The 72,089-nt window shown below is 45.1% G+C and overlaps 1 long non-coding RNA gene across 2 annotated transcripts; it reads left to right on the top strand.

Annotated features, from left to right (window-relative positions):
- Positions 1 to 33,716: 33,716 nt before the first annotated feature.
- Positions 33,717 to 67,073, top strand: LOC148518097 (uncharacterized). 2 transcript variants are annotated; one of them, XR_015879225.1, is made up of 3 exons: positions 33,717 to 34,143; positions 51,879 to 52,230; positions 62,892 to 67,073. It is a non-coding gene; the product is annotated as an uncharacterized LOC148518097 (long non-coding RNA). The 2 variants fall into 2 exon arrangements; XR_015879224.1 differs by lacking the exon at positions 33,717 to 34,143 and adding an exon at positions 35,356 to 36,014.
- Positions 67,074 to 72,089: the final 5,016 nt, after the last annotated feature.

Here is a 72,089-nt window from a genome sequence, read left to right as displayed (position 1 = left end):
TTATCATCTAACCCTAACCCTCCCCCCATAGTGCCTAACCCTAACCTCCCCCCCGGTGGTGCCTAAACCCAATGCCCCTGTCTAGAGCATAACCCTAACCTCCCCCCTCCTGCAGCCTAACCATAAGTCCCCCTGGGGTGCCTAAATATCCCTCCCCCCCTCCCCGCAGCTGATACTTACCTTTCCCCTGTCACCTTACGATCGGGATGCCGTCTACCAGGATTCTGACATTGGCATCCCCTGTCATGCCGGGATTCCGTCGCTGGTGTTCTCTCGGCGATCGGGATTCCAGTGCCGGGTTTCTGGCAGACGGCATCCCGGTTGTCGGGATGTTAACCGCATCCTCACTCTAATAATACAGTACACATTAGAGATGTGCACTGACCCCCATGTTTTGGTTTTGGATCTGTATCTACTCTTGTTTTGTATCTGGATTGGTTTTGCCAAAACCGCCCTTCCGTGTTTTGTTTTTTGTTTTTGGATCTGTATTTTTACTAAAAAAAAATCTTCAAAACAGCTAAAACCACATAAAATGGGCCTGTTTTTGTTACTACAGTATTATTAACCTCAATAATATTTATTTTCACTTGTCTCCAGTTTTGACAACCTCACAATATTGTTTTCATCCAGTTTAGGCATAAAATTTGCACCAATCTAGCTGGCTGACTAAGCTAAGTAGCAGCATCAGGAAACAAATGTTTTTATTATTCAAGAGAGGCCTGAGGAAGTTGAAGTATGTATGTAGTTGAAGGCAGGGACAGGAAAGGTTGTTTGGTAGTGAATTTAATTTCATTTTTTAATTCCGAAGTAAATTTATGAGAGAGAAGTGGCGGAGAGGAGGGGAGGCATTTACAATAAATATTTTAATCATTCACATCAGTCCTTGCCCCAAAATAATCCTTGAGCACCATGCCTGCTGTTGCTCCTGGGAGTGGATTTTCATCCCAGAAGGGGACCAGGAAGACTTAGTAGTGTTGTCCAAAAAAATTGACTGTTAAATAATCCTTTGCAAAGGTTCCACTTGAAAAGCATTTTCCAACCTGTACAGGGACAAAAAAAACCATAGTTAATGGCCTCCAAACTGCTGTTGTACACACTGGGCCTGATTCAGACATGGTTGCAAGTGCTGAGCACTCGCAACTGGGTCGATGGTGGCCCAGAGCACATGCGCACGATGGAGCCAGCTCCGTCGTGCGCATGCACGAGACCCGGATAGCAACGGGCAAGCCGTCACTCCGGGTCTCGTACCAAAGGGGGCGTGCTGTCGATGTTGAGTGACAGCATGCCCCCTTTGGTGGGTGGGCCGGGGGGGTGGCTGCCCAAATGGAGGCGTTCCCATGTGAACGCCTCTGTTTGGGTGCGGCCCCACTGACATCATGACTGATGTTAGTAGGAGATATTTTGGCTCTGTTAGAGCCAAATCTCTCTCAGGCTTGCTGCAACGAGACCCTACCACAAGGGTCTCATTGCAAGCCTGATGGTCGCGATGGTCTTGACCATCGTGACCATCTTCCTGGCCGCTCGCTATAGCTGGGGGTGGTCACCCACAGCTATGCGAGCGGCCAGGAGGCCGTTCTAAAAAAAAAAAAAGACCGGCCTTGATTCATAGCAAGTGCTCTGTCAGAGTGACCGGCTCTGAATCAGGGCCACTGTCCACTTAACTAGCACAGATGGACAAGTGGAACAGAGCAAATGCACAATTTCAGATTTAAGGTGTTGTGTCTTTCTTGAGAATCCTGCACCTGTTCCTGCTGCTAGGAGTGGATTTTCATCACAGAAGGGGACCAGGAAGAGTGCTTTCCAAAACAATTGATTGTTAAATAATCCTTTGCAGAGATTCCATTTGAAAATTTTTCCCAACCTGTACAGGGACATTAAAGAAAACATATTTAGTTAGTGGCCTTCAAACTGCTGTTGTACCCACTGTCCACTTAACCAGCACAGATATGTAAACAAGCGGAAGAGAGCAAATGCAAGATTTCAGATTCAAGGTTTAAGTCTTACATTGTGTCTTTCTTGAGAATTCTTGAGCCCCATGCCTGCTACTGGGAGTGGATTTTCATCCCAGAAGGGATGTAGACATTGTTTTGTCTACCCAATGGACACAGATCTGAAGAGATGTAAAGAACTGTTGATAAGCAAATTGTCAGCTCAAGTGGCACGACATGCAGCGATGGCTTATCCTTCAGTTTCTCCAGCAAGTGCATCTGCTGAGAAAAAGCTAAACTTTCAAAACACCCACTGGTGATGCAGTTGAGTCAACACAACCAATTTTTTACATATGGTCAGGTCAGACTCAGAACTGTCTACAATTAATGACACCTCTACCTTGACTCCATCTGATAAGGTCACCATTCAAAGAATGGTTGAGGTCTATTTACATTTTTTAATGATAGCATCCAAATAGGCATGTCAGACAGTCCATTTGAATACTGGCAGGAATAAAAGGTAATTTGGAGGCTCTTGCACAAATTGGCTTTGCTTTACTTGAGCTGCCCACCCTCCAGTGTGTACTTAGAAAGAGTTTTCAGCACAACCAGGAACCTTGTCAGTGATCGGCCTGAGACTACTTCCCCAAAATGTGGAAAAGATGATGTCCATCAAAAGGAACTACAAATTCTATGAGAAAGACCTTTAACGTCAATTACGTGCAAAAATTATAGAGACATCTGTAATGGAGGATTCTAGCTGGGACAAATGAATATTGTGTTAAGAAGATGATGTATACATCACCCCAGATTCTACCAGCACCCATGCCCATATCATCATCCCATCCTGTGTTGTGTATAAATTACAGCTGCATTCCCTGTTAGATTGGGGATTCATTGTCCACTTTAGTGGATGTGAGCTCCATTTTAGTCCATATCCTCTATTTTCACCCTTTGAAAATATGTTTATGTGAATCTCAGCTGAGGCGTTTGTGATGTCATTATGTTTAATATATAATGCACGTTATTTAGCACTTTGTCGTTGTCTTGTAGTCTGCGTGCAGACTAATCAATTATTTATGATTGAGGAAACAAGTGCAAAGTTGCATTTTTTGTTGCTAATTTTGTATTATTAAATTGTAAAATTGTGAATCCACTTACAGTGTCACAAGGTTTTTTTATGAATAAGAAAAGAATAACACACTGCGCTACCACTTACAGTGTGACAATTTTTTTTATGAATACACTGCGTTTCCACTAACAGTGTCAATATTTTTTACAACTACACCCCTACAGCCCCTGCCCCTGGATGGACACAGCATCCCCTGGATGGACACAGCAGCCTCTGCCCTAGATGAACACAACAACCCCCTGGATGGACACCGCAACCCCTGGATGGAGACAGCAGCCCCTGGTTAGGTGGTTAGGTGCTCCTGTCCATAGTAATGCCGACATACTGACAGGGTTAAGATACAACTAACATAAAAAGAAAAGATAGTCATATAGTGCACAAATCATACCAATATAGGTTAATAAAATATAACTTTTATTAGCTTCAAATAAAACAAATTAGTCCCAAGATTGAGGTGAAATAATGTTCTAGTTTTTAAATTTTAAAATTTTATTAAAAATTTTATATAGAAAAAAGCTTGTGCCAGAGTATGTATACTTAGGTGAGACTGAGATTTAGCTTATAATTTTAAATAGACTGTCCTTATTTATCTAATAATTTGGTTACAATGTTGTCAATTAGCTATCATATAAAAATACTGTCTTCTTATTTAGACTTATTTGTATGCACTTTATTTCCTATACCGTGAACATACAGTAGAATGTACTGTATATTAGTCAGCACACACATAAGCTATGTCTATTGTGGCAGTATCACCAGAGGTGGCACTGGTGAGCAGCAGATTCTGTGTGGGGCAGGGGAGATCTGCCCACACAGACTAGAAAAGCATTATGGGAAGATGCCTAATTGCTGCCTTGTGGATAGAGCTCAGGTGTGGGCTGATGAGAAGGCAGACCAGTCAGGCTGCTGTGGGAAACAATCTATGTGGGATTGTGGCAGCCAGAGAGCCCAGTGAAGCTAAGCGAGCCATTGGGGGCCAGGAGGCCTGTGTCTGGACCTTGCAGGAGGCAAGAGGGGGACCACAAACTCCAGGACTGTGTGACATTGGAGCAGTAAAGCTGCAGGCTGAGGAAGCCAGGGCCTATATCTGTATGATACAGGGAAGGCTACCATGACTGTTTTTGTGTAGCTGTACCAGCGAAGCCAAGACAGGCTGGAGCCGACAATAGACCTGCAAGAAGCTGCAAGAAGCAAGCAGAGACTTTGTTGACAGACTAGCTGCACCACTTAGAGAGGGCTCAAGAAGTGAGCTAGACACCCTAAACAGGGGCTAGGTTGTTTATTGTTTTCTGTTCCTTTGTGTTGTACCTGTTTTCCCTGCTGGAAGTAAAGCACCATGTTCTTTATTTTACTTGAAAGCCATGTGTGGACCCTCATTAAGCACCTAAACACTGCACCAATCCACCCTCTGCCGAGCTAATTACCCCCAAGATGTCACACTATTTAGATTAGGGTTAGCCAACCCTGGTCCTCGTGAGTTACCCACAGTGCATATTTTCCAGGTCTCCTCACAGAATCACAAGTGAAATAATTAATTTCACCTGTGGATCTTTTCAAATGTGTTAGTGAGTAATGAATACACCTGTGCACCAGCTAGGTGATCTGGAAAACGTGAACTGTTGGTAGCTCTTGAGGTCTGAGGTTGGCTACCTCTGATTTAGATCTATTATGTACTTTAAGATGAGCACAAAAATAATTATCCCTCATCGCTAGAACAAATTGTTCCACTAAGTTAAATTGTGCTGAGATAATCAGTTCACTGTTTATCACCCTTTATTTCAAAGAAAAAAGCATTAGATTGATGAGTATCCTGGATTGGCAATAAATGTGAATAGTTGTTTTGTTACAGTAACCATGAGTAGCAATTACATAGTTGCAATTCCATACTTTGCTCACAGTGTAATGGCAACAGCTGACAAGTAAGCTGCTTCCCGAATTATTGGTTTTCTTATTCTCCTATGCCACAGATTCAGTTTAATGGAGTGACAATAGTTATTATCAGTATATGTGATTCATTTAAATATTCAACAGTGTGTGTAATTGTTTCATACAGTGATTAGTGCAACAAATCTAATATATCACAGGATACTCTCCACCACTCTTTCTGATCTGTCAAATATTAATTGAAATAGTATAGTACTATTGTGGTACTGATATAGCTCTATTCAATCTACTAATATATGTAGCAATGAAAGAACATAAAACTGATATTTATAGTCAGGCACACATTCCTGTTAATGAGCTGCTATTTATTACAACTAAGCAGCAGTATATACTCCTTCTAACATAAAATGATGAACGGAGCTATTGTGCAGATAGTTGATAATACCAGGTGAAGTGTATTGCGGCACACTCCTCCAGATGAATATTTTCCCACAGTATACTTTAATTAATAGTTGTTATTCTAAGTGTAACTCAGATTGCAGCCTTTCTATACCACAGCATACATTCAGCCTGATAGAGGTGGTATCATACAGAACTGTTGAATCTGTAGTCGCTGTTATATTATGATTTGATTACAGCCCGGTTCTCAATCTGACACCAGCTAGTAATCATAATGCATGGCATTAGGCAGCCATTTGTGGGATATAACTGAATCTCAGTCCGTCTTTGCCACGGCACCATTTGGCCTGATGTAAGTGGCATTAGACGGGACTGAAGATTATAGACATGGACAGAGATAAATCGTGGTACAGGGGCAGTTAGTAATATCAAGTGACACATGTTTCCAGCACACTTCAGCTGTTACACTGATGAATTGCTTCAAAGAGACCCTATTGCATACTATAAACGCAAATTAGATCAACTATTAGAAAATGCGGTTCAAGAAAAAAATAATTACTCAGGAATTACAGAAGGCTTTAATTGTACCTAATCCTGTGGTTCCTTTATACTATACATTACCAAAAATACATAAGTAGTTGGTGGACCCTCCGGGGCGTCTAATTATATCTGCACGTGGGTCCCTATATCAGCCAGTTTTGGTTTACTTGGATACTTTATTGAATCCTTGTATTCAGCAAACATCTTATCTGAAGGACACTACAACTCTTTTGGTGGCATTGGAGATCATGGGAGTGTTACCCACGAATATGTATTTGTGCAGTGCAGATGTGACCAGTGCCTACACCTGCATCCCCCATGATGCAGGTGTGGAGGTTGTGAAAGAATTTATTACCAACAATTCTCATTACAATGGTCCTCAGGTGAACATTTTTGTGCAGTTGTTACGATTGACACCAGAAAGGAATTATTTCCTCTTTGATGGTAAATACTATCGGCAGAGGGCAGAGTGTGCGATGGGGTCCAATATGGCCCCATCGTATGCCAACGCCTTTATGCATCAAGTGTAACAGAATCTACTGTACAATAAAGGCAAACTATTGAAGGAGTTCATCCTGTACTATAGGTACATAGATGATTTGCTTATATTTTGGCAAGGTACAGAAATGGAACTTGGGGTTTTATCAGATCAGCATAATGTTTCCTCAAGTGCTGTTAAATTGACTTACAATATAAGTAAGGCGAACATTCCATTTTTGGATGTAGATATTTCAATTCAAATTGATAAAATTGTTACTACATTGTTTTCCAAAAGCACTGACAGGAACACATTATTAAGCTATAATAGCTTTCATCCTGTTTCCTTGCGCAAGGGCTTGCCCTATTCTCAGTTCTTGAGAGCACGGCGGATTATATCTGATCCCGCACAGGTTGAACCTGCTATACAGGTGAAGCTTGAGAAATTTGTGGCCCGCAGATACAAAAGACAAGAGTTAGAGAAATCAAAGAGCAAAGTTCTGGGTATTCCAAGGGAGGCCACATTAACATCTAAAATAACTGTTAGAAATAGTTCTATACAAATATTACTATGGGTGAACAGATACATTACTAGTAGCCAAAGGATCAATAAGAAAGCTAAGAATTGGTGGCCCATTATAAATACTGATAGAGAATTACCTGCACTACAGGGTTCTAGATTGATGCCTTGTCACACAAGAGGCATGAATCTAAAAGACAGGGTGGTCACATTGGACATTACATGTATGGATAAGATAAATTCCACATATTTTCTTAGTCAGAAAAAGGCCTGTTACCACTGTCTGGGATGTGTGACTTGCAGATCCCTGTCAGTAGGGGAGACATTCTCACACCCCCATATGGGGAAAAGATACAATATTTGCTATGCATTAACGTGCACTATGACTCATGTTATCTACCTCCTGTCTTGCCCATCTGGTCTCAATTATGTGGGCAAGACAGAGAGAAAATTTAAGGAAAGGCTAGCCTTGCACAGGAATGCAATTCAACATGCAATTGAGTCAGGGCAGAGTGAACAGCCCGTGGCTAGGCACTTCATGCAAGCAAAACATGTGGTGGCTAGCCTAAGGGCCATGATAATTGACCATGTACTGGTCTCAAAACGTGGGGGCAATAGGGGCAAGTTATTACTCCAAAAATAATCCAGGTGGATACATACATTGGTCACTGTGGCCCCTAGGGGTCTAAATGAATCTCTGGGTCTACAGTGCTTTTTATAGTATAGAGAATGATAATTTCACTTTTGGAGAAGTGATGTCAGTTTAACATAAGTGTGCTACTGCATAATGGATACTGTATTAGGGTATTTGCATAACTTGTTTTGATGGGTATATTATTGTAAATTTTGATATTTGGTTATACATTAAGTGGTTCACTATTTGTCCGTTATTACATTTAGGCTGGATGGATATAAGATGATTTGCATATCAGGCCATCTATTGATACTTATAGAAATTGCGTGATACCTATAACCTATGGGACTACATTCTTATAGGCGATTCAATAATGCTTAATAACTGCATAGAGGGAATGATCACAGTTTGGGAAAGTGGTGCTCCAGTATCTTTTATGTCTTTTAATGTTTTCTTAAAATAAAATTGTTGTATATGTTGGATAGCAACGGATGGTTGCACTTACGTGGGGAGCGGGGGCTGGTGAGATCATCTGGCAGCAATGAGCCGTCTGGCGGCGCTGCGGAGGATATCGCTGACCGGCGTTCTCCAGGTGAGATTTGTTAATAGTGCTAATTATATGGGGATGAGGGTATTTAAATGTTGGCTGTGTATATGTGTTTATGCTTACTGTCCCTGACGATGGGGTGACTCCCGAAACGTGCATAGGAATAAAGGACCGTTATACTGCATGATGTGAAGACTCCTGAGTGCCTCCTTATTTGGACTTCATAGATTGGGCTGTATTTTATAACCCTGGTAGGCACTGGAGCATTTGAAAAATATATTGGAAGGAGTGCCGGGTCTGCAGATACATATATATAGGGAACATACTGTAAATATTCTGCATAATTCTCAAGTGAATGAGTTACAGATGTGTCCACACCATACAGCCCCATTTGGTGCACCACAGATTTTGTGACTAGGCTATGCCATGCATCCCGCCACACAATTTTGAACTGAATGTGCATCTTAGTAGCATCGCTTAAGCAACAAAGTACAATGGGCAAGTGCTTTGGACACTGGCATTGCATAAACGTTAACCTGGGTAAAAAGCCAAAAGACTGAGAACCAATGCGAATTAGCCATGCATCCCGCCACGCAGAGGAAAGAATATCATAAAGGGCCAAAGCGCTGTCTGAGAGCAGCTAGTATAGGGAGTGTCAACCCTTTACAATAGAAGAGTATACAAATATCAAAATGTTACCAGTGGTAAAATACAAAATTACGCTAAAAGTAGATGGTTTGGATTAAAATAAATTAAAACAATTTATATGGTGAAGATAAAAATCAACAATATACTATACACATGTGTCTATTAACAAATTCAAGATAATCAGGGAATTCTCTATTTTACCAGTTTTATCAGTCTAAATTAATATGAATAAACATATTTGCAAATCTGGATACTTTCATTTATGTCCATATACTCCCCCTATTAGCAGCAGGTTAGTTACCAGGTCCAAGAATCCGAAGTGTCATACAGTCCCTTAGCATCGTTGTTTGCACAGTTCCTTAGCAGTGTTGTTTGCATAGAGATGGGCTAGTGTATAAATCAACTGGGTATCCTTATAGTCAGCCAGTAAATAAAGGGGAGGAAGAAAGTCCAGAGTCCGCAACAATCTCAAGATCACTTGAAATCTCCCCTTGAGGATTGAAACTTGAATCCCCCTCCTGGGGTTTGAAACAACAGAAATAAGAATGGGTAGTTCCAAAGAACCTTCTTGAACCATACTAGAAGCTGATATAGGATAACGATACTGGATCAGAACCTCTATACACTCCTTCCTATACCTTCTGATAACCTGCCTATACCTTCTAAGGATGACGCTAATTTGCGTACGCAGTCATACAGTAAATAAAGACTTAGACCTGGAATCTGTGATTCCAAAGCACAAGTGTTATTCAAGTAAAAGTTCAGACAGTTACACGCAATTGATCCAGACACAATATAGGCGCAAAAGGAATTATACAGACCCAAGTACAGTATACATACGCAGCGCTTCCGGACCCGAAGATAGCCATCAGCAAGAGACCCCTTGTCATTCAGCATGAAGACCAAGAACCCAGCATTTGAGCACACATATTTATACCCCCCCAGAATAGACAGGACAATAGAGAAGTTTGTTGCTGATGTCATTGGTTCCCAGGGGAGAAGCATCTGTTACAGAGCATTTAACAGGCTGGTTCAAATAGACTCTCCCTGCCTCTAACAGCTGTGGGTCTTTCCCTTCCTGCCCTCTGTAACATCTTAACAGTTAATACATTTTGTTGCTTGAAGTCTCTGCGATCCATAACTCGAGAATGCATGATGCGATCTCCCCACCGATAACACCAGAATACTGTGGAAAGAGTACGCATCAGTACGAAACCAAACACGGTTTGTTTACCATGTATAAAACCTTAGTTATCAAATATCTTTATTTCTCAGCATTTAAACTAACTGAACCAACTTAAATCATATACTTTAAATCTTATTAAACCTTATGTGTGAATATGTAATGTGTGAGTATTTGGGGTTTGATATAAGGACGCTAGTTAACTTGGGGCAGATGCGTGCGCATAAAGCTAATAAAACAGCGGTTTCATACAAAGTCCTATGCATTCGCTAATATGCGACTAGTTAGCAGCGCATTTGTGCGTATTAATGTGTGTATGAGAACTGGTGAAAGATGCAATCGCATGGTGCTAATTGTATTATCCCCACATGTACTAAAATGTGAGTTTATCTAAAATGGCGCTTAGGCGGTCATTCGGAAAATGGCGTCTTGGGATCTCATTTTCAAGATGGCGTCTTGCGGCCAATCGCAAGATGGCATCGCCATGATTAAATTTTAAACTGAACTTGTCTCAGCCAATTATTCAGCTTCGACAGTCCACCCTTTGATAGCAAACAACATGCCATCACAATCTGCTATTAGAATTTAATTTAGGCTTACAGTTACATATTATTTAGTGTTATTATGGGATGGCACAAGGTGGTTCTTAATCCATCAACAATGTGTCTCTGGGTGGGGACATAAAACTACTATTATACGCACACCGCGGATCTTGGAAGATCATGTGAAAGGTGTGGGAATGCACCAGTCTTATAAAAGCAGTCATGAAGGGGAATTGAGACTTTACATTATCTGAGGTGTTCTATAAATAACATTTCAATAATACATTCTATGCATGTCTAAATATAATACATCAAACGATAGTATTTCCTAGTTCAGGGTTGTAATGCAGTTCTATATTTACCGATTTATATATTGTCATTACTGACCACCATCATAGTTTCATTCTTATGTTTTACTCTGTTTTTACATTTTCCACACTTCAGCACAATAGGAACACACCGGACGCATATGCCAATTATTATGATGACAATTAGTATAAGGATCAAGAATTTGCCTATGCTGGCGATCACTTCCTGGACCCATTCCCCTAGACCTGAGAACCATTTCACTGGGTTCAGCCATGAAACCCATCCTTCTATCTTCTCCCCTATTTCAGCCACTGAAGCATTATGGTTCTTACGAAACTCCCATTTTAGCTGCAGAATTTCATCCATCTTTCGGTCTATCACCTCCTTGGGGTCGCTGGTATCATTTGCGACATAGGTGCAACATTTTACTCCAAATTGGGTGGCCAATGTTACGCAATACCCTCCAGTAACAGCAGATAAATAATTCAGCACTAGCCTGTGTTGCACCAGTTCTTTCTTGTACACTTGCAATTCTCTCCCTGTATACCTGAATGTGTCATCGTATATCTCGGTGATATTATCTATCAATTTAGCAAGTTCCTGGATATATCTAAAGTTTAATGTACCCCGAGCGATCCTGGTGGGATCCAATGTGACTAAAACTTGAAAGCCAGTTGTCTCACTGATTAACTGAGTGGCTTTATGTACATCACCAGGTATCATATTTCTTTTGCCTCTGTGTTCATATTGTGTGTGAAGATATGGTGACGGTGTGTTTTTATGTATACCCAGCATTTCAACATGTGTGAGGGTCATAACTTCTGGGACTACTCTTCCCAGGTAACACAAACCTTCGGAACTCGGGGAGAGCCATTTATACGCTTTTCTTCCACATATGAAATATACATTATCAGGGAGAACATAAGGAATGGTATGCATCATTATCCTTAAGCACATTTCCCTTGCAAACAATCCTATTCCTGGGTCTTCCATCTGGTACATGCAAGTTTCTGGCTGTATTATTTTAGCACAATAACCATTTGGCACCTTACCAATAATTTCTTTGGTGGAACTCAATGTATACCGATACCTAAAATGTTTCCCACCAGACTTAATGGAGCGTAACAGATCATGGTTTATGGACTCATTATCAGCTCTTTGTGAGGTCATCGTCTGATTATTCCCCGTCACTTCCCAAATCCCGGGTCTATTGGGGTTGGTTATGTATAAGCACAAAAGTGATCTATCTACTTGGAATTGATGGAGTTTGAAATGAGGTTCTTTGGATGAGAGAAATTTTCCATCCAAGGTTTTCCCTTTTTGCAATTCTAAAATTTCCGTGGTATTTAGTGGAAATGGCACCAACTCTAAGTTATGCTGTCCCTGTGGCACATGTGAACACACCCAGCAATCAGTTTGATTGAACACTTTGCCTACCATGCTATGATAATCCTCTAGAGGATACCCACCCCAGTACGGATTATATTTAGGTTGGCACCGTTGGATACAGTTCTCATCAACTAGGGACCCTCAAAGCTCACAAATACAGGAATCTTCAGACATTTAACTTCCACACCTTCCCCGAGTATCCGGAATGACAGCTCTCTTAACAATAACAGTACTAAGATTGGTCAGACACTCCCCTGATTGGCATTGCACTCCTCCTGACTCCACTCCATCAGCACTGCCATCAGCTCCCATTTCCTCAATCGGTCCCCCATCACAGACACTGGATATCCCCGAACTGACCAGGATAGTGAACACTCTAAAAGAGAATATGAAAATTAACACAGCAGGCCTGTCCATTGTCACAACAAGATCTGCAAATTTCTCTCAGTTCAGGTATCTCACTACAACCTGTTCAATCCTCCTGGAACAAGCTCGCGATTGACAGGTCCACGCTATCAGCTTTGTCTCCGACTTGTTTCTCCATCGGTTGATTGACCATTTTGCAGTGAGTGGAATGGACCCAGGTATCTCTCTCGGCCACCTTCAAAGATGTAGTACTTGTCATCAGCACCTGGTAAGGACCCTCCCACCGATCAAACAACCTGAACGGAAGAAATTTCTGATCATTACATATTCTCCTGGTTCAACATCATGACAGTTAGTTTCAGGCATATCAGACAACAATTTCAGTTTCTGCTGCTGTTGCTTTAACTGCTTACTCATTGATATAAGATACTTTACAGTTACCTCGTTGTTACCCTTCAGGTCTTCCTGTGGACTTATAATCAAATGAGGTTGTCTACCGAACAATATTTCAAATGGGGACAGATTCAGAGGAGGTCTAGGAGTGGTCCTTATGCTATGTAGGACCAAAGGTAACACTTCTGTCCATCCTAGTCCAGTCTCTGCCATGATTTTACTTAGTTTATTTTTAATAGTCCCGTTCATCCTCTCTACCTTGGGACTGGCTTGCAGTTGGTAGGGGGTATGTAGTCGGCTATTAATACCCATCAGCTTACACATATTTTTAAAAACATCACCTGTGAAATGGGTATCCCTATCACTCTCGATGATTTTAGGGATACCGTACCATAATACAAATTCCTGAGCTATTTTTTTGGCAGTAAACGCAGCAGTATTAGTGGCCGCTGGGTAGGCCTCAACCCAGTTAGAAAATACGTCTGTCCACACTAATACATACTTAAGGTTCCTGCAGGGTGGTAATTGGATGAAATCAATTTGTATCACCTGGAAAGGTCCATCAGTCGGTGGAATGTGGGACAGTTCGGTAGGGATCGCTTTCCCTATGTTCTTTCTCAAGCAGGTCAGACAGGACATTGCTATCTTTTCTGCTTGGGAAGAAAAACCTGGTGCGCACCAGCATGCCCTCACCAACTTGCACATACCCTGTTTACCCAGATGAGTCAGGCCGTGTGCTGCCTCAGCCAGGCTGGGGTAATATGCTTTGGGGGCTACTGGCTTACCATGTCCATCCCTCCAGAGCCCAGAGGACTCTTGCCCACATCCCTTGGACTTCCAAATGGATTTTTCCTGAATTGAACACAAATTTTGCATCTCAATTAATTTCAGCATATCAATTGTTTGAAATGACATAATTGTTTCAGTTGGAGAAAACATTTTTACCCCTGCTGCCCATTTTGCAACTTCATCAGCTCTGTTGTTGCCCAGTGACACCGGGTCATCCTCACATGTATAGGCTTTGCATTTACTGACTGCCACAACTTTGGGCAGTTGGATTGCTTCTAAAAGATGTTTTATGTGTCAGGAATGTGCAACTGGTGTGCCTGCTGCTGTCATAAAATTTCTCAGACGCCATAGAGCCCCAAAATCGTGCACCACCCCGAACGCGTACCTCGAGTCAGTGCAAATGTTAGCAGATTTGCCTGCTGCCAGTTCACATGCTCTAGTCAGTGCTACTAACTCTGCCACCTGGGCTGAATGAGGAGGTCTTAGCTTCTATGATGTCTGCGTCATTTACAACAGCATAACCTGTACATAATTCACCTGTGTCTGTTTGTCTTTGACAATTCCCATCCGTATAAAAAGTTACATCCACATTCTCTAAAGGTGTGTCATGTATGTCAGGTCTAGCAGTAAAGGTCTGATTCAGATATGTCATACAATCGTGCTTATCATTATGTCTGCCGAACTCACTTCCCGCCAGCAACTCCTCTCCTTCCACCCTTTGTACATCATGTTGTACATATGGTAGGTATGTTGCTGGATTCAGCGTACTGCAACATTTAACAGTAATATTTGCAGGAGCAATTAGAGCTAGTTCCCTTTTGGTGAACCTAGCCGAGGAGATGTGTCTGGTTTGAGCTGAGTTCAACAGAGCAGATACAGCATGGGGAGTGTAGACAATCATATCATGGCCCAATACTACGTCCTCACTTTGACTCACCAATAGAGCGGTAGCTGCTACACTTCTCAAACAGGTGGGGAGTGATCTTGCCACAGTGTCCAATTGGGCACTGTAGTATGCTACGGGGCTACTGGCATAACCATGTTTTTGTGTAAGGACACCTGCAGCACAACCATTGGCTTCCGTAAAATACAAATTAAAAGGTTTTTCAAAATCGGGTATTCCCAATGCAGGAGCTTTTGTCAGACTATCCTTAAGATTAAGGAAAGCCTGCTCTGATTCCTCTGTGTGTATGACATGATCGGGCTTTGAGGAAGAGACTAATTCCTGTAAAGGTAAGGCCAAAATAGAAAAACCTGGGATCCACACTCTACAGTATCCACACATTCCCAAGAAGGTACGAATTTGCTGTTGATTCTGCGGCAGTGTCATGTTTTGTATGGCCTGGATTCTGTCTGTTGTAAGATGTCATAACCCCTGGGTTAGGCAGTGTCCCAAATATTTTACTCTGGATTGGCATGGCTGTAGTTTGTCCTTAGCCACCTTGTGTCCTGTTTGTGAGAGATGAAGTAACAAAAGTTTAGTATCATTCAAACATGACATAAACGAGTCAGAACATAGCAATAAATAGTCCACATATTGAATTAGAACAGATCCATTGGCAGGTTGAAAAGATTGTAAACAGTCGTGCAATGCCTGGGAGAAAATACTGGGGCTGTCTATGAAACCTTGGGGTAACCGTGTCCATGTGTATTGTAAACCTCTGTATGTAAATGCGAATAGATACTGACAGTCAGGATGGAGAGGCACAGAGAAAAAAGCAGAACAGAGGTCAATGACAGTGAAATGGGTTGCATTTGGTGGGACCTGCATCAGAATGACAGCTGGATTTGGCACTACCGGGAATTGGCTCTCTACTACCTTATTGACACCTCTAAGGTCTTGTACCAGCCTATAACCCCTCCCACCACTCTTCTTCACCGGGAAGATGGGACTGTTGGCTACACTAGCTGTACGAACTAAAATTCCCTATTGCAATAATCGCTCAATTATTGGAAAAACCCCTAATTCTACCTCCTATTTTAGTGGGTACTGGGGAATTTTTGGAGCTTGCCTACCGCTTTTTAAATTTACCATTATGGGGCTTACGTTTGCCATTAATCCAGTGTCCTGCCCATCTTTAGTCCAAAGGGAATCTGGAATTAGGGACAACATTTCATCTACCTGTGATGGAGTTTCATTTAAAACTGTAGAGTGATACATTATCCTTTGAGGAGTGTCTAACATATCCCGCACCTCGTATACCACTCTCTCTGGGATATCTAAAAATACACCATCAGGGGTGCAATATATAACACATCCCATCTTATATAACAAGTCTCTGCCCAGCAGGTTAGTAGGAGCCGCAGCAGCCAGGAGAAAAGAATGCCTGGTATGCAATGGCCCAATAGTAACCTCTGTGGACTTTGTTAAAGGATAATGTTCCACTTTGCCTGTTACACTCATTGTTGGTACTGTCTCATTGGTCACCTGTAAATTAATGGGAGATTTTATCACTGACCTGGTCGCTCCTGTGTCTACAGGAAAAGTATATTCAGTACCAGCTACATCAACCATCATGACCGGTTCTTCCCTAGTACTTCCCGTTAACCTGACTATCTGTAGACTACAGGTATGACCTGACCCCTAGCGTTGGCTACCATTCTCCAATAAAGCATTTACAGCCACAATTGGAGCTGGTGCCTGCTGGACACTTGCTGGCTTCTGTGCATTTCCCTTATGGGGATATCCAGGTCTTCTCTGATGTGGGGTCCCTACTCTTTTTACTGTAGAGTTTCTACTTAAGTGTCCTGGTTGTTTACAGTTAAAACATATTCGTGTATTGGGTGAATACATGTGTTGTTGTGAGGTTTTGCGCAGAGGGTAAAGGTTGTGGATATGGGTAAGGATAGGGAGGGTAAGGGTATTGTGGGGGGATAAGAAGTTGGTGGGTAGTATGGGACCTGTGGTTGCATCAGGTTAGTGGGATAGAGTTGTATTTGTTGTTGCGTGGGGTTAATGAGAGCACATACTTGTTCAGAAGTGAGTGTGTGTGCAAGTGTGTCTGTTGGCTGTGATGTTACCGTCATTCCCTCCAGAGCTTGTATACTGACAGCCATTAGTTTTTCGCTCTGGGCTTCTCTCTTCTTGGAGATGTTTTTATCATGTTCGATGGCGGTTTCTATGAGGGTATCAATTGTGAGTCCCCGCCAGCCAGGCTGTGAGGTCTGAACCTGAGTTTTCAAACTCTCTTTCAGACCGTCCACAAGTACCGTGACTATCATTCCCCGGTGGTGAGTGCTATCTTTAATACCCTCTATCCCAGTGTACTGGGTGATAGCCTGCAGTGCCAGATCGCAATAATCTTCTGCAGTTTCACTCTCCTTCTGCTTAATGGTGAAAATTTTGTTCCAGTTAACTACTACTGGAAAATATATGCCCAATTGAGTTACAATGCGGGAAATGTTACCTTGGTTTACTTGGTCTGTTAAGGGAACGTCACCATCCAATACACAATCCGTGATAAATTTTGTCACGCCAATCTTTATTAGTGGGTTCATGTGAACTACCCAAATTTCTCAAAAATCTTTGACATTTGGCTAATTCCTTTTTGGGATCGGGGAAATCATTTATGATGGAATTTAGTTCTGCTCTTGTCCAAGGACAATGCATTACTACTTCCCTCGTGGGCACTATACCGTTTGCATCTGCATTTCCATTTGGAACAGTTATTGTCCGAATGGGATGCAGACCAGTAGCGCTGCTACCTTTGACCTGGTTACCTAGCTGGGGGTTTAGTCTGCTGCAGCTGCATATGGTATGAACAACTTCCTCTACGGGTGCAGAGGGCATTAACACTTCCCTTGCCGTTACCGATGGAGATGGCGGCACCACTCGTGATTGTGGTGATGCCGCATCTATCATTTGTACAGCATGGGAAATGGCAGACATTACAATAGGCTCATCATCCACATCATGAACATTTTCTTTATAGTTGCTTAAGAGAGGGTACAAGTTGCTTGTTACATTTTTATGGGTATTATTTGTAACTGTACTTGCACCTCCATCCACGTAAGGTGAGGGGGTGAGCGTGAACTGCTGGCAATACTCTCCACTACGCTACCTTGACGCACGGGCGCGACATTTTGCGGCTCGCCCATATTGCAATTTAGCACCGCGGATGTATTTTCTGGCAATGTGCTCACGACGCTAGTTTGCGTCATTTGCACATTTTTAAGCCACGCATCCCCTTCATGCTTCCACAGTTTTAAACATTCAAAATATTTAACCTTTTTCTCTCGGGTGCGCATCAGACCGATGTGAACCCGGTCATTATCTAACACATTTTTATCAAAACTACCAATTCTGGGAAACGGTCAAACACTCTTCCTCGTCATATTAAACCATAAATCACAATACCTTATTGCACAAGTACCGTACTTAGTATGCATAATACGACGGGCCAATCCGATCGGCGCCTCCATTAGCAGCACATCATTGTCTAACATCCCTACTGTTTGCGCGGCTCCCATTCTGAGACAAAATCCTACGCTTTCCAATAAAGATTTAAACTGGTGAAAGACAATCAAGATACTTTCACTTACCTGTGGACGATTTAAGTCGGCGGCGCCCACACACCTGGATAAGATTTGAAAAAGGCAACTTCCACACCCGGATAAGATTTAGTAAAGCAACTTCCACACCTATGGAAGTTTATATGTCGGCTACTCCCACGCACCTCTCTACAACAAAGACAACATGTACACCTGCTACTGTATATAGAACGGTAAAGCTACTTACCGAGCGGCTAGACTAACCCTTGCACCTAGCCCTTAAGGATCATACGATACCCTTAACTTTGTTCAACAAATATTCACTGTTACACACTTTTTTCCTGCGCAGAAAAATAAACGTTAACCCAGATATTGGTAAAAATTTAATTTAAAAAATAATGTAAACCTCAACGGCTTTGTTCAAACACGTGGCAGCAGAACGGGAAGTGCGTATACGCTATTGTGCGACCAGCCGCATACACAATAATGCAAATACCACACAACCGTATAATGACTTTTTAGCTGCGTACACAAAAGTGCGTCTTTGCTATGCGCAAACCTGCGACTTAGCCGCATACTCAGTACTGTGGCACCCCTTTAAACGTAAGGTTCTATCAACAGAGGAAAACAAACTTTTTCCACTCTTGTCCCTGGATTCTAATCAGCTTCCTTGATTCACACGGAGACAGATAGCGATTTTTCAGCACAAAGCGGTTGCAGGCAAACCCTGCATGTGGCCACTCCACCCTTTGCTGAAATATTGATAGCCGTATGTACCATGTGAGCAGGTAAGTGACTTCACTACGAGCCCCCAACTAACGATACTGGATCAGAACCTCTATGCACTCCTTCCTATACCTTCTGATAACCTGCCTATACCTTCTGAGGATGACGCTAATTTGCGTATGCAGTCATACAGTAAATAAAGACTTAGACCTGGAATCTGTAATTCCAAAGCACAAGTGTTATTCAAGTAAAATTTCAGACAGTTACACGCAATTGATCCAGACACAATTTAGGCGCAAAAGGAATTATACAGACCCAAGTACAGTATACATACGCAGCGCTTCCGTACCCGAAGATAGCCATCAGCAAGAGACCCCTCGTCATTCAGCATTCAGCATGAAGACCAAGAACCCAGCATTTGAGAACACATATTTATAACCCCCAGAATAGACAGGACAATAGAGAAGTTTGTTGCTGATGTCATTGGTTCCCAGGGGAGAAGCATCTGTTACAGAGCATTTAACAGGCTGGTTCAAATAGACTCTCCCTGCCTCTAACAGCTGGGGGTCTTTCCCTTCCCGCCCCCTGTAACATCCTAACAGTTAATACATTTTGTTCCTTGAAGCCTCTGCGGTCCATAACTCGAGAATGCATGATGCGATCTCCCCACCGATAACACCGGAATACTGTGGAAAGAGTACGCATCAGTACAAAACCAAACATGGCTTGTTTAGCATGTATAAAACCTTAGTTATCAAATATCTTTATTTCTCAGCATTTAAACTAACTGAACCAACTTAAATCATATACTTTAAAGCTTATTAAACCTTATGTGTGAATATGTAATGTGTGAGTATTCGGGGTTTGATATAAGGAAGCTAGTTAACTTGGGGCAGATGCGTGCGCATAAAGCTAATAAAACAGTGGTTTCATACAAAGTCCTATGCATTCGCTAATATGCGACTAGTTAGCAGCGCAATTGTGCGTATTAATGTGTGTATGAGAACTGGTGAAAGATGCAATCACATGGTGCTAATAGTATTATCGCCACATGTACTAAAATGTGAGTTTATCTAAAATGGCGCTTAGGCGGCCATTCGCAAAATGGTGTCTTGCGATCTCATTTTCAAGATGGCGTCTTGCGGCCAATCGCAAGATGGCGTCGCAGCGATTAAATTTTAAACTGAACTTGTCTCAGCCAATTATTCAGCTTCGACAAGGAGTATTGAGAATTCCCCTAGAAACTTTAGTACAGCGTACCCTTATTGGTACTGAAACACAGGTAGGACACTGGTTTTAGGCAAGGTAAATTGCTCCTTTGAATGTGATAGCACAACTGCTTCTTCTGCCGTAGTGACGTCAGACTTTCCTACAGTGGACAGCAAAATAGTTGCCCCTCCAGAACCTACAGAATCATATGAATTCTTAGCACAGGGTATGGAACAGACTTTGTCTGGTTTGGGACTGGAATCACTAGACACTAATGCCTCTTTGACCATCATAGAGAAGAGACTTTTTCTAAATTACCCCAACAAGGGTAATAACATCTTGTAACTGGACCCCAATTGAAAACTTGAATTTTCTTATCCTCGGTAGACTTCACCTCCTCGCCTGAAACTAGAGAATCAGGAACCACCGATAATTGATGGGAAGAATCTAAAGTCCAGACCTTGGGGGTTTCAGCACCACAATATAAACAAAGGTGTAATTCCCAGTGCCCCTGGTGTTCAAGCTCAGTGAGCCTAGGGCTCAGGATACTTTGATACCTCACACTATCTTGACTGGAGGAGATGGTAACTGAATCAGAGGCAGCACTAAAAGACTTAGATAAACCTTGAAAATTATGGGGAGAAGATGTTTTAATTGTTCTACTAGCTGGGAAAAACTTGTAAGATGTTTAATGACACTGGTATCAGAAAATTGCCAGGTTAGAGGACACTTAAAAGGTAGACTTAGAAGAATTTTCTGCTGCAGGTGTACATGAAACTTGTGACTCTGAAGAAACAGACACAGGAGACTTCACTGGTGGGGCTTGTAAAGCAACTGGAAATAGTGTAGCAAAAATTGAATTTTTTTTTTAAATTGGATAAAAAATTCTTGCAGTTGCTGATTAATGAGTTGCAGAAGGGTCTCATGAGCTTTCGCTTGGGAAATTAATCCCAGAAAACTTGCTTGATCCTGTAACCCACTGGCTTGCATGTTTTGGACTATTCAAACTATCAGGAACTGTATGGGAAAAAGCCAGGGGGTTAGGGTGGCTAGGAAACAAGCAGGTGAATGACAGTGCTAGGTTTCCCTATAGCGGCCAAACCCAGGTTTGGCTAGACCTGCCCAGAGGCACTTGGTGGTCTTCACCAGTGACTTCTCCAGATGGGATATGGGTTTCGCTGCACCAAGTGAGCAGGTCGTGGCCCTCTGGACAGGTACCTGGGAGTGGCAGAAAGACCAGAGACTACTGTATATATTACGGATTAATACTAGGAACCCTAGAGATGAGTAAACACTATAAGACATTAGAATCAGGATAGTCACTGGAGATAATCCAGAAGCAGACTTGCACTGATAAACATGGAAATTATAGACACAGGGATGTACTGAGATTTGATAGAGAACCAATCGCACACTTGCACTGAGAATCTATGGTAATCAGTACTTGGAATGAGACACTGAGAATCGATGGTAATCGATGGTTGGTATGAGATGCTGAATGGCTCTGGTAGTCGATAGTTGGTATGAGTTGCTGAGTGGCGATGGTAGCCAGCACTTGGTATAAGACACTGAGAATTAATGGTAATCGATCGGCACTTGAAATGAGATACTGAGAATCAATGGTAATTGATGTTTGGTATGAGATGCTGAATGGCTCTGCTAGTCGACAGTTGGTATGAGATGCTGAGTGGCAATGGTAGCCAGCACTTGGTATAAGACACTGAGAATCAATGGTAGTCAGCACTTGAAATGAGATGCTGAGAATCGATGGTAATCGATAGTTGGCATGAGATTCTGAATGGCTCTGGTAGTTGATATAAGATGCTGAATGGCTCTGGTACTCAATAGTTGGTATGAGATGCTGAGTGGCGATGGTAGCCAGCACTTGGTATAAGACACTACAGAGCCTGAGATGCAGTCACAGTAGAAACCACTATAGGAGTGAAGTAAACACAGGGATGCAGCTAGTCAGCTAAATTAGTAATCAGCTTGAAGGCTAACACATGTAACACAGAGAAGGCAGTTTGAGAGCTGTTGCAGCGCACTAAAAGACAACACAGGGATTTACAAGATACACTGGAGTTCTGTGAGAGAGCTGAAGTAACACGCTGAGAATTAGCATGGGAGCTAATACAAGAAGCACTGGAGGTCAGTGTGAGGGCTGAAACAACACACTGTAGATACTTTGTGGAAAACACCAAAGAGCATAACAATCACTGGAACAGTGAAGTTAAACAGCAGTTTCCTGTACCTGGAGTCAGACTTAAATACCCTTGGGTAGCTGGTAATTGGATAATAGGATCAGCTGAGTGACCACAGGACTACCATTGGGAGAGACCAGTCACATGATTTGGACCAACATGGCTGCGCCCATGCCCGGCTCCCCAGAAACCACGCACGGAAGCCCTAGCAGACCCGGGGGAGAATACTTAGTCATCACTCACCTCCACTCCCAGCGTCTGTACACCTAAGCCCAAGGACGCTGGCGCAGAGGTGAGTAGCGGCCAATCCCAGGCCACATTATGACAAGGAGCATATGTTCAATGGTCCCTATTGGCCTATATACCTGGTTGCTAATTACCAAATTGCTCACACATGTGATTTGTTAAATACAATTGCCAAACCATCTACTAAAACACATATAAAACATAAGAAACCTTTTACTTTAGGCAATCCTACTTTTCCTCAATATACCATTGAATCGAATAAAACAATATTGTCATATAAACTAACCTTTAGAGTTTATTCACAATAGCTATGTTCACGTGACACGTCTTGGTCACATGACCCGGAACTGTCTAAATGTGCAGAGTATACCATCTTATTTGTCCCCCGGACTCCCGGTCATGTGACGAGTGCATCACATGCTCCGATAAGGCTAGTAGGGCAAGAGTTTAGAATACCCGATTATACAGCGTTGTAAGTCATGTGTACGGAGAGACATGTCCATGGTCTCTTATTAGTTTCAAATTGTTGTCATGGAACTTCGATATAAACAATTTTGGAGACTATAAAGCCATCTTCATTCCGACGGAGGGATATTAATCCACATCAAATACATTTCCTAATCTATACATAATAATGAAAAAATAGTAAATATGTGACATGATCACACTAACATGTAAGTCCATCCAGCGGGGATTTCTTTGGAATGATGATACTGTTAATATCATAAATTCTTCCCATCTCACCTACAAGAAACACATCCTCCAGAGTCAGAATAAATCCTTAATATGCATACCTAGCTCCTCCAATATACACATACATATATATATATGTGTGTGTATACACACATATACATAATGTGCATACATCCACTCCCATATGTCACCATGGTGCAGATGTATGAAGCTCTAGAAAGTGATGAAGTGCAGAGTAATAGCCGTCCAGCCACTCAGCTCCCTACTGTCATGTTAAAGGCTGTGTTTGAAAAATGTCAGTTGGGAGCTGATTGGCTGGTCGTTTATCACTCTCCACTTTATCACTTCACAGACCTTCATACATCTGCCCCACATCATCTAAAATTAATCCTTTTACTGAATAACCAAATTGAGCTCTATCGCCTCATTCAAACCATCAGGATGCAAAGAATTACATTTTAGCATCCAGTATACTTCTCTACAACAAAGTTTGTTGTACCTAATTCCACCTCTTTCCTATGATAGACAAACTTGCAGGATTCCCATCATGTGCCTCTACAAAATGATGTGAGACACTATGTAATTTATTCTGGTTGATAATATTCCTGCGGTGACTCGCAGTGGTCTCATTGTTTGGCATACATAATAAATATTAAATTTGCAGCTTAATACGTAAATAACAAACTTTGAGTCACAATTAATATAAGTGGCTATTTTGTATATCTCCTCATTGGAGGGTACATGAACCTCCGTGGTTCTTCTTATCATATGTGTACACATTGTGCATCTAGGTTTACCGCACATGAAAAAACCTGAGGGTCTCTCAATTAGCCACCCCAGGTTTTTCAGACAACTATCGTTATTATTACTTCTTAAATGTGTAGGCGCTAGAAGTGTTTTTAGGGATCTATTTTTTCTAAAGGTAATTTGTGGTGTAGATAGAAGTTTTTGCAACACATTATCTTGTCTAAGAAATATATAATTACGTATTACAATCTCTTTGATTTCCCTAAAGTTGTTATTAAATTTGCATACATAGGTCAACTCCCTTCTCCATCATCTATTGATTTCTGTTGTCTGTACCTTTTTTGATTATATTTATTTTCAAGGAGATGTTGTCTATTCATAGAGTATATTTCATATAGGCTTTCTCTAATAGTCTTTCGGGATAGCCACGTTGTTTAAAGGCACTTATCATTTCTTTTGCTTGTATAGAAAATGTCCCTAAAGAGGTGCAGTTTCTCTGGAGATGCATCAATTGTACCTTGGGTATATTTTGTTTCCAAGGGACATAGGGTGCACTCCTATAGTGTAAATATGCATTGGTGTTAACAGGTTTAGTAAAGTTGGAGGTGATGATCTCTTTTCCTTGTGTCTCAAGTGTCACATCCAGAAAATCCATCCGATTCCTGCTATACGTGAAGTTAAATTAAAAGAATTAGTGTTCAAAGTGTTGACAAAAGAAGTGGCAGATGAAAGATCCCCATTTCAAATAACAAAAAGATCATCTATATAATGGCCATAGAAGACCAGGTTTGCCCCCAGCTACCTCCCCACACATGTTCATCTTCAAAGTCGCCCATGTATAGGTTGGCATAACTGGGCGCAAACCTGGTCCGCATCCCCATTACCTGTAAATAATAAGTGTTGAGAAAAAGAAAATAATTGAGAGAGAATAAAAAAATACAGTCAAGAATAAACTTTCTGTGTTCCAATGTGAGGTCAACGTCCTTAGTAAGTCATTTGCCAATGGCTTCTAAACCTTTATAATGCAAAATATGGGTATATAATGCACTTACATGTATAGTAAGAAAGGCATAGGTGTCTTTCCACTCTAGTGACTCAATCAAATTTTAAAAATGAGTGGTGTCTTTCAAATGAGACCTCACATGGGGTTGAATAAAAGAATCAAGATAAAAGGATAAATTAGAAGTAAGTGAATTAATACCAGATATAATTGGTCGACCAGGAGGTGATATGAGTGATTTGTGTATTTTGGGAAGAAAATAAAAAGTTGGGGTAGTGGGAAAAGAGGGGAGCAGGAATCGGTAGATTTCTCTGGATATGGCCCCCCGAGTCCACTGCAGACTTCAATAGTAACTTTAGTTCCTTTAAATAGTTATTCATAGGATCATTCTGTAGGGTTGAATAAAATGCAGTATCCAAAAGTTGTCTGTGTGCTTCTGCAATGTATTCAACCCGATCCAGGACCACCAAAGCTCCACCTTTGTCCGCTTCTTTTGTTATAATTGATGTATCTCTCAACAATAATTTCAAAGCTCTTTTTTCGTCTCTTGACAGTTTGGACGACTGTCTAGTACTGCCCTGTTTTTGTAGACACAGGGTTTTGAAATCTTCTAATGTGATCTTATAAAAGGCCTCAATGTTACTGCTTTTAGCACTTATAGGGAAAAATTCAGATTTTTTCCTAAAAGAATGACTCTCTCTCTTAAGATCGTATATTTTTTATAATTGTATCTTTTCTGTTCTAAATTCATTATCGCCAATAGTCTCTTCTCACAGTTCCTCAAGAGTGCATAATAAAATATTATCTGTGCTGTTGAGTACGATAGGTATAAAGGGATTTTTTTCTTAATTCAGGTGTGTTGGCAAAGAATCTTTTGCGGCAGAGGGTGCGTATATACCGAATTAGGTCCACATAAAGATCAAAAATATTTGGTTTGCTCGTTGGTGAAAACTTAAGACCTTTATTAAGCAGAAACAATTGTGAATCTACCAGTTTTTTAGAGGAGATATTTAAAATACTCCTCACTGGAAGATCTCCAGATCTAATAGTCCTGTCTATTCTAGTCTTCTTATGTTTCTCTTTATTACATTTACCTCCTCTCCTACCACTAGGCTTGTATCTCTCCATCTTTTGGGGGTGCCTCTTATGTATTGGATTGATATGGCAATGTCACCCTCTTTTGTTTTGGTCTTGACCCTAAACAAAGACACATTATTGGGTTGTTCCCTCCCTCTAATCTGTCTAGTAGCCCCTTCTGATGTATAGGATATTAATGTATCTTGATAATGTGGATCCTCAGGTATCCGACTGTATGGAGTCCTAGTCTCTGAGGTATCCCTAATTCTCATGAGGGGGGCAAATCTATTCTGATAGGTAAAGTTGCTCGACCCTCTATGGTCCCTTTTATTATATTCAGATCGGTTGGGCTAAATATATTCAGTCTTATTCTTTCTTTTCCTCCTTTTTTGGGGTACATCTCTTTCTGTCTGTTCCTATAGGTTCTCACTGTATTTGCTTCAAGATCCCTCCTAAATTTCTTCTGTTTGTTCTCAATGAGTTGAGTTTCAAATTTGATAACTCTATCATTTACCATTCTGTCGCTCTCCTCAAAACCATTTTGTGTATTATACTGATCTATTGATTCTTTTAATTGCTCTATCTCTTTCTCAATCATTTGAACTTTAGAGGACCTGTATCTGACAATTAAATTCATCAATATGAATGAACAATAATCTAATGCTTGATCCCATTCCTTCTGATAAACTGCATCATCTTGAAAGATTGAGGGTTTGAATTATTTTAATCCTCTAGGGATCATCTTGTTCTTTACATACTTTTGTAAATTGACACTCTCTAGCCAATATCTAGACTCTGCTTTCAGTAAGTCCTCTAATTTATAAAAATTCCGAAACATATCTGTTTTGTCAGATTCAGGTACACTCTTAACTGACCCTTCCCATTGGGATCAGTAGTATTGCCTTCTCATATTCCTATCCATAAAATTAGAGAAGCAACTCATGACTGCTGCTTAGGCAATGACACCATACAAAGGAAAGACTCTCATAAAGGGCCAAAGCGCTCTCTGAGAGCAGCTAGTACAGGGGAAGTCAACCCCTTACAATAGAAGAGTATATAAATATCAAAATGTTACCGTCGCTAAAAACAATATTAAGTTAAAAGTAGATGGTTTGGATTCAAATACATTAAAACATTTAATATGGTGCAGATAAAAATCAACAATATACTATACACATGTGTCTATTAACAAATTCAAGATAATCAAGGAATTCTCTATTGGACCAGATCTATCAGTCTAAATTCATCTGAATAAAAATAATTGCAAATCTGGATACTTTTATTTGGGCTAGTGTATATATCCCACCACACAGTGTTGTGCTTAATATGTGCTTTTATGCCAACTCCATTGTGACAAAAAATACTACTCCTCAACACATACAGTGACTTTAGATGCAGCTACAGTACGATGTGATAGACGCTAAGTTACAAAATAGATAGGAAAGTCCAGTAATCCCTACCCATGGCAGAGTGTCTAAACTGTGTAATACATATGGCAACATGAGACGCAAAATGGATAGATGAATGAGGACAAATCTGTAGCTCATACCAATAAACATAATACAGTAGATATGATTATCAGGAAATTATATAGCCCTAGACTATCCATGGATTCCACACCATACTTCATATAGTTCAGTGTAGAACATGGAAAGTAACACAGCTATCTAGCTATCATTTATCTAGTCATTTTTTTTTTAAATGATAGGTACAATGTAATTGGTTGCTATGGGCAACTTCTCCACTTGTGTTCTTTAAAGGATTTGATACATTTCCCCCACAGTGTAAAACTGACAACTAGTATCTTAAATTAATGAGGGTTTAAAAATTGAACATAAATAAATGACTTTGAAAAGCTTATCTGAGCTGGAAAATGTGAAACACTCTGAGGACAGAACTAACCTTCTTTGGTGAGAATAGCTTATATTTTCACTGATATGGGAGACAAAATCTATTATGGAGTCAAAGATCAAGCAGCTGATCTGCTAAATGTGTCAACAGGATGGATAACTGCTCTCCTGTGCATTTTCATCAGGGGATGTTCTCCAGCACTAATAGCTGCTTTATATACATAAATTGCTGCATGTGCCAATTATATACACATATATACTTCAAGTACTGTGAGTTATTTGAAGCGCTTTAAATAAGATTTCCAGGTACATACTGCACATATTGAAATAAATCAGTTTATTACATGTGACAGCTGGAATAACTAGCCACGACTCTGCACACTGTATTTGGGGGGAAAGAAAAACGTGGAGTGAAAACACAATGTATTCTAATGTTTTCTAATTAAATATAAATAATATAATTTTAACCTTTATAATAACACACATACACACACATTATCCATTTAGATGGCAACTTTTGCATTCTAGTATTAGGTTGGTTAACTTAGGAAATGGGGCCGCATGTTATATCCCTTTCACACTGCCAACCCGGATCACACCCGAGATTTTGCATGCGGATCCATCCCAGGTGAGACCCCTTTCAGACTGGCGGCCTGGCCCAGCTTATTGCCAGGTCGATGATGTCCCCGACATCAAGTGCTGAGCCGGCGCTTGGAGGTGAGACCATTTCCAAGCGCCGGCTCTTCCAATGCTGTGAATGGGACCCGGGCCGCATCGACTCGGGTTACCTATTCACACTGCACCACGAGGTGAACCCTTGTTCAACCCTGCTCATTACCTGGGTTGAAATGCTGAGTCGTTTGACCCTGGTTATTTCAACTGGGTCCTTTCACACTCAGGGCCGGCGCTACCATTAGGCAGCTGCCTATGGGCGCTGGCCACTAGAAGGCGCCACTGAATCAGCTTATAACATCCTTCATCTTCATCATGCTGCTGGAAACTGCTGGTGTTAGCAGGAGCAGTCACTGCTCTCCCCTGCTCTCTGTCTTACTAGTAACATAGCTCCTGTCCCCTGTCCCTGCTATTTCCTCCCCTCCCCTTCCCTCACTCCCAGCCAGGCACAGAGTAGCTCACCCCCTAGAAGAGAAAGAGAGGAGCCTGTGCTGGGATGAGAGGCTGAGCTGCACCTTCATACTGAAGGTGGTAAGTGCCATATGCCTGTTGTCAGAAATGTAATCTAACACCTGCAGATATATTTGCAAACACATCTGTACCACTCCCTGCTGCTGCTGGGGGCTATCTATCTATCTATCTATCTATCTATTAATCTAGTGGCATAACTAGAGGTATGGGGGCCCCATAGCAAAATTTCCTTGGGCACCCATAGGTCTCCCTATACAGTGCCCCTGTAGTTGTACTCATTATGCAATACCCCCTGTAGTTGTGCCCCTTATGCAGTGCCCATTATACAATGCCCCCTGTAGTTGTGCCCATTATGCAGTACCCCCTGTAGTTGTGCCCATTATGCAATGCCCCTTGTAGTTGTGCCCATTATGCAATGCCCCCTGTATTAAAGCACCTTATGCAGTGCCCCCAGTAGTACACCTTATGCAGTGTCCCCAGTAATGCCCCTAGTAGTTCCTCTTATGTTGTGCCCCCCGTAATATCACTAATGCAGTGCCCTCAGTAATGCCCCTAGTAGTGCCCCTTATGCTGTGCAGTACTTAACTCTCACGCTGGCCGCTGGGCAACACTCCAGTCCATGTCGTCAGCTCTCCTCACACGTTGACGCTGCCACTGACTGGACCTAACTAGATCCAGCAGCAGGTGCAGGCTCCTCTCATCGCGGGTGCGTTGGTCACGTCATGACCCAATGTATGGCCAGTTAGGCAGCAGGTAATCATGCTGTCATGTTGATGGGCCTATTTTTATGTGGAGGCCTGGAGCTGTAGCTCCATCTGCCCCATTTTTAATCTGGCACTGCCCATAGCAAGCGCACTCTCTGCACCCTCTATAGTTACACCACTCTATCTATCTATCTATCTATCTATCTATCTATCTATCTATCTATCTATCTATCTGTCTGTCTGTCTGTCTGTCTGTCTGTCTGTCTGTCTATCTATCTATCTATCCCATATCTGTCTGTCTCATGTCTCTGTCATGGCTATCTATCCCATATCTGTCTGTCCCATGTCTGTCTGATGTCTATCTCATGTCTGTCTGTCTCATGTATGTCTGTCCCATGTCTCTCTCATGTTTGTCTGTCTTATGTCTGTCTGTCCCATGTCTGCCTGTCTCATGTCTCTCTCATGTCTGTCAGTCCCATGTCTGTCTGTCCCAAGTCTCTTTTATGTCTGTCTGTCCCATGTCTGTCTCTCTCATGTCTGACATGTCTGTCTGTCGCCTGTCCGTCCCATGTTTGTCCATCCGTCACATATCTATCTATCTATCTATCTATCTATCTATCTTTGCATCGGCTTTGCAATTTGGCTGTAATTTGCGATTTTTGAGTCTGCATACACATTTTTTTCGCAGATGCAGTCTGACTTGCGATAGTGTACTATTAGGGAGCTGGAGCAGATATGTTTGTGAGGGTCTAGGGCTAGGCGGAGGGTTTGGGGTAAGCAGGGACGGCATAGTGAACCTTTGTCTAGGGCACCTTAAAACCTTGTACCGGCCCTGTCCACACTGCACAGTAACCCGGGTTGCTAGTAGCTACACGTTCACATGCAATAACCTGGACTATTGCTGGCAGTGTGAAAGGGGTATTAGAGAACTGATACTGATGATGAATAACAGGGGCCTATTAAAATCACGCCACGCTGCCTAAGCCACTAGCAATGTGGCTTAGGCAGTGCTGTCAGCTTAGTTTCTCACCTGTACAAATTGTTGCGTATTACATATGTCTACTTGGGGGCATATTCGCCAGAAAATCACAGAATTTAAAGTCGTCATTAATTTACAGTCTATTACATTCTATCCAAATAGCTATGGTTAGAACTGTCTGTTTTTAAAGTGTTTGGAGACAGAGTTTTATTACAAATGTTTTATTATTTAATTATGAATATTTCTTATGTGTTTGGGTACTCTCAGGGGGAACTCAATTAGCCATGGTAATTTACTGTGGGCCAATTGATCCTTCAGAGATATTCAATTAGCCTTGAAGTACAGAACTTATTGGGGAATTATTTTCACCACTGCACAAGCAGTAAAAAAAAATCTGCGATGACTCGGTGGTTAACGGGTGCTGCGACCCTGTTAATGCATGAATCCACAAACTTTACACAGATTCTGTGTGTTAACACCAGTTAACCTGTGTTAACATGTCAATTTAACTGGCTTTAACAAAGGTATCGGGTGAAAAAGGGAGCCTAATTGATCACCCAAGGCTACCTCCCGTTTTCATGCCTGCTAAGTTATTGAGCCTAATTGAATAGCACTCTTAGAGCCTGATTCAGACCCACTCGCGAGCGAGGTCGATGGTCCCTCACTGCGTATGCGCATGCCGGAGCTGGCGTGTGCATGCACAAGACCCGACAAGCGACGGGCACTCCGGGTCTCGCACCAAAATGAGGCGGCTGTCGATTTTGATTGACAGCTCGGCTCGCCCCGTTTTGGAGGAGGGCAGGGGGGGGGTGGCTGGCCAAACGAAGGCGCTCCCGAAGGAACGCCTGCCATTTGGAAGTGACCTCAGTAGTGAGCTTCCGGCTCTATTAGAGCCGGAAGCTCACTGGGGCTTGCGATGGATGAGACCCTACCACAAGGGTCTCGTTGCAAGCCCGATGGTCGCGATGGTCGCGACCATCACCTGGCCGCTCGCAAAAGCTCTGGGTGGTCACCCACAGCTTAGCGAGCAGCCAGGAGGCCGGCGCTCAAAAAAAAAATAATGCCGTCCTGATTCAGAGCGAGCGCCCTTAGTTTTAGACAAACAAAAATAACAGTTATTCTCAGTGCTTATCCTTACTTTTGCAAATCTGTATATTTATAGTAAAATTAAATTATGATCAAAATATTGAAGGTTGCAAATCTTGTCAAGGTCACCTCCTAAACTACCATATTTGAATTTTAAAACACACTCAAGGGGAGATATACAGTATCAAACCATAGAGAGATAAAGTGAAGTTTCCCATAATAACCAAACAGCTTCTAGCTAGATAAATAACAGTTACAATGATTGTTTGCTAATGGGCAACTTCACTTTATCTCTCTCTAGGAATTAATACATCTCCCCCTTAAAGGTAAATGTATCAATTCACGCATTTTAGGGGCTGGTTTGAAACTGCTGCATATCGCTGGTTATTGCCCTCCCAAACCATGAAATTTATTATGTAGTGGCAGGGTTTGTCTTAAATTTGTAGTACACCAGGATAGATTGTCATCTGTTTACTAGCTAGACATATTATGGTGCAGGCAATTTATGATCTCCTCTTTTCTATGAGCCGGGGCGTAGTAGTGCTCCATGTTCCCACAGAGGTGTGGGGCCAGTCCCAGAGCTGCCGCTCCATTTTCCTGGTGATTCATACAGCACTGACGCAGGACTCCATAGAGGTGAGTATAATACATGGGTGCACCTCATCCTACACCCACTAAAGATACACCACTGTATACTGCATTCTTCTGCACAGCTGGAAGCAGGGCCAGACTGGCCATCTGGCAATACTGGCAAATGCCAAGATGGGCTGATTTGACTGCAGTGCGGAGTTGCCCGGCCGAGGGACACCACTTGTGATAAAATCTCACCCAAAATGGCCACCGCCGCAGTGAAAAATGCAATGTAGTCAGGGAGAGGTGGGCTCTAGTGTCTCTAAAGCAGCACATGCTCTGCTGGAGGCGGAGCTATTGGTTCCGTGGGTGCTGCACATCACAGGTAGACACCCTCCTGTGAAAACACAAGGCCCCCCCCGGTGATCACAACAGAAAGCTGCAGGTGCCCCCCCCCACGATCACAACAACCCCCCCACCGTGGGTGCCCCACCCCCCCACCCGCAATCACAACAGCCCCCCCGCAGGCGCTCCCCCCTACCCCCACGATCACAGGAGCACCCCCCCCCCTGCAGATGATCACAGCAGCACAACCCCTCCGCCCCCCCCCTCCACACACACCTCTCCTGCAAGTTACAGGTTGTCTCGGTGTCTCCCCCTCTCTCTCCTGGTGTGCTAGCTTATTTACTCTGTTATAATTGAGCCACAGCCTGTCACCCTCTCAGCTGTAAATGACAACCTCCTCCATTCCCTGTATATGGCAGCCTTTATATCCTATAATCTCCCCTGGTGCACTATTGTCTTTCATTGCCCCTGTTATATCTATTATTTCCCAACCCACGTGTTTCCTGCCCCATGTGTGACAGGTTTTGTCTCCACTCCCCACCATCAAGCCTCTATCTTTCCCAGTGTGACAGCCTGTCCCCTTTCCTACCCTCTCCCCCAATCACTTCATGGTCTCTCCTGCAATTGATATTTTCGGAGTCCCATACCACGTGCCCCCTCCCCTCCACCTTATGTGTGACATCTTATTTCCCCTAACTCTCAGCCCCTCTGCTAAACCTACAGTATCTCTCCTCACACGTCTTCCCTGTGTGTGACAGGCTTTCTCCTCATCCATCCCTTGTGTGCAACAGCCTGTCTACCCATCATCCCTGCTGATAGCAGAGCCCCCCCCCTTTTGTCTCCAGTCCTACCCTCTCCCCCAGTGTATGACAGCTCTTCACCACCCCATTTCTTATTCAACTCCCCCCATTTTGTTGTGACAGCTTCTGTCTCCTCCCCTCACCCCTGTGTTGTGAGAACTTTTGTACCTCAGTGTGTGTCAGCTTGTCTCTTCCCCAGGGCTGGCCGGCCCATTACGCCAGGTACGCAAGCGTGTACGGTGCCAAGCTGAAAGGGCGCCGTGTCCGGAGTCCCGCCGCTGTCCACCAAAGCAGAGCCGCTGCACTGCCCGCCGGCGCCGCCAGTGCTGTAGTCGCGGCCTGAACACTGTAGGTGATTGACAGTGCAGCCTGTAGTGTTAATCACCGACAGTGTTCAGGCCGCGGCTAATCCAGCGGCGAAATGATGACCACCGCCTCCTTCTAGTTCCCACTGTCTCCCAGAATGCCTGTGTGGTGCACCGCATGACGTCATCGAAGCTGCGCCTAGCATTCTGGAACGCAGGGGAGAGAACACGGAGCAGCCTGAAGAACCAAGGCACGGAGGAGCTGCCTTTGCCTGGAGGGACACACTGCAGGTGAGTCACTGGGGAATGGGAGGATTAGGAGGCGGAGAGTCGCTGGGGGAGGGGGGGAAGGATTAGGAGGCAGTGAAATGCTGAGGAGTGGAGGGGGGGGCATTACATATGTGTGAATAAACAGATATTAGTTCTGTCTTAGCGCTCAGACCTATGTATAAGTTTCCTAAAAATGATGTGATTAAAGTCAAGATATCTTAGAGAAGTTTTGTATTTTTATTAATGCATACGAATACTTAATTAAGTTTGAGGATAGATAAGCATCCTGTTTGATATTTAAAATTTGTTAGTTAGTTAAGGGTTAAGGCTGGGTAAGGTGTGGTTAGGTAGTGGTCAGTTGATGAGATAAGCCTATCATAGGATTTGTGGGAGGTTACAAATTACCCATAAATATTCCTTGGTAAGAGGAGCCATTTCCCTCTTTTTCAGTTTCTTCAAACCAGGCTGGCTAAGTGATCCATATAGTGTCTTACATAGCTGTATATCTTTGTCTAATTCTTTCTCTTTTATTTCACATCTTACCTATCTCTTTTATTCTTATTTTTCCCTCACCTCTTTCCTTCCAGCTCCTTCTATCCAACCCCCCCTTTTTTGTTTAACATCTCATCCACCTGCTGTGTTCAGCCCCCCCCTCCCTCTGTCCCCTGATTTTACTGCCCCCCCTCCTCACTCATTCCTGTTTTTCATAATGCCCAGACCCCGCCGCTCAGCGCCCCCTCCCCGCCGATTAATGGAGGCTTCCAGGCCCCTTACATCCGTGGCCCCCCTCCATCCAGACGCGGGCCGCACCACGCTGCAGGCCGCGAGCCTGCACCTGCCCGCGTACCCGCGCGGGCACCCCCCGCCGGCTCCCGCTCCCTTACCTCCCCCGCTGCCTCTCTGCAACTGATGGCCGCCTGGCTCTCCAGCGGCGCCGCAAGCAGCACGGGCGGCCGTAGCCCAGCGCCTCTCCCCACACTTGCCTCGGCCAGCCCGCTCCCTGCATCGGCGGTTGGCCCCGCCCACAGGGTTGCGGCGGCCATTTTAGCCCTGGATCCCGCACAGGGGGCCCTGTGCATTTCAGCATCCCCCCCTTCAGCCCCCTCTACCCCTGGAGCGACGGGGCCCCCTCCTCCTCAGCCCTCACCTCTATTATTCAGCCACCAGGGTTCCCCCTGCAGCGTGGCGTCAGTTGCAGTGTCCATTAGGTCTGGTACCCTAAGTGCCCCCCCCAGCTTGTTATTGCCCATCGCCACCCCCACATCTATGAGTGGTGGTTATAACATGCAGCAACCCCCCCTTGCATTCAACCCTTTAGCAGCGCAGCAGCCCAGCTGGTCACCATATTTCACCGCCCCCGGCCCCTACGGCCCACCCCATTTTTCAAATGCAGCACCTTACTTTTCTGCCCCCATCAGGCTCCACCAGGCCCCGCCCCCCACTATGTTCCAGTACGCCCTCCCTGCGTTAACCCCCGGGCCCGCCCCCCTTCCGCAAGGGTTCGGTCCGTATTACCATGCCCTGCCGCCACCTTTCGCCCTTCTTCCGGCAACTTCTGTGGCATATTCCCAGCCCATGCATATCCCCCCCCTTCCCACCCCGCCCCCCCCCGCCCCCTCAGCCACCTGCAACTGTCCATGCACCCCTGCCACCTCCCCCTCCCCCCCATGCCCCCCTTTCCACGGGGGGAGTTGATGTGCAGTCTGAGTCACCTGTGATTACGTCAAGTTCTCAGGTCGCAGTTGGGAAGCATTCCAATCGGGCAGCTGAGATTCAGCGGACGGACAGTGAGATGGCATCGGCGAGTCAAGTCATGGTGGGCGCATCGTGCAGCGAGGGACTTTTGGCGAACACTCGGGAAGAAGTGGCTGGTCCTTCGACGGCAGTTTCTGGTGAGAACGCTGTTTCCACATTGCACAACACACACTCATCTTCCACCGACTCTAGCGATTCTGCAAGTTCATCAGAGAGGCCGCGTAAGCTTATGCGATACTTAGCACACAAGATTAAAGGGAAACGGGGGAGTCCCAAAAAGACCAGCACAGTGTCAGCAGCTAAGGTCCCAGATGCTACGGGGGATATGGTGCATTGCGCGAACACGGCCATTCTTAGGGGTTTGCGGTCTAAGGTTAGGGAAAGGATCAGGAAGGGGAAATTCGTGGACATGTTTTCCATTACAGCGGATGCTAAAACGGCTTTAGATCGGGCAAAATCAGCTGGTAGAGGCGCGGATGAAAGCTTCCGTTCATTCCGGAATTGGGAAGCAGGGATGTTCGTTTTCGCAGCTTCATACCTTGAGTCACGCCCGGCTGAGTACATGAATGTTCTCAAGTATATGCATATGGTGCACGGCATGCACTCGTCAGGCAAAGGTATAGCTTGGCGGAAATATGATGAGACATTCCGGAAAAAGCAGGAGGGGCAGGCAAATTTTCAGTTTGGCTTGAAGGACGTAGAGGTGTGGCTGGAAGTCAACCAGCTGCCTCGTGCTTCTTCAGATTCCTTGGTAGTGCGTAAACAGCCCTTTCCGGCCCGCCCAGGCGGTGCAGGAGCCGGCAGAGGAAAATGCTACGCATATAATAATGCGCAGTGTAATAGAGGGTCGGGCTGTCGGTATAGACACATATGCATGCTCTGCGGGAGCGGGCACCCGGCTAAAGAGTGCGGGCGTACCGGTGGTGGAAGGACAAATCGAGGTGATCAGCCCGATGAGTCGCGGGGCGGTGTTAGGTAAAGCACCTTTGCCGGTGGACCTAGGGGCGTTGAAGAGTTGGTTGGCTCGTTATCCTCTCAGGGAGGAAGCAGCCTTTATGTTTCATGGGTTTAGTGAAGGTTTTCGTTTACCAGTGACACGGGAGGTCTCGGTTGTGTCTAAAAGAAATCTTAAGTCGGCATGCCTACACCCGGAAGTGGTTCGACTTAAGATTAAAGCGGAAATCGGGTTGGGGCGCATGTGCGGCCCTTTTAAGTCCCCACCATTGGAAGGTTTGTGCATATCGCCTTTAGGGGTCGTACCAAAAAAGGAACCGGGTAAGTTTAGGTTGATACAGCATCATTCTTACCCCGAGGGAGGGTCGGTCAACGACGCGCTAGATCCATCGGATTGTCGGGTCGTTTATCAATCATTTGAACAGGCTCTAGATATAGTACAGAGTTTTGGGAGAAGGGCTTTCTTAGCCAAGGTGGATATCGAGTCTGCTTTTCGGCTGTTGCCCCTTCACCCCGAATCTTTTAAGTACATGGGTTTTAGAGTTGCGGGGCTCTTATGTAGATAGATGCTTGCCGATGGGATGTTCCATCTCGTGTTCCTTTTTTGAATGTTTTAGCTCCTTTTTGCAATGGTGCTTACAGGTGGGGCCAGCGGATACCCAGGTTTGTGAGGATTTGCTTTTTTCCTTGCAGGCCTTGTTCACAGTGGTAGGTGTTCCTGTTGCCAGGGACAAGACGGAGGGTCCGGTTACACGCTTGACGTATTTGGGCATAGAAATAGATACTGTGCTAGGATTATGCCGTTTGCCGATTGAAAAGGTGCGATGTTTGGGGGAGTTGCTTGAAGCGTTTGTTTTGTCAAAGAAAGTCTTGCTGAAGCAGTTGCAGTTGTTGCTAGGCCTCCTTAACTTCACTTGTAGAGTCATTCCCATGGGTCGGGTTTTTTGTAGGCGGCTCGAAAGAGCCACGGCGGGTGTCAAGAGGCCCCATCACCTCGTTCGAATATCCCAAGATTTGAGGGAAGACCTTCGAGTTTGGTTGCTTTTCCTGCGCGAGTTTAATGGTGTTCGGATATGGCTCTGGGCCCCAGTAGATAATTCAGAGCTTCAACTATTTACTGACGCGTCCGGTTCCATCAGTTTCTGCGCCTTTTTTGAAGGGGATTAGTGCGCGGAGCCTTGGCCAGAAGTTTGGGGAGTTTTGGGCCTTACGAAGAACATACTGCTCCTAGAACTTTTCCCCATCGTAGTGGCAGTTGAGTTATGGGCTTACAGGCTTTGTAATAGGAGGATAATTTTTTGGTGCGATTATTTGGGTGTTGTTCAGGCAGTAAATAATCAGAGGGCGGAATCTCCGTTGTCTTTGAAGTTGTTGAGGCACTTGACGCTTCTTTGCTTACGGAGGAACATTGAGTTTAGGGCACAGCATGTTCCGGGAGTGTCTAATGAGATAGCAGACGCCTTATCTCATTTACAGTGGGACAGGTTTCGTTCTCTCGCTCCTTACGCTTCTATTCATGGTTTAAACTGCCCCTCCCATGTATGGCAGATTGTCGTGTCGGCATCAAAGGCCTCGCAATGAAGTCTCTGGCACGTTAAGGACCTACACGGCAGCTTGGGACAATTGGCAGGGTTTCTTGGCTTCCACACGTGAGGGAGGTAAGACGGTTGATGACCGTATGGCAGAGTTTGTTTGGAACTGGCATGAAAGAGGTTGTTCTAAGGCTGCTATGTCTGCGGCGCTGTCTGGTATCGCTTACTTTTCTAAACTACATGGCATAGAGGATCCCACAAAATCGTTTCTGCTATCCAAAGCGATGAAGGGGTGGGCGAAGGAACACCCTAGCATAGGCGACACGCGTAGACCAATTGACCCGGCTTTGCTTAAAGATCTGATTGTGGTTGTATCAGGGGTTGCTTTAGGCGAATACGAATGGGCCCTTTTTAGTTTAGCTTTTTCATTGGCATATTTCGGGGCGTTTAGAATCGGCGAGCTTGTGGCGTCTAGTAAGAGTTCCGCGACGTCAGGTTTATTGTTAAAACACGTGGTAGTTAAGAAGGAATTGATATTGTGTAAAAATCATATGTCCAAGACAGACCAACTTGGCAGGGGTCGTTGGATTTCTATATAAGAACACTCAGACGCTGTTATCTGCCCAGTTGCCTTGGCGCGGCATTTAAATGCTCTTCGCCCTCCAAGTGGCGCGCAGTGGCTTGTACATGTTAACCTTACACCTTTATCTAAGTTTCAGTTCATGAAGCTATTTCAAAATTGCCTTATAGCCTTAGGCCTGCCCACAGACCAGTTCGGGACACATTCATTTAGGATAGGGGCAGCAACCTGCGCAGCAGTTGATGGTGCTTCGGTCGACACCTTACAAAAGTTGGGTCGATGGAAGTCATCAGCTTATAAAACTTATTTAAGGGAGGACAAGTTGCTTAAGTAGCTGCACTCCTTGCGAGTTTGTTGGGAAACCCAGGGGTCTTATGCCTACTGCGGCTTTGGAGTTTGAGGGGCTTTTCAGTTTTGCCCTCAAAGAGGTTTTATGTTTTTCACCTTCAGCTGGGTCACCCAACTATTGTTTCCCTTCCTTAAAATGCATTTATTTATTATATTGTGATTCAATTTCTGACTAGGTAACTTTTCTTGCAGGGTTACCCAGGAATGCTAATGGTCGGGTGTGGTTTGTAGGACACTCATTTATATTTTGGGCTGGTCAGCACCCCTTAGCTTTGCAGGCCCCCCTTTTGTTAGGTGCAGATGACGTCCGTTGGTTGGGTTTCCGCGGTATGCGCTGGAAGCGACTACTGGAAGCCTTATGGACGGCAGAGGATAAGTTCGGGGCCCCGGACTGGGTGGTCATTCACTTGGGGGGGAACGATTTGGGCACTTGCAAAGGCATCGAGCTAATACATGCTGTTAGGAATGACTTGCAAGTGCTAGTTAACCGTTGGCCCAATGTGCGTATCGCTTGGTCGGACATTATTCCGCGGCGAGTTTGGCGAGGACCCCAGGGTGGTAAGGCATTAGACGGAGTTCATCGTAATGTCAATATCGCAGTTGGCCGTTTTGTCCTCAGTGTGGGTGGCCGCGTCATACGGCATCCATGTTTGCGTTACGAAGAAGAGAGCTTCTATAGGCCTGATGGGGTACACCTAACGGGAGTAGGGTTAGAACTGTTTATCAGCGACTTATGTAGTTTCCTTTACGTATTGAAGGGTCACAGTTTGGTGGCGGGCCTGGTTCTATGAACCGGGCTTTGGCAGGAAGCAGTGCTCCTGGGTGGCCTATTATTTAGCGCAGGAGTGCCTGGGTAGCATCTTTCCTTTGAGAGCGGCAAGTTGGTCACCGCCCATAAAGGGGGACCTGGTGCCTGTCCAAGGGAAGGGCCGAAGGCTGTGCCAATTAAGGGGGGATGGTACTACCTCAGGCCAGTCTGCGCAGGGCGGGAATCCGCCTCCGTTTATTTATTATTGTTTCCAGCAAGGCTGTGGCCTCGGAGCACTGCTTTTGTCCTGCCACCCATTACCAATTTCAAATTCGATCAATAAATTATGGCTGTGACCTCTTTAATTGCATTACATGTGTCAGTGTGTTCATTTCTAGGCTTAGGTTAAGATAAGTTAACAAATAGAATGATAAAACAAATGGGTGACTTACAGTCTTTGTATTATCATAGGGTTAGAAATGGTGTTTATATATTAAAAATCAATGGTAATTAAATAAAATGTATAAAAAAAGCATGAATGAAGTGCTCTCTGAATGTCAGCCGGCTTGCAGTATGTTAATCTTAGACGCTCATAAAACAGGACAATATTTGTGAACAAATGTATAACAGAGGGAGGGGGTGGGTGTGTGGGAATGTGCAAGGAAATACAGGGACAACTGTGATTAAGTGTTGGGGTAGGAAGGGATGAGGGGGAAACGGGATCGGATTCTGTATTTGGTCCCGGTACTTCAGTACAATATGTCTAAAGATAGTCCTTTCAAATATGCAGGGAAAGCTCTCTGATTGTAATGAAAATACAAAACTTCATTAAGATAGCTTGACTTTAGTCACATAATTTATAGGAAAATTATACATAGATCTGAGCGTTAAGGTAGAACTAATCTGTTTATTAATACGTAATTGAGGGTGGTTACCTCCTATACCTAGAGCTGCTCCCACCACAAGGAAAATTGGTTCTAGAGCGCTTGGGCATACAAATACGCTTTACTATGACATATGTGTGGCATAATGCATTATAAAGGGCATTATATGTGTGGCATAATGTATTAGAGCATTATATGTGTGGCATAATGCATTATAAAGGGCATTACATGTGTGGAATAATGTATTAGGGCATTACATGTGTGGAATAATGTATTAGGGCATTATATGTGTGGCATAATGCATTATAAAGGGCATTACATGTGTGGCATAATGTATTAGGGCATTATATGTGTGGTATAATGCATTATAAAGGGCATTACATGTGTGGCATAATAGGGCATTAAATGTGTGGCCTGATTAGTATATTAGTCATCCACTGGCTGTCACCCTCTCCCTGACACCGACTGTGGTCACTCTCGCCCTGTCACCCATTGCTGTCACCCTCTCCCTGTCACCCAGTGCTATCACCCTTTCCGTGCCACATAGTGCTATCACCCTTTCCTTGTCGCCCTCTCTCTGCTGTCACTCTCTCCCTGTCACCCACTGCTGTCACCCTCTCCCTGTTGTCAACCATTGCTGTCACCCTCACCCAGTGCTGTCATTCTCTCCCTGTCACCCTCTCCCTGAATATGTATCTTTGGGTATAATTGTAACTTAGCACCCAGGGTGGTCCTGCTGTATAAGGACTTCATACATATTCATGTATGTTTTTAATTATTTTCACATGGGGGCTAATGTTTTTTTTTTTTTTTTTAATGCTTAGCCTATTCAATTAGCTGCAGGGTTTCCCCCGTGACTAATCACAGTCAATAATCCCAGCTGCACGGGGAAAGGCTGTACAATAAATAGCCTTTTACTCGCACCAAAAAAATCGGGATTATTTCACTAGGGGGCGCCAAAATCTATATCCGCTTACCAAAAAAATTAGGCTCGGCCGGCCCTGCTCTTCCCCATGATGTGAGAGAACTGTGAGCCCCCCCTTTTTGTGTGACAACTGTCTCCCTCCCCATCCTCTCTTCTAACTGCCCCAACCCTCTACTCTGCATATAACAGCCTCTCCTGTCTCTCACATTCCACCCATACTTGTGTGGAAGCCTCTGCCAATCAGCTTTCTTCTCTGTTCATATCACAGCTTCTGTTTCCCCCATACATACCTTCAACATGTAACATCCTAACCCTCTGCCTGGACAGACTCCTTCTCTCTCCCAACCCACTCCCTTCACATGTGACAGCCTCAACAGCTGTTTCCTCCCTCTCTCTCTGTGTATGTCAGAGCCCCCCTTTCTCCCCTGGTGTTTTTAGACTCCCCCACTTTCTCCTCACCTTGTGCAATCTTTCTTCTATTCATTCCTCTATGCTTGTGGCATAGTTTACAGCCTCTACTCCTGTCAAACATGGGGCTATGCTTTTCCTGACATGCATTCAAACCACATGTGCAGGCAGCAAGGGAGGCAGACAGAAGAGTCTACCTCCTACTGTATACAGCTCAGGAACATAGTAAGTGTGTAGTGTATTTGTGTAATATGGATGAGGATTTATAGGCTATTCATTTATGGGTGAGAGCTATTCACTAAATGGTGGGTGAATATGGTGGTGGGCATGAGCAGATTGGCCATAGCCTTACCTGTCCGTTATTCTAATGGAGCCAACCAGAAGTATCCTGATGTTTTTTTTTCTATCAATTTCTTTTTACTTTTTAGTACATTCTAGTTTGTGTGACAAATCGGGACTGGAGTACAGCAGGTGAAGTTCCTGTCCCTTCCTTGTAGAGGCTGTTCAGTCTACTATTTCAGTGTATGGCCCCTACCTATTCTTTGATGACCCCGCGCCCTCACAATCTGAGGTGGGACCCAGTCACCTCCAAACTCACTGTGGTGTCACGCTGTGCTGTGGTTGCAGCAGCACATACATGACTTACGGTAATGTGCCATGCCAAGCGAGTGTGGGGCAAGGAGCCGGGGCAGGGGCCTTGGGACTGAGTTGCTGGTGCCTAGTTTATGAAATATTTCTGTAGTTAACTGAAGTTTTATTGAAGAAAAATTGTATATTTCAGTGCCATGGTTTATTTATTTAAATGGTATTGTTGGTATTTTTCTTTCTTGCAGGTAACTAATTTCCTCACCATGGTGTCCATCTGATATGAATGAGGGACTTGTTGTGCAGATGGCGATTTTAACTATTTGTTTGTTTAATTCAGTAAGCTACTCTTATGGTGCGTATACACGGTACGATCAGTCAGCGATAACGATATCGCTGACTGATCGTCCCGCACCTTCCTGGTTTGCTGGATGATCTATATCAATCATCCAGCACACCACAAACCCACCAATGACGCCCAGCGGGTCCCTATAGTAAACCTATAGCCTGAATGCATGGCCGATGGACGATATCATTATCATCCATACGTGGCCGCACATCGCAGGTCGTTGGTGGGTTGGAAGGGACCAAAAAATGCACAATATGATCGATATCGTTATCGTTCATATCGTGCATTTTTATCGTACTGTGTGTACGCACCATTAGATCTTTTCCTTTGAAGTTGCCTTCACTTTTCATTTTTGTTCTGGTCAAATCCAATCTTTTTATCACAAGGGGCTTAGGGCCTGATTCAGACCCACTCGCGAGCGGCTGTCCGCTCGCAAGTGGGTCGATGTTCTGGAATGAGCATGCGCACGACGGAGGGAGCTCCGTCGTGCGCATGCGCCAGACGCGACGAGCGAAGGAAAGTCCTTCGCTCGTTGTGTCCGATCAAAGGGGGCGTGCTGTCAATGGTGATTGACAGCACGCCCCCTTTGGTAGGCGTGCCGGGGGCGTGCCTCCCTGATGGGGGCGTTCCCACGGGAGCGCCTCCCGTCAAAAGCCGGCCCACTGACATCACTAGTGATGTCAGTGGGAGTGATTTTGGCTCTGATAGAGCCAAAATCACTCCGGAGCTTGCGGTTGAAAACCTCAACCACAGGCTCCGGCTCGCAATTTCGATGGTCGCGATGGTCTCGACCATCGCGGCCATCAAAATGCACGCTCGTATAGCCTGTGGGTGGTGACCCACAGCTATACGAGCGTCCAGAAGGACGCTCCATTTTCATGGAGGCCGGCCCTCATTCAGAGCGTGCGCTCTGCTCAGAGCGTACGGCTCTGAATGAGGGCCTTAATTTGCAGTGCTTTTCAAAACCGCAACATCTCTGCATAGGTAATTTAGACCATGGACTTTATAATATGATCACCCATCATTAGATTACTGAACACCTGTCTAGTTTTGAGTATTTTCAAGATATCAGATTTTTCCATCCTACACTGTTCTGCTTTATTCCTGTTTAAATTAATTAGATCTGTTCATCCATTAACTCACACCTTGACCTTGGGTTCTGTCTGTATTTTATGACATTCACTGGGTTGCTGTCTGTACCATATTGCAGTCACAAGGATGCTCTCTGATATGTATGGCAGTTACTGGGAAGTCTGTACTGTATGACGATCATGTGGATTCTGTCTTTATTGTATGGCCGTCACATGGATATTCTATATTTTGTATTATGGCTAGTACTAACTGCAATCCCAACTATATTTGTGTTGGACTCCTCATTCAGTTTATTTGGTCCCACCTACATGAGGCCACTTTCAGAGTTTTTTCCAGTGTCACTTTAAGTTCCCAATCCGCCCCCGTCGCTGCACATGAGTAGTCAGCAGACAAGGCATGCGCAGGAGTGGCAAAATGGAGTGAAGATATCGCTGATGCAGTCACTTCATTCCTAATGCTGGGCATACACTGCCAGATAAAATACCTGTCAGACTGACAGACATTTTATCTGGCAGCCTGACACCCAACAGATATTGCGGGTATACACTGTGGGGCAGATGTACTAAGCTCTGGAAAGGGATAATGTGGAGAGTGATAAACTACCAACCAATTAGCTCCTAAGTGTCATTTTTCAAACTCAGCTTGTAACATGACAGTTAGGAGTGCTTGGTGGTTTATCACTGTTTATCACTTTCCAGAGCTTAGTATATCTCCACAGTGACTGAGATATCCACGTTCTGCCGCTGGGGAGGAGGCATTTCCCCGTTCCTTCCCGGTGAAGGAAAAAGGAAATGTCTGTCAGCCGGCCGCGGCTGGGCATACACTGCCCAATTTGGCCGACATTTAACTTACAGAATGTCACTTCGGATGGGCATGCTGGACGATACTGCATGCCCGACAAATCGATATTTTACCCTCAGTCGCCCGGATACACAGTACAATTATCAGGGCGATCTGCTGATATCCGGCGGATCGTCCCGATAATTGTATAGTGTATGCCCAGCATAACACATCGCAGGGACTACAGTTGAAGCTTGAAACTTTACCTATGCAATGGTCATGAGACAGGGTGGCAAACTGTCAAGGAAACAAGAGTTCTGGTGATGGGTTGGAACTGGGACCCAGAAGGATGGGTACAAAGTACCCAAGCCATTTAGGGGCATGGGTGTACAGGAGAGGTGTAACCAATGTCTCCAATATGCAGCAACCACACACAACTCAACTCATGCCATTGCTTCACAGCAGCTAACACTATAATCATGCTGTAAATTAGTGGGAGTTGCCATGCCCTCCCATGTAGTCATGCACTCCCACCATACCTGGGCCTGCCCAGTGTCTTGGCAGCCCTCCTGGGACCACCCATTACCAAATTTCTAGTTTCACCTATGTATAATGTAAGGACCATTACGGTGTGTGGCATAATGTGTAAGGGACACTACTGTGCAGTGTAATGTGAGTAAGGGTCATTACTGTGTGGCATAATTTGAATTGTGATACTATTGTGTGGTCACGCCCTTTCCCAGCAAGGCTACAACCTGTTTATTTTCTAAGCGCGCCTATGGCATGTTCTTCCCCTCCTTAAGGTGTGGAGGGGGCACCAATGCTCTTTATGTACACAGAGCACCAAATTGTGTAGTTATGACTCTGCTTTGGTGTGTACAGATGTGTCCTCCTCTGCCCTAAAAATTCTTACAGTGAACCCTATCAAATCCTCTACAACTGCTAAGCTAGGGCTTGGTCAGTTGGGAAAATGCCTTCCCTTTAAGTGTGACCTATACCAATGAAGTGCCAGCTTTACCTAACAGAACCAATATTCAAATATCTGACTATGGCACATGTTTGAATCCCCTGCAGGATGCAGTAGCGTTACAAGGTGGCTGCAGGCCGCATCGGGGTGTCACTTGCCGAGGGGTGACACCAAGGTGCAGACTCCCCCTCAGTGACAGAAGCCGGGTGCTGCACTGTAGCATTAAGTGCAGTACTCTGCTTCTGACACCGTGAGGGAGCCAGCTGGCCGTCACTGCACACACAGGGCAGTCCGCACTTCCCAGACCCTCCCTTTTAGGCCCCAAATAAGCACAGGGGGTTTGGGCCGCATGGAGACGCCCCCTTCACGCATGGTCATGCCCACTTTTTGGCGGCGCACGGCTCCACCGCGCTCACAGCATCCCTCCCCGATCCGAGTGACACCGCGGGGAGGGACGCCACAGGCAGGATGAGTTCTGTTGACTGTATTTTAATACAGAGAATGATGTATACTTGTCTGTTGTTCTAATATTAATTATATTTGTAAGAGCATAGATTAAGAAGTGGGAGGAATCAGGAATAGCAATGTGAGAAGTCTATAGGGCCCAATGCCACTTATGTCTTCCAGGCCTAATGCCACCTACAGCTCCACATGCCTAATGACTAAAAATGACCACGGGCCTACAGTGTTCTCCCCAGGCTGTTTTCTGCGGGCGCATCGCCCGGCAGAAACAGCCTGCCGCCCGGCACTTTTCCCCGCTGACCCCTGCCGACCCCCGCTGTGTAACACTGGCCTCTGAAGTGACCGGAGGCTAAAGAAGCCTCCGATCACTTCAGAGGTTAGCGTTACCAGTGATGCACTGCGCGGGTGACGTCACCCGCGACGTGAGGAGCCTTCCCTGTGCGCCTGCTGGATCTAGTTAGATCCAGTCAGCGCGCGGCAGCAGCAACGGCGAGCGGGAGACCGGCCAGCAAGTAAAGGTAAGTGCTGGGGCTGGGACCAGTCTGGGGGCACTGCATAAAGGGGCCAGCCTGGGGGCACTGCATAAAGGACCAAGTCTGGGGGCACTGCATAAAGGAGCCAGCCTGGGGGCATTGCAAAAAGGGGCCAGCCTAGTGACACTGCATAAAGGGGCCAGCCTGGGGAACTGCAGAAGGGGCCAGCCTGGGGGCACTGCATAAAGGAGCCAACCTGGGGGCACTGCATAAAGGAGCCAGCCTGGGGGCACTGCATAAAGGGGCCAGCCTGGTGGCACTGCATAAAGGGGCCAGCCTGGGGGCACTGCATAAAGAGGCCAGCCTGGGGGCACTATTTAAGCCTGGGGGCACTGCATAAAAGGCCAGCCTGGGGGCACTGCATAAGGGACACTTGAAACCTGGGGCACTGCATAAGGAGCCAGCCTGGGGGCACTATTTAAGCCTGGGTGCACTACATAAGGGACCAGTCTGCGGCACTACATAGGGGCACTACTTCAGCTAGGGGGCACTGCATAAGGGCAAAGCTAAACTATAGGGAGCAATCCATAAAGGGGAAAAATACAGGGGTCACTGTATAAAGTGCACAAATACAGGGGGCACTGCATAAGAGAGCCAGTGGGGGAGCAGCTTGAGACATGTCGGGCTGGATTGGTCTGGGAGATACCCCTTTTCCCGGCACGCGCATAATTGCGAAGTCCCCCACCCGGCTACTTTTGGATGCCACCCGGCTGGAAAAAATTTCTGGGGAGAACACTGGGCCTAGTGCCCGAACCCTGGTGGGTCTAGGAGGATGTCAACAATGGAAATACCAGTTTTGTAGACCTCGGCTGAACCAAGTCTGGTTATGACACGGCCACTGCTTCGCATTCGCCTGAGGTGGGCCAATTCACTACACCTCATGGTTTCCTGTAGTCTTCACCTGAGGCAGGTTACTTCCCACTGTCTCAGGGCTTCCAGCAGTCTTAACCTGAGGAGCAGTGGCTGGTATTGGCTCTTTTACAATTACCACTGCTGCCTCAGGACTTTTGGTATCTTCATCAATCCCTTTTCTGTTGGATGTTGGCTCTGTTCTTCTGTTCTTCACCTGGGTAGTGGTGGCCTGCTTAAGCTCTTTTGCAGTGACCTCTGTTAGCCCAGGGATATGTTATCTTCTGTGCCGTCTCTGACTTCTTCTTTATTTAAGAGCTCTTCCTCACTCTGCCGCCAAACTGACCCGACCCAAAGCAATCATCTTGTTATTTCTCACACTTTAGATGTATGGGATTTTGATAACCATCGATACCACATTGCTCCGCACCTGAGCCCAATAATCTGACTTTCGGCAAGGATGTAGTCTGGCTACCTTTTTACACTGGCAGACTGGAGGAATTAGTTATTGAATGATATTACCAGAGGTTTTGTATTCCCTGCATTTTCAAAAAAATATTTCTTTACCCCACACAAAGTTTTTTCAAAATTTACAAATCCAACATTTCTACTCAATAATAAAGTTGTGACTAACTAATAGACAGTTCACTTGAGTCCTTAATTTAATGGGGTAAGGGCACCTTGGGACTTGTGTACTCACTGGTGCGATGAATTTAGCAATTCCTGAGTAAAGTCAGAGCTTGTGCAAATGTGTGTGAGGCTGCGATGTTACACAATGTTACCGATGGTTTCGCAGCCTGCTAAACATTACGGATGTGTGTAAGGTAAAGGAGATATCCTTATGTTGCGTTGTGATGGCATAGCGATTGCAGAGGATTAGCATACTATAGCAGTGAGACTGCGTGTGTAATTGCTATTGCATTCGCAGTTGCAACCCGTAGTGAATCAAGCCTTGTAGGCATCCTTTCTCCGAACGGTCCACATGGTGGCATGGGAGGCCGGCCTGGGGGAAACTTTAGATAATGAAGTTTGGGAAGGGGCATCTACCACTATCTGTGTATGCATAAAAGTGTATACTTCCAAATTAATTTATAAGTGGTATAATGTTCCTTCCAGGTTAAACAAACTGCACCTGAAAAATCTCATATTTGTGCTGGATATGCAAATCAGACATTGGAATGTTTTTGCATACATGGAGTAGTTGCCCGAAATGTGTTCCCTTTTGTAACGAGATTAATACTCTATTGCTAGTTTCATAAAGGGCTTCTATGTTCTTTTCACTGCTACATATTTTCTTTTGCCGATGTGTGTTCCTGATGCCACTCACAATCAACATAAACTATTTTGGCATATCGTCGTAGCAGCAACCTGTCAATTAGCATCTGCTTGGAAAAAAACAGAGATCTCAACTGTAAGGGAGATCATAACTAAAGTGTGGCATATACAGTATATTCCATGGAATATATGAGTAGCATTCTACAGAAGTGTGCAAGTTTGACATTTAGGCCCTCATTCAGAGCCGTACGCTCTGAGCAGAGCGCACGCTCTGAATGAGGGCCGCCCTCCATGAAAATGGAGCGTCCTCCTGGACGCTCGTATAGCTGTGGGTGACCACCCACAGGCTATACGAGCGTGCAGTTTGATGGCCGCGATGGTCGTGACCATCGCGACCATCGAAACTGCGAGCCGGAGCCTGCGGTTGAGGTTTTCAACTGCAAGCTCCGGAGTGATTTTGGCTCTATCAGAGCCAAAATCACTCCCACTGACATCACTAGTGATGTCAGTGGGCCGGCTTCTGACGGGAGGCGTTCCCGTGGGAACGCCCCCGTCAGGGAGGCACGCCCCCGGCACGCCTACCAAAGGGGGCGTGCTGTCAATCAACATCGACAGCACGCCCCCTTTGATCAGACACAACGAGCGAAGGACTTTCCTTCGCTCGTCGCGTCTGGCGCATGCGCAAGACGGAGCTCCCTCCGTCGTGCGCATGCTCAGTGCACACCATCGACCCACTTGCGAGCGGACAGCCACTTGCGAGTGGGTCTGAATCAGGCCCTTAATTCGCTATTTTTCTGAACCCTCAAATGTAATAGTGAACAGGCAAAATCGCATGTTTATCACCTTTTCCAAAGACACGAAATTTAAACTCGCATCCAGATGTTTTCCATTGTTAAAGATAGAATTCGCCAAATGTAATAGGGTGCGAGTTATAAAATCCAAACCTAAACATTACTAAAAATTGCAAAAACTTTAGACCAGGTTGAAATAGGCGAGTTTAATGACACTTTCAGAAATGTAAAAAATCTGAAGGTAATTTACACAGGTGAACTCCATAATTCACAATAGCATCCCTATATAAACCACACCTACAGCCATTGCACCTGTGAGGATGAGAAATGGAGTTTGTACACTCTTCATTGGAGCTGTATGCTTGTGGCCTGCTTACTATGGAGGAGCTGCGCAGGAGGAGGGTGCAGGAGCATCACCAGATATTAGGCTTCGTGCCAGCTGAGAATATAGACTGAGGATGGACCTGGACTCCCTCTCAGACCATGAGTTATTTAGATTGAACCGCAAAAACCGCATAACCCTATATGAGCAGGTGAGAGATGATTTGGAGCCTTTGGCTGGTAGTAACTATGCAGTGCCTGGGCTGCATAAATTAATGTGTGCCCTGCATTTTGTGCCACTGGCTCATTTCAGTCAGTGAGTGGTAGAGTGTTGGGGATTACACAAGCCACTTTCTCTAGGCATTTATGTCAAGTGTTATCTGCCCTAAAGAAGTTGTGGTGAACATATAGCTCATTCCCACGTTGTGCGGCCGAGTTGCAGGACCTGAAGGTAGCTTTCTATCAGCTCTCAGCATTGCCTAATGTGCTGGGAGCCATAGATTGCACTCACATTTGGATAAGATCAACGCACTTGGGTATGTCCAGGGCTGGCTCTAGAGGTGATCGACCTGAACGGTCGAACAGGGGCGCCACCAATAGAGGGCATACCCTTCCCCAGCATCCCGATTTCTGCGGGACAGTACTGTTGCACCCATGGGCTGAAGTAGCCCGTGGGTCGTCAAATCGTGGGTTGGGGACCCCCACCACTGCAGCTGTGCGGCGGTGCCAGGACCCCGGAGTCTGGATGGATACTGCGCGCATGTGCGCGGCATCCATTCAGTGCTGTGAGAGGGCTGGGGGAAACCCGACCGTCGACTTCCCGACTGTCTAATCCTGGCCAGGCTCGCAATCCCGAGCCTGTCATTCTACCTATGCCGGGAGCCGGACACCCGGCTTACCGATCGAAGGTGAGCCAGGTGCGGACAGTCGCTGGGGGGGGGTAGGGTTAGGTTTAGGGCTCCCGGGGGAGACTTAGGGTTAGGCACCCCCTCGGGAGGTTAGGGTTAGGCTAGGGGAAGGGGGGGTTAGGGTTAGGCACCCCCCTGGGGGACTTAGGTTTAGGCGGCGGGGAAGGGGGGGTTAAGTTTAGGAACTTAGAGGGGGGATTAGGGTTAGGCACTTGGGGGGAGGTTAGGGTTAGGCATCCCTAAGGGAGGGTTAGGGTTAGGGGGTAGAATAGGGTTAGGAAATATTTACCTTGGACGATCGGAATTTTCACTCCTGCCGGCGGTAAATCACACCGAACCCCAGTCAGCCCTATGGAAGAGGTTTTAAGAAGAACACAGGGCTGGTTACTTGGTAGTTTGTTTTCCCTGTATAACATTTATTTAACTTTAGCTGTACTAGGTGTGTGTTTGTCTCTATTACTGTACAGTTTTAAATAACCAAGTGATTACTGCCTAGCATACACTATTTAGTTCATTTGTAATTGTCACTTCTGATGGTATCTGCTTTTGGTAGCATGTTTTTGATCTCAAATTCCCAGTATTGCAAATGGTAATGGTAGTCAAATGAAAATGTTAAAGTGATAAAAAAATGTTTTGTTTTGTTTTTATTAAGAAAATGCTCTTTGTGTATTTTTGTTTTAAGTATTTTAACACCCTCTTTTATCAATCAGGTAACTCAGGATATGGGTGTTAGACTTGGCTCATGACACATCTCTTGAGACCACGAGGCCCTTCACAACATCGGTACAACAACGCACACATTGCTACATGGTCAGTAATTGAGCGTACGTTTGGGGTGCTGAAGAGCAGGTTTCGTTGTTTGGACTGGTCGGCTGGCATCCTCCTTTTCGATGTGTGTAAAGTGTGTGACATCATCCAGTCGTGCTACATGCTCCATAATCTGGCCCTGGGGAAAGACCATAATGACCTTGGGGACATTGCAGCAGTTGTGGAGAAGCTGAGCCCCTTTACCATCAGAGGGTGGGGTAGAGTGGCAGACGATCATCCAGCAGTATTTTTCATGTAAGTATATTTTACAGAATGTTTATGAATGTGTATCTGATCAAGTTGAAACATAGAATTTGATGGCAGATAAGAACCACTAGGCCCATCTAGTCTGCCCCATTTTTAAACAAATTGTTACCTCAACCCCTATTGATCCTTACTTCTTCTGAAGGATATTCTTCAGTTGTATACCTACAATAAGATTAATGAAAATGTCTGTACATTACACAGGGAACTGAGGGCCTGATTCAGAGCTGGACGCTATTTGTGCTCGCTCGTTCAGAAAAAGGGGCCGGCTATTTAAATTGAGCACTCGCTCTTTGCGGTCTGTTGACGCCTCTATGTCTGAGCGAGTGAACGAAACATGCGCTCGCTATTTTGTAAAGACGCCCCCTGGTCTCTCGCAAACCTACGTCATCTCCGCTCTTTATTCGATTAATCGAAAAGCGTCTGAACTGCTCGCAGTGATTGTGGTTGGATTTTCCTATCGCACTCATGCGAACAGTTCAGGCTAAGAGACAACCAAGTGACGTGGCCGATGACGCTGCTTTGTTAATTATGCACACCCTTAAAACGTCCATTTTGACCGTTTGGCACGCCTGCGTTCGGATCTCCCCTCCCCATTTTTCAAGCACCTTCCCCTGTTACCACCCAAAAACGCCTCATCCTGTCACTCAATTAGCAGGCACTCGCTATTTTGCGAACACACGATTTCCGACCGCACTGACTGGTTGGCATATGCGCATTACGACCCATACGCATGCGCAGATGTGCGAACATCGCTCGGAGCGAACAAGCAGCCGCTTACGAGCGGCTCTGAATCAGGCCCTGAAGGCCTGATCCAGACCCGTTTGCTAAGCTAAGAGAGAAAAGTGGGCGGCTTTATACCGGCTTGCGTTCGCTCTGCCGTCGCTCTCTACGACATAGAGGGCGTCCTTACACCAGACAGTGCGATCACGGCATTTGCATACCTGGCCCCTTTTAGCTGCATAAGAGCGCAGCTTAGCGTCTGGGTCTGAATGAGCCCCTGAGCTCTATCCGAGGAAAATGTTGCATTCTATATATATATTTTTGGCAATTAATGTCTGGTAAGTTTTTTCAAAATATTCACAAACCCCCTTAAAATAACTATTGTACACAGATGCTTGGGTAACTAATTATAAACAGACAAAATTTCACCTTTGTCACAGTTACTGGACTGTAACGTATTTATTTCCCAAAAATTAAATACTCCAAATTTGGAATGATATCAAATCCCAGTGTTAGAACTTTCAGTACAAAAGTAATCAAACATAGATGATGCAAACAAATTTGCATAGCAAGAAAAAAGTGCAGCAATCACATTTTAAATACTGAACATACTCGACCTCGGACTATGGCTTTAACCGCACCATCACGTATGCGTAGACTGCGGCGGGATAAAGTGGTGCACACACTACTAATAGTGGACCCTGATGTAGCATTTATTAGACCCTTCTGCCCTACTAACTCTCTATGAAGGTTTATAAGTGCCTCAGGGCCTATTTCAGCAGTGCACGCTAGTGTACTGATGAACGCAGATTCCCAGTGTTTGGGAATCTGCGCAGGGGCCAGAACCATTCTGCGTATGTGCAGGTCAGGTCTGCGAGTTCGCTTGCAAACTGGCAGCAGACTGTCAGTGAGTGACAGTCTGCTGCCATTTGGGGGCTGGGAGGGGCGGCGACAGTCTCCGTTACCTGAAACAGAGGCGTGTCACCGCCATTGGGGGGGGGGGAAGAAGCCAGGATCTCCGTCAGGTGATGGAGATTTCCTGGCCTCTTCCTCTATACTGCGGTGGCCGGCTGCAAGCCCTATGTGTCACTGCAGCTGGCCGATGGTACGCAGATTAACCGATGCTGCGTTAAACAACGCAGCTCGGTTAAGTAATGCATAGGGGGCGTGATGCCTCCTGTGCATTACCTGCAAAGGATCGCAATTGCAAAGCTGCCTGAGTGCATACATCGTATATCTATAGCCTGCGTGCAGCTTTGCAATTACGATCCTTACAGAATCCGAGTAGCGTGAGTGAGGTCAAGCAGCCTTAAATCACTATTGTCAGCCATTCTAATTCGTGTTCCCTCCGCCACTCTGTTAGCACTAGCTATATTTTTAAGCAGATGATTTATAGGGGTGAGCGGGTTCGGATTTCTGAAATCCGAACCCCCCCGAGCCCCCCCGATCCGAGTCCGATCCGAGTCAGGCTCGACTTTTCCCGCCTGACTCGGATCTGACATCGAGGCAAAACGTCATCATCCCGCCTTCCGAGTCTCGCGGGTTTTGGATCCTATATAAGGTACCCGCGTCGGCGCCATTTTCTCACTCGGCTGTGGACAGTGAAGAGGGAGGGTGGGAGTTAGTGCTGTGTAGTGTAGTGTAGTGTAGTGCTGCTGTTGTCCACTACTTCAAAGTCCATAGGGGCTGGCTGTGTTGTGCTGTGCTGCTGTTGTTAATAGGGGCTGTGTCCACTACTTCAAAGTCCATAGGGGCTGGCTGGACTGTGTTGTGCAGTCAGTTCTCCATAGGGGCTGTGTCCACTCCAAAGTCCTGTGCAGTGTCCCAGTCCTAAAGGGGTGCTGTAGTGTTGTCCAGGGGGTGCTCTGTCCATCAGGGGTGCTCCCCCCAAGTGCTAAAAAAATAATATATTTTCTGTGTTTGTGAATTGTGTGCGCAGTAGCCGCACGTGCATCAACAAAGTAGTGCCAAGCGTGCGCCTGTGTCATAAGTAAAGGGCCGGCTGGCTTGACCGTTAAAGGGTGCTGTAACCCCCGAAAGTACACTCCAGTCCAAACCAAAAAAAAATTATTTTCTGTGTTTGTGAATTGTGTGCGCAGTAGCCGCACGTGCATCAACAAAGTAGTGCCAAGCGTGCGCCTGTGTCATAAGTAAAGGGCCGGCTGGCTTGACCGTTAAGGGTGCTGTAACCCCCGAAAGTACACTCCAGTCCAAACCAAAAAAAAAATTATTTTCTGTGTTTGTGAATTGTGTGCGCAGTAGCCGCACGTGCATCAACAAAGTAGTGCCAAGCGTGCGCCTGTGTCATAAGTAAAGGGCCGGCTGGCTTGATCGTTAAGGGTGCTGTAACCCCCGAAAGTACACTCCAGTCCAAACCAAAAAAAAAATTATTTTCTGTGTTTGTGAATTGTGTGCGCAGTAGCCGCACGTGCATCAACAAAGTAGTGCCAAACGTGCGCCTGTGTCATAAGTAAAGGGCCGGCTGGCTTGACCGTTAAGGGTGCTGTAACCCCCGAAAGTACACTCCAGTCCAAACCAAAAAAAAAATTATTTTCTGTGTTTGTGAATTGTGTGCGCAGTAGCCGCACGTGCATCAACAAAGTAGTGCCAAACGTGCGCCTGTGTCATAAGTAAAGGGCCGGCTGGCTTGACCGTTAAGGGTGCTGTAACCCCCGAAAGTACACTCCAGTCCAAACCCAAAAAAAAATTATTTTCTGTGTTTGTGAATTGTGTGCGCAGTAGCCGCACGTGCATCAACAAAGTAGTGCCAAGCGTGCGCCTGTGTCATAAGTAAAGGGCCGGCTGGCTTGACCGTTAAGGGTGCTGTAACCCCCGAAAGTACACTCCAGTCCAAACCAAAAAAAAAATTATTTTCTGTGTTTGTGAATTGTGTGCGCAGTAGCCGCACGTGCATCAACAAAGTAGTGCCAAGCGTGCGCCTGTGTCATAAGTAAAGGGCCGGCTGGCTTGACCGTTAAGGGTGCTGTAACCCCCGAAAGTACACTCCAGTCCAAACCTAAAAAAAAATTATTTTCTGTGTTTGTGAATTGTGTGCGCAGTAGCCGCACGTGCATCAACAAAGTAGTGCCAAGCGTGCGCCTGTGTCATAAGTAAAGGGCCAGCTGGCTTGACCATTAAAGGGTGCTGTAACCCCCGAAAGTACACTCCAGTCCAAACCAAAAAAAAATTATTTTCTGTGTTTGTGAATTGTGTGCGCAGTAGCCGCACGTGCATCAACAAAGTAGTGCCAAGCGTGCGCCTGTGTCATAAGTAAAGGGCCGGCTGGCTTGACCGTTAAGGGTGCTGTAACCCCTGAAAGTACACTCCAGTCCAAACCTAAAAAAAAATTATTTTCTGTGTTTGTGAATTGTGTGCGCAGTAGCCGCACGTGCATCAACAAAGTAGTGCCAAGCGTGCGCCTGTGTCATAAGTAAAGGGCCGGCTGGCTTGACCGTTAAGGGTGCTGTAACCCCCGAAAGTACACTCCAGTCCAAACCAAAAAAAAAATTATTTTCTGTGTTTGTGAATTGTGTGCGCAGTAGCCGCACGTGCATCAACAAAGTAGTGCCAAGCGTGCGCCTGTGTCATAAGTAAAGGGCCGGCTGGCTTGACCGTTAAGGGTGCTGTAACCCCCGAAAGTACACTCCAGTCCAAACCAAAAAAAAATTATTTTCTGTGTTTGTGAATTGTGTGCGCAGTAGCCGCACGTGCATCAACAAAGTAGTGCCAAACGTGCGCCTGTGTCATAAGTAAAGGGCCGGCTGGCTTGACCGTTAAGGGTGCTGTAACCCCCGAAAGTACACTCCAGTCCAAACCAAAAAAAAAATTATTTTCTGTGTTTGTGAATTGTGTGCGCAGTAGCCGCACGTGCATCAACAAAGTAGTGCCAAACGTGCGCCTGTGTCATAAGTAAAGGGCCGGCTGGCTTGACCGTTAAGGGTGCTGTAACCCCCGAAAGTACACTCCAGTCCAAACCAAAAAAAAAATTATTTTCTGTGTTTGTGAATTGTGTGCGCAGTAGCCGCACGTGCATCAACAAAGTAGTGCCAAGCGTGCGCCTGTGTCATAAGTAAAGGGCCGGCTGGCTTGACCGTTAAGGGTGCTGTAACCCCCGAAAGTACACTCCAGTCCAAACCAAAAAAAAAATTATTTTCTGTGTTTGTGAATTGTGTGCGCAGTAGCCGCACGTGCATCAACAAAGTAGTGCCAAGCGTGCGCCTGTGTCATAAGTAAAGGGCCGGCTGGCTTGACCGTTAAGGGTGCTGTAACCCCCGAAAGTACACTCCAGTCCAAACCTAAAAAAAAATTATTTTCTGTGTTTGTGAATTGTGTGCGCAGTAGCCGCACGTGCATCAACAAAGTAGTGCCAAGCGTGCGCCTGTGTCATAAGTAAAGGGCCGGCTGGCTTGACCGTTAAAGGGTGCTGTAACCTCCGAAAGTACACTCCAGTCCAAACCAAAAAAAAATTATTTTCTGTGTTTGTGAATTGTGTGCGCAGTAGCCGCACGTGCATCAACAAAGTAGTGCCAAGCGTGCGCCTGTGTCATAAGTAAAGGGCCGGCTGGCTTGACCGTTAAGGGTGCTGTAACCCCCGAAAGTACACTCCAGTCCAAACCTAAAAAAAAATTATTTTCTGTGTTTGTGAATTGTGTGCGCAGTAGCCGCACGTGCATCAACAAAGTAGTGCCAAGAGTGCGCCTGTGTCATAAGTAAAGGGCCGGCTGGCTTGACCGTTAAAGGGTGCTGTAACCCCCGAAAGTACACTCCAGTCCAAACCAAAAAAAAATTATTTTCTGTGTTTGTGAATTGTGTGCGCAGTAGCCGCACGTGCATCAACAAAGTAGTGCCAAGCGTGCGCCTGTGTCATAAGTAAAGGGCCGGCTGGCTTGACCGTTAAGGGTGCTGTAACCCCCGAAAGTACACTCCAGTCCAAACCAAAAAAAAAATTATTTTCTGTGTTTGTGAATTGTGTGCGCAGTAGCCGCACGTGCATCAACAAAGTAGTGCCAAGCGTGCGCCTGTGTCATAAGTAAAGGGCCGGCTGGCTTGACCGTTAAGGGTGCTCTAACCCCCGAAAGTACACTCCAGTCCAAACCAAAAAAAAAATTATTTTCTGTGTTTGTGAATTGTGTGCGCAGTAGCCGCACGTGCATCAACAAAGTAGTGCCAAGCGTGCACCTGTGTCATAAGTAAAGGGCCGGCTGGCTTGACCGTTAAGGGTGCTGTAACCCCCGAAAGTACACTCCAGTCCAAACCAAAAAAAAAATTATTTTCTGTGTTTGTGAATTGTGTGCGCAGTAGCCGCACGTGCATCAACAAAGTAGTGCCAAGCGTGCGCCTGTGTCATAAGTAAAGGGCCGGCTGGCTTGACCGTTAAAGGGTGCTGTAACCCCTGAAAGTACACTCCAGTCCAAACCAAAAAAAAATTATTTTCTGTGTTTGTGAATTGTGTGCGCAGTAGCCGCACGTGCATCAACAAAGTAGTGCCAAGCGTGCGCCTGTGTCATAAGTAAAGGGCCGGCTGGCTTGACCGTTAAAGGGTGCTGTAACCCACAAAGTACACTCCAGTCCAAACCAAAAAAAAAATTATTTTCTGTGTTTAGCCGCACGTATATATCAAATCGATTTAACATAAATGGAGGACCAAACTTTCTCCGATAAAAATAAAATAGAGAAAGATCAAGAACCACTTCCTCCTAGTGCTGAAGCTGCTGCCACTAGTCATGACATAGACGATAACATGCCATCAACGTCGTCTGCCAAGGCCGATGCCCAATGTCATAGTAGAGGGCACATACAATCCCAAATGGCAAAGTTCAGGAAAATGACCTTGAAAAAGACATTTAAATCAGCTGAAGAGAAACGTAAACTTGCCAATATGCCATTTACGACACGGAGTGGCAAGGAACGGCTAAGGTCGATCCCAAGTATGTTCATGACTAGTGGTTCAGCTTCACATGACGATGGAAGCCCTCCTCCCACTAAAAAAATCAAAAGAGTTAAGCTGGCAAAAGCACAGCGAAGAACTGTGCTTTCTAAGAAGATATCACAAATCCCCAAGGAGAGTCCAAGTGTGGTGGTGGTTGCGATGCCTGACCTTCCCAGCACTGGACGGGAAGAGGTGGCTCTTTCCACCATTTGCACGCCCCCTGCAAGTGCTGAAAGGAGCACCCACAGTCCACTTGCTGATATGCAAATTGAAGATGTCACTGTTGAAGTACAACAGGATGAGGATACTGGTGTAGCTGGCGCTGAGGAGGAAGTTGGCGAGGAGGATTCTGATGGTGATGTGGTTTGTTTAAATCAGGCTCCGGGGGAGACAGTTGTCCGTGGGATGAAAAAGCCCATCACGGTCATGCCTGGGCAGAAGACCAAACATTCCACCTCTTTGGTCTGGCAATATTTCTATCCAAATCCGGACAACAACTGTCTTGCCATATGTACCATATGTAAAGGTGAAATAAGTAGGGGTAGGGACGTCAACCACCTAGGAACATCCTCCCTTATACGGCACCTGCAGCGCGTTCATAAAAAGTTACTGTCAAGTTCAGAAACTTTGGCTAAGACCGTAAGCAGTCCAGGGACACCTAAATCCAGTTGTCCTGTTGTATACAAGCGCCTGCAAACCACACCGTCAACTCCCTCCTCGTCAATTTCCTCCTTAGTCAGGATCGGAAGTAGTCCTGCAGGCCATGTCACTGGCATGACTGACTCTCCTATCTGGGATTCCTCTGGAGGATCCTGCATTGCTACGCCTACTGCTGCCGCTGCTGCTGTTGCTGCTGCTGGGAGTCGTTCATCATCCCAGAGAGGAAGTAGGAACACCACTACTTTTACTAAACAATTGACCCTCCAACAGTCCTTAGCGAGGAGGATGAAGTACGACAGCAGTCATCCTGAAGCAAAACGTATAACTGAGGCCTTGACTGCTATGTTGGTGTTAGACGTGCGTCCGGTATCCGCCATTAGTGCAGTGGGATTTAGACAATTGATGGAGGTAGTGTGTCCCCGGTTCCAAATCCCGTCTAGATTCCACTTCACTAGGCAGGCGATACCGAGACTGTACAGAAACGTCAGAAAAAGTGTCCTCAGTGTCCTGAAAAATGCCGTTGTACACAATGTCCACTTAACCACGGACATGTGGACAAGTGGAACAGGGCAGACTAAGGACTATATGACTGTGACAGCCCACTGGGTAGATGTATCACCTTACGCAGCAACAGCAGCAGCGTCACCAGTAGCAGCATCTCAGAAACGCCAGCTCATTACAAGGCAGGCTACGCTGTGTATCACCGGTTTCAGTAAGAGGCACACCGCCGACAACCTCTTAGAGAAACTGAGGGAAATCATCGCCCAGTGGCTTACCCCACTTAGACTCTCCTGGGGATTTGTGATATCTGACAACGCCACCAATATTGTGCGGGCATTACATCTGGGCAAATTCCAGCACGTCCCATGTTTTGCTCACACAATAAACTTGGTGGTGCAGAATTTTCTGAAAAGCGACAGGGGCGTGCAGGAGACGCTTTGGGTGGCCCGAAAAATTTCTGGCCACTTTCGCCATTCAGCGACTGCGTGCCGAAGACTGGAGCGCCAGCAAACACTCTTGAACCTGCCCCGCCATCACCTGAAGCAAGAGGTTGTGACGCGGTGGAACTCAACCCTCTATATGCTTCAGAGGATGGAGGAGCAGCAAAAGGCCATACAAGCCTATACATCCACCTATGACATAGGCAAAGGAGGGGGTATGCACCTGACTCAAGCGCAGTGGAGAATGATTTCCGTGTTGTGCAAGGTTCTCCAGCCCTTCGAACTTGCCACACGTGAAGTCAGTTCAGACACAGCCAGCTTGAGTCAGGTCATTCCCCTCATCAGGCTTTTGCAGAAGCAGCTGGAGAAAGTGAAGGAGGAGCTAAGACGGAGCGATTCCGCTCGGCATGTGGGACTTGTGGATGAAGCCCTTCATTCGCTTTGCCAGGATTCCAGGGTGGTCAATCTGTTGAAATCAGACCACTACATTTTGGCCACCGTGCTTGATCCTAGGTTTAAAGCCTATGTGGTGTCTCTCTTTCCGGCCGACACAAGCCTGCAGAGGTGCAAAGACCTGCTGGTGAACACACTGTCAGCTGAAGCGGAACGTGACACGTCAACGGCTCCTTCTTCATTTTCTCCCGCAACTGGGGCTGCCAGGAAAAAACTTAGGTATCCTAAGCAACCCGCTGGCGGTGATGCAGGGCAGGCAGGACCAAGTTTGGACATCTGGTCCGGACTGAAGGACCTGGCAACAATTTCTGACATGTCTACTGTCACTGCATATGATACTGTCACCATTGACAGAATGGTGGAGGATTACATCGGTGACAGCATCCAAGTAGGCATGTCAGACAGTCCATACCTGTACTGGCAGGAAAAAGAGGCAATTTGGAGGCCCCTGTACAAGCTGGCTCTATTTTACCTGAGTTGCCCCCCCTCCAGTGTGTACTCCGAAAGAGTGTTTAGTGCAGCCGGGAACCTTGTCAGCGAAAGGCGTAGGAGGTTGCTTCCACAGAATGTGGAGAAGATGATGTTCATCAAAATGAATTATCAGCTCTTCCAGGGAGACCAGCCTCCAGAAGGTACAGAGGGACCTGTGGTGGTGGATTCAAGTGGGGACGAGTTAATACTTTGTGAGGATGAGGATGTACACACTGAAGAGGGTGAGGAATCGGTGGATGAGGAGGATGAGGATGACATCTTGCCTCCGTAGAGCCAGTTTGTGCAGGGACACATTAATTGCCAGCTTGTTTTGTGGGGGCCCAAACGAACCAATCATTTCAGCCACAGTTGTGTGGCAGACCCTGGCGCTGAAATGATTGATTTGTTAAAGTGTGCATGTCCTGTTTATACAACATAAGGGTGGGTGGGAGGGCCCAAGGAAAATTCCATCTTGCACTTCTTTTTTTTCTTTGCATTATGTACAGTTTGGGGCCTAGTTTTTCTAACTGCCATCCTGTCTGCCACTGCAGTGTCACTCCTAGATGGGTCACGTGTTTGTGCCGCCCACTCGTGTCGCTTAGCATAGTCATCCAGCTACCTCGGTGCAACCTTTTGGACATGAAAACACTATTGTGAGGTGTGAGGTGTTCAGAATAGACTGGAAATGAGTGGAAATTAAGGTTATTGAGGTTAATAATAGCATAGGAGCAGAGAAACCAACAAATTCTGTGATTTTAGCTGTTTTTATGCTTTTTAAAAAAAAAATACAGATCCAAAACACAAAACCCAGAACCCAAAACACGGAAGGGTGGTTTTGGCAAAACCAATCCAGATCCAAAACACGAAGAAAGATCCAGATCCAAAACCAAAACACAAAACACGAAAAGTGGCCGGTGCACACCCCTAATGATTTATTGAATCCATTTGTTGTGTTTGTTTCTCTATAAAAAAGACCTGCTTAGCTAAAATTATCAAGGGACAAAGCAATCTCATCCACAGAAGGGGGACGTGGAGGTGTAGGTGTAGGCTCTGGTGATGTGTGGTCATTTGCTGGTTGTTGTTTGTAGTCACTTGTGTATTTTCATCCACAACCATGCCAAGATCCACCAACTCCTCAACTTCATCGTCAGGAAGAAGATGAAGATCTTGTGATCTTCATCTTCTTCCTGACGATGAAGCTGAGGAGTTGGTGGATGTGCAAGACCTAAACAAAGGTAAGGATTATTAATGATATTTTGGAGTAAATGTTTTTTTTGGGGGGGAGGGAGAAGCTAGACAGTTATTTTGGTACTGCATTGTTTTCAGTTTGTATGCACATGACATTTTTAATAAGTTATGTGGATAAAAATCTTCAGACACTATCCTCATTAATGTATGTTTGATTTAGGAATTATTTTGCTGGTGAATGTTAATGTACATACTAATTTGTTGTGTTGCCTCTATTTCTATTTTAGCGCATACCGGCAGCATGTTCTTCAACACGTGAACGAGCCCTTTTTGAAGAAGGATTCTTCCTCCCTGGAGCAGCTGCGGAACAATTCCAGACATTATTATTTGCCCCATTACATGTATTGCAAATCTATTTTGAGCATAGAAAAAAATATATTTTATTAACTACTGTACACCATACTTGCCTCCTTCCGGGAGGGAGCTGAAGTGCATGAGCACAGCGGGTGGCGAGGTCGGGTTATGATGTGGCATTGGGGGTAGGGCCACACGATTGCATCATTGTAGCTCCGCCCCCTCTTCACAACGCCAAAAATATTGGCATTGTGAAGCAGGGGGCGAGGCTACAATGACGCGATTCTGCGCAAATCGCGTCACTGGCCCCCTCCGCTGCGGGGGTTTCTGTAATTAACGTGGGGGTCAGGCGGCAGCCAGGAGGCTTGCCTGAGTTTTCGGGGGGTCGGGAGCGGCACACAATATTTGGGAGGGTAGGCAAGCCTGCTGTACCCCATTTGAAAATACTAAAGAGTGAAACAAAAATACTGGCTGTGGTTTCTAACATAACCGTGTAATCGGCCTTTCTGTGCTAGCTGATCTCACAAACATATTATTGATATGTTTTATTCTATTTTTACTTGCTAACATTATTTATATAAAAAAAGAAAAGTGTACATTATTAATATGGACTCTAAGGGCCGGATTCAATTAGCAGCAAAATCAGACAATTTTCGGCAAAACAAAAACAACGAAAATGACCAATTTTCACCAAAAAAACAGGTGAAAAGTTTTCTCCAACTAAGACCAGGAGAAAAAAAATGCAAAATCCCCATTTTTTACTAAAAATGTGGGGATTTCTTTCAGAACCCTTTGGACAGCCTCCTCCATCTCCTCCTCTTCATCCTCCCCCTCATCTTTATTTTTCTCCTCCTCCTCCTCCTCCTGTGTGTCTTCATCCTCCTCCTGCGCTTCCTGGTCAGGCAAACATTCCTCCTCCTGATGACTGTGACTCTGCCTGACAAACGCCTCCTGATCCTCCTCCTCCAGCCTCTGCTGAGCTCCCCCAGCTCTCCTGCTTGCCATGCTGCCACAATGTGCTTGCAGACCACATCTCCTCTCTCATGCACTTACAGTAGCTCCTCACTTCCTATCAAATCACAAATTGGTGGATCAAGGTTTATATAGTGTGTGTGATGCCCTGCCAATGGGTGATTCTCTTTGTGTCAGTTTGCCTGCTGAAATGAATCTTGCATTCCAGTTGGTCCGAAAAACGCTGCTTTTCCAGGGAGTATTCTCGTGAGAAGTTGCATGCAAACAACATATATGGTTGAAATATCGCTACCTATTACATATTCAAACTGGGACTCATACTTGCAACTTAAAAACCTGTGATTAGGTGCAAATGCATATGTGTGAAAAAACTCACACTCTATTACATTTGGCCCGCTGTCTCTGAGATCAGTTTGCTATTAAGCAGATGCATAGAAACATCCAGCTGAGCCAAACCCCTCCCTCTCTCTTTTTCCTCTCCTTACTGTTTGTGGACACTCGCCCTATTTTATTATTACTTTCTCTATATGCTTATTATTATTTCTTATCTTCTCTGCACTCTTCTATACAATATAAAATTGGATGAGACTACCTTATATACCTCATATAACGTGAATTACAGGCAAATTGTACATGTTCTTTTATAATTTTGCATGACTTTTGCTTAATATTATTATACCATTTGTCGTTTATGGACCTTTGCATAGTTAATTTGACCCTTGTCTCTCATCCTTTCAAGAAATATTCCTCAGAAAATAAAGAAAATTGTGGTTGCGTTAAAAGATTACTACAAAAAGAGTGTGAACTTATTTAGAAACTTGGGACATTACGACTGGGAGGACTTAATGAGGAGTTGCTTTTTAACGTATTCCTCTGAATTCAAGACTTTTTTGATCTTCAAAAAATTCCTTCTGGGTGTTATTTTTGTGGGCTGCTTTATGGTAGTTGGTATCAATAACAATTTTCTTTATAAATTGTTACAAGTTTTTTTTTCTTTTTTTGCAGCTTTTTGCTTATTTCTAATCTTATATTTAGTTTGTGATATGCAGTTTAATATATTTTTTTGGTTTATTATTCTTTTAGTTTTTTGATCATTATTTCTGATGGCCTATTTTGTATATTGGTTAACATTGTGAATATGGGTGCCTGTCAGACAGATTACTGTATGCTCATTGACTGTATTGCCAGCCATATGGGAGGAAATGTTTTTCCAAGTTCCAGTCAATTTTCAAGTGACGCTGTTTCCATACCACATGTGCTTTTCAGCTCTGGTATGTACTTGGTTCATTCGCGCGCCTCATACCCCGCCGGAGAACCTGAGACCGACGCTGGACCCAGTGTGACCTGGTTTTTCCCCAATGATGTGTGGGTGACGTGTTGTCGCAATGCATGCTGGGTACCCACTGGCGTTACGGAATTGCCGGGTGTACGGGGCAGCTGCGTAGTGACAACGCAACAGGTGAGACGCACTTTTCTGCTGATTTGGCGCCTTTGTCAATATTTAATAGCCGACTCTGCTAATTTCTTTGTGCTCATGACTAAGGTGCACACACACCGAAACGGCCGTTGGGCCCAGGGCTGAAATAAATGGTCCCCAGGCATACGGTAAGTAATCTTCTTGTTACTGGCTCCTGTTAGATTACCTAAAAGCTGTTGAATATGTATTTTGAGCATGGCTATGCTTTTTAAAGCTACATTAAATTTTTGCATTCAATGATGGGGGTGTGCTGGTCTCTTATTTTTGGTCCTGGATAGTACTGAAGTGCTTTCTATTAGAGATGTGTGCGCCGACCATCGTGTTATGGTTTTGAATCTGAATCTCTCATGGTTTTGAATAAGAATCTGGTTTGGGATTTTTTTCCTTGGTGTTTTGTTTTTCGGTTTTGGATCTGGAGTTTTTCTTAAAATATCATAAAAACAGCTAAAATCACTTAAAATGTGCCTGTTTTTGTTCCTACAGTATTATTAACGTCAATAACATTTGTTTCCAGTCATTTCCAATCAATTTTGACCACCTCACAATATTATTTTTTTCATCTAGTTATGGTCAAAAGGTTGCATCCAGCTAGCTGGCTGACCAAGCTAAGGAACACAGTGGATGGCACTAACATGTGGCAGTTCAGCTTCCAATTTTCAACACGGATATAGTGTGTTATACAGTGTGGGTTGGATACACCAATAGTGCACTTACTGTGACAGCAGTGTCGGCAGCGCGGTGTTGCTGACAGTATCCTCAGTACATGGAATGGCAGTGCTGCGGTGCTGGCAGTGTCCTCAGTGAAGGGTACCGGCGATGTCGGCATTGTCAGCGGTGTCTTTAGTGCAGTTTGGTGGCTGTGCCAGCAGTGCGGGGGTTGCTGACGTTGTCCTCAGTACATGGAATGGCAGTACTGCGGTGCTGGCAGTGTCCTCAGTGCAGGGTACCAGTAGTGTCAGCAGAGCGAGGATGCCAGTGGTGTCTTCAGTGCAGGTTTGCTGGCTGTGCCGGCAGTGCGGAAGTTGCTGACGGTGTCCTCAGTACATGGAATGGCAGTCTGGGAGTGCTGGCAGTGTCCTCAGTGCAGGGTACCGGCGGTGTGGGCAGAGAGGGGGTGCCAGCTGTGTTCTCACTGCAGGTTTGCTGACTGTGTCGGCAGTGCAGGGATGTTCTCAATGCAGGGTGCCGGCAGCATGGGAGAGCCAGTGGTGTCAGCAGCAGGACTGCTGGCGGTGTCAGCAGTGGGGGTGCAGAGAGCTGGTGTGTCGGCACGGGTGGGAGCCGGCAGCAGATGTGACGGCAGCGGGGGGTGCCAGCCGCGGGAACCAGCGCCATCTTTTTTCTCAGCAGTCAGTGGGCTTAACGCTGATTGGCTGAGAGCCATGACAGATGGCTCTGTCAGCCAATCAGTGCTTTGCACATTGAAGGCAAAGGGATTTTTAAAAATGGCCGCTCATGGCAAAACCTCGAGATACTACAGAGGATCTTGAGGTTTTGCCTCAATTAGGGATCCGGGGCAGTAGGAGAGCCGAGGGGCGCCTTGGATCGTTCCGGATCCCCGAAGTTCAGGTGGGTCCGGTTCTCAGGGAACCGGACCTGCTCATCTATATATATATATATATATATATATATATACGAAAATGTAATATATGTTGTTTTGCTTAGTTTTCTGTATGACAAAAATAAATCTTTTTAAATTAATATTTATAATGTGGTGCATTATTATACACACATCAGTTGAATGACATTTTGCTGCAGGGGTACGCCTATAATGAGGTCGCCTGAGGCAGCTTATTCAGGCAGCAAGTTTTAGTTTTCTAACTAATAACAAAATGAACATTTTCTAGATGCAAAATCTGTATTCTACATGTTTTTCTTTGTAGATCTCATTTTATTTACAAATTACAATATTATTAAGTCTGTAATACTAATAATGCACACAACTCATAAACAGATATTTATGATAGCCGCAGCTTCTTACTAACGCATAATAAAGCACATACCTGTACACATTTTTTATATGCTCTTGATATTATTTCCAAGCTTTCAAAGAAGCACATAGCCAGTAATGATTGGAATGACAGAGGGGGCTAGCGGGCAGCCGGAAAGGTGGGCTGTGCCCGGGGTGTGCCGAGAAAACAGGCATTGCATAACGGGGGCGGGGCTACAATGCTGAGAGTCAGCACATCATCCAGTCCACTTGGGACTGGCCACAGGCACTTGTATGCCACCAGGACTTTGATAACACGAGGAACTTCAGAACAAGTTTAGGGGGACAGGACAAGACTGAGATACTAAACATAATAGCAGGATATTCTCCTAGTCACTGATTTACAGACACAGACATTAGTATGGCAAAATATACAGATGTCTCTCTTGTCCTTAGTTTGGGGTTTGGGTCAATCCTTTAGAAATGTACACACAGGTGATTAAGGGCAGACATGCATCTACCACCAAAGTTGGAGAAGTTGTGACAGCAGTGTTATAAAATTATTTTCAATAAAGCCATTTAGTAAATATACTGTTAAAATGAGCACATAAATACTATTTAGTCAGACATACCATTTGAAAGTATGTATTGCGCATTTTACAGAGCATGCACATCATTTATTAGTTTAACAATCCGGTCTGACCCCACATAGATTATCTCATGCTTTTAATTTCAAATATACTGTATATATGTAATCAGCTCACTTCAAAGCTAAGGGGTCTATTTACTAAGCCTTGGATGGAGACAAAGTGACCGGAGATAAGGTACCAGCCAATCAGCTCCTAACAGCCATGTCACAGGCTGTGTTGACAGTTAGGAGCTTAGGGGTCTATGTACTAAGCAGTGTTAGGAGACAGAGTGAAAAGTGATGTGTCTGTGATAAGGTGCCAGCCAATCAGCTCCCAACTGTCATTTTTTAAACACAGCCTGTGAGATGACAGTTGGGAGCTGATTGGCTGGCACCTTATCACAGACTTAACACTTTTCACTCTGTCTCCTAACACTGTTTAGTACATAGACCCCTTAGTAACTAAACCCCTAAATCTCCAACACAGCTAGCTGGAGCACACTGAACCATGAGGGTCATGGGGAAACTTCAGCAATTGTAATAGCGGTACAGCTGCTTGACAATTTTGAGAACAGATGGGGTAAGAAGTGAAGGGGGACAAGTTTCAACAGTAACACCAGGTGCTTCCCCAAGAGTATCAGAGCCCTGTGTAATGGGCCTCTTTGCCTAGGCCAAACACCATCCCTGCTTAGCCAGTACTTTATGTGCAAAAAGTCATTCATGCGATAGTCCAAATGTGTTGGTAGACAGTGACCACAAGCCTGAACAACATTACTGAAGCATCCACACAGACCACACAACCTGGTCTTGTGCTCCATTGTGTGAGTCTGGAGGACAAATATGTTGGAAATATGTGTTTACAGGTGCGGTAGTATGGCAGATTTATGTAGACATCAGCGGAATGACACATACACAATGAACAGTCCTTGTTGATTAACAAGTGGAGTGATTTATTCACATACAAGGTGGTACAGCTGTACTCACTGTTACACACTGGTTAATGGAGCAGAACTTGAGTGGAGTTGGGGTGATATACAGCTTACCAGCTGGTAAAGGTATATAGCTATGTGGCAGCAGTGGAGGATGCAGGAACAGCTGTTTCTGGAGCTGAGTAGGAGGCATCCATCTCCCTCCTTGTAACTCTTACACAGTGGCAAGATGGCACCGCACTTGTGCACTGGTTAGGTTGGTGACCATCTTGGTTTGGGAATGAAGCCTCCCTTCAGGAACTAACATGGAGTCTGTGCAGTAGTTCACTCATTCTCAACACAACAGACACATTAGTGCGTGGAAAATATGCAGCATCTTTGCTTTTTTTCTGGTCCATAAATATCTAATGAATATTATGAGCTTCAGTTTCAGTTCAAGCCTTCAATAAAAGCTGTATGTGTCGTTCCTGAATTTAGAAGCAATTCTAAAGAGGGGCATTTAGGTGACTGTACATAAATATTTAATATATTCATTGCTACGCTTTAAAAAGAGCAAGGCTCAGCCACGTCTTATACAATGTGATGGGATCACTGACCAACTGTTCCTAGTTACTGTATGCATCCCAATTACAATGTAAGTTACAGGTAAAAAGTACTCCGATACATCTTCAGTGTTACAAAAGCATAATCCAGTGAGTATCAGTTAGTGTGACGTCAACAGTTGTGGGAATGTGCATTAAAAAAATTTACTAATATGCATAACTAGAAATGTGTGGGCCCCAGGTAATTTTATTAGGCGGCCCCAGGTACATAAAGTAGACAATTTCAGTGCTGAAAGTGGGAGTATCATGCACATATAATAAAGGTTTATTCTGCGTGAGACCCTCCTTGTCAGGAAGAGGGTGTTTCTTGAATTGAGCCACATGATTATCATTATCATGTCTGTTAAGATTATAAATTGAATCTTGAATTTATATACTGGTGTGTCCTCATACACTGGGGTCTATTTATGTAAAAATATGTTAACTTTCCACTATATATAGCATCACTTTGGTGCGATGTAAAGCTTTTAGTTTAAATTCATGTATACTTACCTGTCCTGCAATGCGATCCGGTAACCAGGGCTCCAGCGATGTAGTCTTCGCCTACGGTCCTCTGGATTTGGTACGGCTCTCCCTCCTGCGCCAGCCACCTGGTCATTTCACATCAGTGCTTCGGTGGGTGTGGGGCAGTGTGAGGGGGCAGCGAAAAAGTTAAGAGGTGGTGACCTGGTATATGCATATGTCAGGTCACCTTACTAAGATATAGCGACGGCTGGGGTGGGGCAGTACAAGAGGGCACTAGCAGTTTAGAGGTGGCAACCTGGCATATACATATGTCAGGTTACCTTACTAATATATAGCGACGGCTGGGTGGGGCAGAACAAGAGGGCACCAGCAGCTAAGAGGTGGTGACCTGGCATATACATATGTTAGGTTACCTTACTAAGATATAGCGACGGCTGGGGAGGGGCAGAACAAGAGGGCACCAGCAGCTAAGAGGTGGCAACCTGGCATATGCATATGTCAGGTTACCTTACTAAGATATAGCAGTAGCTGGTGTAGAGTAGATCAAGGGGGGACTGGCAATTAAGAGGTGGTGACCTGGCATATGCATATGTCAGGTCACCTTACTAAGATATAGCAGTAGCTGGTGTGGGGCAGAACAAGGGGGCACTGACAGTTAAGAGGTGGCGACCTGGCATATGCATATGTCAGGTTACCTTACTAAGATATAGCAGTGGCTGGTGTAGAGCAGAACAAGGGGGCACTAGCAGTTAAGAGGTGATGGCATATTTATATGTTGTTTCACCTTACTATAGTGGCAGCGGGGGTAGGGTTAGAGTGAGGGGGCACTGGAGGAGGTGTCCTAGCATATGAATCTTATGTTTTTTAAGAGATATATAGGGACTTACCATATTGTGCTGTCAGCTTTTCATCATGTCACTTGTCACAAAATCTCAGGATGTTGTTATGCTTATTTACAGCCAGGGCCAGGGCAATGCGGTCTGCTGGGTAAGCATTGCAGGGGGTGCCAGGCTTGCTTTCTGAGCACCTTTACAGCGTCACTCGCTGTGCTGCTGCACCTGTGACTGGCAGTCTGAGGCAGCCAGTGCTGCAGTATCATGGGTGGGCCTGGCTGGATGATTCTATGATACTATGGGTTGGTCCAGGGGTGGACCGGATGACCCGGACTTAAATGACATTTAAATTCAGATGGATTGGCATTCTGGTTCATGGGTGGTCCGGACTTCTGACAAGCCATTAACCAGATCGCCAATCTGCCTGAATTTTAATGTAATTTATGTTGTAGTTTATTATATAAATTGCATACAAACATAAGAATGTATAAAATGGTAAAATGTAAAATGGGGGTGTAAATTTTTTTTTTACATATTTTTATTGGAGTACAGATCAGTGGTCGAAGTGGAAATTTTGAAGTGGGGGTATGGAAACCCAGTGTGTGTGCGCGCTGAAGGCGCGGGCAAAAAAATGGACGTGGCTGTGCATCACAAGGGGAGTGGCTACAGGGGTGTGGTCGCACATAGGTTTTGCATAAAAAAAAATGCACATATATGGGGCAATTCAATTAAACCTGATATGAATAGCACCGAGAAGGATTTCCTGGAGCTATTTCATTTTTTCCCCCTCCCTGCGCCCAGAAGTCGGGAGATGGCGGTTAGCTCGCTTTAAGCCAGGTGTTTAGGCACGCTACCTGGCATTTTTCACCAAAAGTGTTGGTTGCAATGCTTTCAGCACTGCACTAAACTGAAAAGCAGCATCATGGCCGGCACTTAAGTTGGATTTCTGCTTGCCCCTAAGGAGGGTGCGAGCATAAATTCTTTAATTGAACTAACTGTGGGGCCAATTGAATAGCTCTCGGATCCCCTTCCCAGCGCTATTCAACTGCACGCTAAATTGAATTGCCCCTAATAACACCAATAGGAACACACACAGCGGCTTATTCAGAGGTGGACACATAAGATCTGCGTGCATATGGTAGTGCCGCAGATGGCGCCTTTTGTAAAAAGACACTCACTCTTGCCTTCTCAGAATGATTGGTTGTGCCTGAAGACATGGATCCACAGTGTGAACATCACCGGCCCAACAGATATCTAAGTAACCCTACATGTGCAGAAAAGCCACGCTGCCGGGA

The sequence above is a fragment of the Taudactylus pleione genome, unplaced genomic scaffold, assembly GCF_031769625.1.
Source record: "Taudactylus pleione unplaced genomic scaffold, aTauple2 ptg000202l, whole genome shotgun sequence".
In the NCBI taxonomy this organism is placed as follows: Eukaryota; Metazoa; Chordata; class Amphibia; order Anura; family Myobatrachidae; genus Taudactylus; species Taudactylus pleione.
This window is presented reverse-complemented; position numbering and strand designations above follow the sequence as displayed.